The following is a 72,089-nucleotide window of genomic DNA, read 5'->3' as shown; positions in this document are numbered from 1 at the left end:
GTCATACCACAACATCTCAATAGGATTCAGGTCAGGAGTCTTCATTTTGTTTTTCTTCAGCCATTCGGTGGTGGACTTGCTGGTGTGTTTAGGATCATTGTCCTGCTGCAGAACCCAAGTTCGTTTCAGCTTGAGTACACGAACAGATGGTCGGACATTCTCCTTCAGGATCTCTTGGTAGACAGCAGAATTCATAGTTCCTTTTATCACGGCAAGTCTTCCAGGTCCTGAAGCAGCAAAACAGCCCCAGACCATCACACTACCACCACCATATTTTACTGTTGGTATAATGTTCTTTTTATGAAATGCAGTGTTCCTTCTACGCCAGATATACTTGGACACACACCTTCCAAAGAGTTCCACTTTTGTCTCATCGGTCCACAGAATGTTGTCCCAAAAGTCTTGGGGATCATCAAGATGTGTTGTGGAGAAATTGAGAGGAGCTTTGATGTTCTTTTTGCTCAGCAGTGGTTTTCTCCTTGGAACTCTGCCATGCAGGCCATTTTTGCGTGGAGGCATGAACGCTGACCTTAACTGAGGCAAGTGAGGCCTGCAGTTCCTTGGACGTTGTTGTGGGGTCTTTTGTGACCTCTTGGATGAGTCGTCGCTGCGGTCTTGGGGTAATTTTGGGCGGCCGGCCACTCCTGGGAAGGTTCACCACTGTCCCATGTCTTCGCCATTTGTGGATAATGGCTCTCACTGTGGTTCGCTGGATTCCCAAAGCTTTGGAAATGGCTTTATAACCCTTTCCAGACTGATAGATCTCAATTACTTTCTTTCTCAATTGTTCCTGAATTTCTTTGGGTCTCGGCATGATGTGTAGCTTTTAAGGCTCTTCTGGCGGACCTTACTGTGTCAAGCAGCTCCTATTTAAGTGATGCCTTGATTGTGAACAGGTGTGGCAATAATCAGGCCTGGGTGTGGCTAGAGAAATTGAACTCAGGTGTGGACAACCACAGTTATAGTATGTTTTAACAAGGGGGGCAATCACTTTTTCACACAGGGCCATGATGGTTTGGATTTTTTTTCACCTTTAATAATAAACACCTTCATTTACAAATTGCATTTTGTGTTTACTTGTGTTGTCCTTGACTATTGCTTAAATTGGTTTGATGTTCCGAAACAATTAAGTGTGACAAACATGCAAAGGAACAGGAAATGAGGAAGGGGGCAAACACTTTTTCACACCACTGTATGTTGTATTGTAAATCAGAAAACTACCTTCTTGCTCTCAGCTTGTTCCAGAGAGTGGATATATTTGTTCTCCATGGTCCTATGGTATGTAGGAACATAGCCAACCTCTCTTGTGCACTCTTGAACAGGACTATAGGATTTATAGTGTGCACCATGCTGTCAGTAGCAGACCCATTAGATACTGTAAGTTGTGAGGTGGGACCTCCAAGGATCAGGCTATGATTTTCCAGCACACCCCACAAATGCTTGATTGGATTGAGTTTTGGACAGTATGGTGGCCAATTCAAAATCCAAACTCGATGATGTGTTCCTAAAACCATTCTTGAACCATTTTTTCAGTGTGCAGGGTGCATTATCTTGCTAAAAGAGTCAACTGCCATCAGGGAATACAGTTTCCATGAAGGGGAGTACTTGGTCACCAAAAATGTTTAGGTAGGTGGTACATGTCAAGGTAATATCTACATGGATTGCAGGACCCAAGGTTTTCTAGCAGAACATTGCCCAAAGCATTACACTGCCTCCACCAGATTGTCTTCTTCGTATACTGCATCCTGGTGCCATCTCTTCCCCAGGTAAGTGATGCACACACACCTCACCATACACATGATGTAAAAGAAAATGTGATGCATCAAAACAGGCCACCTTCTTCCATTGCTCCATGGTCTAATCCTGATACTCATGTGCCCATTGTAGGTGCTTTTGGCTGTGAACATGGGTCAGCATGATCACCCTGACCTTAAAGCTCAACTACAGGAATATGTCAAAAAGGGGTGATAGCTTGATTTTTTTTTCCTAGGGGAGGGGAGAAACAGTTTTTCCTACCTAATAATTCACTCTCCCTACAGGTGGTGTTCCCCTACTCTCTGGCGGTGGACTATCCCTCAGTGTCCTCATGTTCAGTGCAGGGCTATAAACCCTGATTTGGTCGTGATGACATCAGGACTCTAGATTGGTGGAGTCTAGAGGAGAAGAAGATGTGGGAAGATGTGGGAACCTGTTTAGCTTTTGTTTCCTTAGACCAAATTGAGCAATTAACCCTTGCAGCGTGGGCACAGCCCCACTGCAAGGGATCAATTTTTAGTTGCCCAGATGCAGCCCCTTGGGCTTTAGGCAAAGCCAGTGGATGGGACTGGTGCTCACATACAGCAGCTGCAATGCTTTGCTTCACACCTGCATCAAAAACTGTCACTTCTGTTGCATTCAGTGGCCAGTAAGTTCATCGAACATGACCCATTCAAGCAAAATGAGTAGCTCTGCAAATGCCTGCAACCGCATGTAATGCACATGGTTGCAGTACATTGATACAGCAATTACAGTGTTAAAACACGTAGTGAGAAGGCATCACACTGCTAATTCTCAGCATGTCAAACCCCCCTGAAAAACAATCTGAATGCAGATCACATTTCAAAGTCTGGGCTTACCTTAAAAGTGCTGTGTAACTTGTTGGTGTTATAATAACCTATAATAAATAAAAGCAGGCCTGTAAAGTTACTGATGGGGTCTTTTTTAAGCAATGATGAGAATGACAGCTAGTCAAGGGTCAAGTTTCTACCAACATTCACAGTTTAGAAAAAGAAGTACAATCCAGACAGCTACGTTTGAGATTTGTATAGCGAGGGAAAGTTGCGTGGTGATGGATTCAAGGATGTGAAAAAATGAGCTCTCACCATGCAGCCTGTACACAATTAGAGCAGGGGGACTCAGCACTTTAATTCGATAACTCAGCTCAACTTGTGACATTGTTAGTGTGGCTCCCAGACTCTATAAAATATCATCAGGAAAATGGATGTGCTGGACAAGTGCTTGTAAAAAATGGCACTCAGCACAATGCGGTGATCCCGGAGATCTATCACCCGTATAGCATACAGATTGGAATAAAGGAGGATCAGGTCTGTTCATGTAACATATAATGGGTATAGAAAAGAATAACCCCCTTCTAAAATAATCACATATTGTTGCTTTGCAGTCTGAACTTAAGACAAATACAGTTTTTGTTTCATCCAGCTGTATTTACTCAATGTAACTTATAACATCCAAGTGAAAGATATAACACCAGCATGTCAGAAAAAAATAAATATATCAGAAACAGAACCACTGAGTTTGAAAAAGGATCATCCCCCACTCCTAAATATGACTTGTAAACTCAATCAGCGGTAGCTAATCACCTTCTCCATGGCACACAAAGCCATTTGACTTTCAACTGTGATCATCTGGGGTCGTTTTGATTAGCGCTTTCATGGAGTATTTAAGTCCTGAGTAGTGCAACTGCAAACAATCCACTATGGGTGACAAGGCACTGTCATCAGGATCTCTGGGATAAAGTTGTGTATAGGCAGGGCTTTTTTTCAGGTGGAACTTGGTGGAGCTCAGTTCCACTGCCTCTGGCTCAGACCCTTTGGTGCCTGCTTACCACAAACACAGAAGTCCAGTTTCTGTGTTTACAAATGACAGCTCTGCACTCTATGTGCAACCCTCATGAACTCTGCACTCTGTATGTAATGCAATCCTGGTATTTAATGCCCTTTTAAGACCCTCCTACTGTTTGTGAAATCTGACCACACCCACTATTTGATTTGGAGGGTGTGTGTGGGGAGAGCGGTTGGGGTCTGGTTCGTAGTTGAGAAAAAAAGCCCTGTGGATAGGCACAAGTCAGGAGATTGATACAAAATAATGACAACAGCTTTATCAATGCCTAGAAACACAGTGAAGTCTATTATTGAGAACTGGAAGGTATTTGGTACAATAGAGACCCTCCTCAGATCAGGACGTTGCTCCAAACTGGATTAAAGAGCCAGGAATTGAAGACAAAGAGTGGTCATTGTGTGCATGTGACAACCATATCACAAATGTTCCACACGTGTTGCTTCTATGGGAGAGTTGCAAGAAAAAAGGAACTCCTCAAGAAGGGCCACATGCAGTCATGACTGAGCTTTGCCATAACACACCTTCAAGATTCTGAGGCCACATGGAAAAAGGTGTTATGGTTAGATGAGAAAATTTTATTATTTGGCCTCAACACCAACAATATGTCTGGCAGAAATCTAATAAAGCTCACCATCCAAATAACACCATTCCTACAGTAAAGCATGGAGGTGCTAATATCCTGTTATGAGAATGTTTCTCTGCAGCAAGGACTGGAGCACTTGTCAGAATAGAAGAAAATGTGTTCTGCTGTCCTCTGCCAGAAAGTTGTCAATGGGAAGAACTTTTACCTTACAACATGACAATGACCCAAAGCACACAGCAACAATGACCACACAGTGGTTGAAGGAGAAAAGGGTGAATGTCGTTGCATGGTCAGAGCCCAGACCCATTGAAAATCTGTGGAATGACTTGAAGACTGCAGTCCACAAACGGTCACCATCAAATTTAACTGAACTTGAGCAGTTCTGCAAAGAAGAGTGGCAAATATTGCAAGTCTAGATGTGCAAAGTTATTAGAGGCATATCCCAACTAGGGATGAGCTTCGTGTTCGAGTCGAACGCATGTTCGACTCGAACATCGGTCGTTCGTGCGTTCGCCGAATTCCGAACGTTTGGGCCGTTCGCGGCAAAATTCGTGTGGCCCACAATGCACTGCGATGGCGCAATGCATTGCTGTCTCACGATTGGCCAAGCATGCACTGTGACCCCGCATGCTTGGCCAATCGCAGCGCCAGTAGCGAGGAGAGCAATGGTTGGCTACAGGCATCCTGCCTGTGGCCAATCATAGCTCAGACTGTGTAGTGCACGCCCCACACTATATAAAGCCGCCTTTCAGGCAGCCTCGTGTAGTGTTTGTTAGCATCTGAAGCAGTGGGTGTTCTGTGTACCTTCAACACAGTTACACACCAATCGTTTTTGGCTGATTTACTATTTTGCTCTTGTGTAGTGGTTACTGTCTGTGCCCTGACCGCAGTATACACCACTATATTCACCTCACCTATATAGCTAGTGATCTAGCTTTAATAATAGAGCTTGCAGTCAGTAGTGTTAGTGCGTGCTGTCTGCGTGCTCTGTACCCAGTACATACCACTATATACACCTACATAGCTGTTCTCTATTTGAGCCCGATTGTCATTTGCTGGAGTTATTGGAAGTTGTGTGTGCCTCCAGCACAGCACAGTATACATCTGTATATACCCCTTTAACTCTGCTGTTTTCTGGTTATTATCTGCGTGCCCTGACCGCAGTATACACCGTGATATTCACCTCACCTATATAGCTAGTGGTCCATCTTTAACAATAGAGCTTGCAGTCAGTAGTGTCACTCAGGAGATAGTGCGTGCTGTGTGCCTGCTCTGTACCCAGTACATACCGCTATTATCCACCTACATAGCTGTTCTCTATTTGGGCCCGATTGGCATCTGCTGGAGTTATTGGAAGTTGTGTGTGCAACTCCTGAGGAGTCTCCTGAACTCTTTGAGCACAGTGTTGGGTACATGCTCCAGGAGGTTGCCCAGTGTTTGGTGGGCTCTGATGATGACACTCAGCTAGAGGAAGGCAGTAGCGTGAGCACAGAGAGAGGGGATGCTCAAGAAGGACAGCAATCTGGCAGTCATGTTCCACAAGCTGCAGCATACTGCCAGGTTTGCTACAGCGATGAAGAGGGAGGGGATGATGAGGGCACTGACTCCACGTGGGTGCCTGGAAGGAGGGAGGAGGAGGAGGAGGAGGCACATGTCCAACGAGGCAGGATGCCCTCCGGGGGCCAGCTTAGGGGCAGCACACTGACTGAATCACACCGCAGAGCTCCGCCTGCGCAGAGCGCTTCCTCTGCGCAGAGCGCTTCCTCTGCGCGGTATTCTAAAAGTTCTTTGGTGTGGGCCTTTTTTGAGACGAGTGCATCAGATCGCACCGCTGCTATTTGCAACATATGTCTCAAGCGTATCTCACGTGGCCAAAACATCAGCCGCTTGGGCACCACATGCTTGACCAGACATATGTTGACCTGCCATGCAGCTCGTTGGCAAGCATACCTCAAAGACCCACACCAAAGAACAAAGCGGACCTCTCCTTGCTCCTCATCAGCTGGCATCTCCAACCCCACTAGACCTTCAGTCCTCTCTGAAACCTGCTCTGAGAGGAATGAAGGTGTAGAATTAGGTGTGTCACAGCCAAGTGCTTCCGGGAACTCTGCTAGTGGTACATCCACGTCCGATTATAGCAGACAAATGTCCCTGCCCCAGCTGCTGGACCGGCGGAAGAAATTTACTCCCAGCCATCCACATGCCCAGCGGTTGAATGCTAGCTTGGCTAAATTGCTAGCACTTCAACTGCTGCCTTTTCAGTTGGTAGACTCGGCCCCCTTCCGTGAGTTTGTACAATGTGCGGTTCCTCAGTGGCAGGTCCCCAAACGCCACTTTTTCTCACGGAAGGCAATTCCGGCTCTCTACCGGCATGTGGAAGGCAATGTCCTTGCCTCGCTGGACAGGGCGGTCAGTGGTAAGGTGCATATTACCGCTGACTCATGGTCCAGCAGGCATGGACAGGGACGTTACCTGTCTTTCACGGCCCATTGGGTCACTCTTCTGGCTGCTGGGAAGGATGCAGGACAAGGTGCAGTAGTATTGGAGGTTGTTCCGCCACCACGCCTCCAAAATGCTACTATTGGTTGTGACACACCTCTCTCCTCCACCCCCTCCTCTTCTTCTTCCTCCATGGCCTCTTCCAGTGCTCTGTCCTCAGAACCAGCGGTGCTCCGTAGGCGTTGCAGGGGCTACGCAAGTATGCAGGCAAAACGATGCCATGCCGTGCTTGCGCTGGTTTGTTTGGGGGACAGGAGCCACACTGGGGCGGATGTTTTGTCAGCTCTGCAGGGGCAGGCCGAGAGGTGGTTGACGCCACGCCAGCTTAAGCCAGGAATGGTGGTTTGCGACAATGGCACCAACCTCCTCTCCGCCCTCCGACAGGGACAACTGACCCATGTGCCCTGTGTAGCTCACGTCCTTAACCTGGTGGTGCAGCGGTTCTTGGGCAGGTACCCCGGCTTACAGGATGTCCTGAAACAGGCCAGGAGAGTCTGTGTGCATTTCCGCCGATCATTTAATGCCTGTGCTCGGCTGGCTGAGCTCCAAAAGGAGTTGAACCTGCCCAAGAACCGCCTTATATGTGACATGCCCACCAGATGGAACTCAACATTGGCCATGCTGCAGCGGCTGCACACGCAGCAGAGGGCCATCAATGAGTACCTGTGCGACTACGGCACCAGGACAGGGTCAGGAGAGCTTGGTTTTTTCTCACCACGCCAGTGGGGCATGATCAGGGATGCATGCACTGTCCTGTCACCATTTGAGGAGGCCACAAGGATGGTGAGCAGTGACAGTGCATGCATCAGTGACACTATACCTCTTGTCCACCTCTTGGAGCATACGCTGCGTGGAATAATGGACAGGGCACTTGAGGCAGAACAGAGGCAGGAAGAGGAGGACTTCCTTGCCTCTCAAGGCCCCCTTTATCCAGACAGTGTTCCTGCTGTGCCACCCATCACACAGGAAGAGGGTGAGGAGGAGGAAGAGGAGGAGGAGGATGATTGTGTCAGCATGGAGGTGGAGGCTGGCACTCAGCATCAGCAGCAGCGGTCTTATAGGGATGATTTACAGTCCCAAGAAACACGTGGACTTGTACGTGGCTGGGAGGAGGTAGCTGCGGATCATGTTGTCCTTAGTGACCCAGAGGACTCCGGACCGAATGCCTCAGCTAACCTACGCTGCATGGCCTCCCTGATCCTGCAAAGCCTGCGGAAGGATCCTCGTATTCTTCGGATCAAGGAGAGGGACCATTACTGGCTGGCCACTCTCCTTGATCCACGGTACAAGGGTAAGGTTGCCGACCTTATCTTGCCATCGCAGAGGGAGCAGAGGATGAGACATCTCTGGGAGGCCTTGCAGAAAGCTCTGTGCAACGCGTTCCCAGAGACTGGGAGGTCACAAACTCCTGGTCCTGGACAACGTGTTGCTGAGGCATCAGTCAGAAGGAGCGGTGGAGAAGGTGGCCGTCTGACTGGTGCTTTCAGACAATTTTTTAGTCCGCAGCCCCAAGGTATGATTGGTTACAGCACCCATCGCCAGCGTCTAATTTACATGGTGCAGGAATACCTAGGGGCAAGGTCAGACTTGGACACCTTTCCCACTGAAAATCCTCTGGCTTACTGGGTCTTGAGGATGGATCACTGGCCAGAGCTTGCACAGTATGCAATTGAGCTACTGGCCTGTCCTGCATCCAGCGTTCTTTCGGAACGCACCTTCAGTGCTGCTGGTGGCTTCGTTACCGATCACAGGGTGCGCCTGTCCACCGAATCAGTTGATCGACTGACCTTCATCAAGATGAATCAGTCTTGGATCACCCACAGCTACCAAGCACCTGAAGCTGATGTAACCGAATAATTTTTTTTGAAATACCACATCCCTTCAAGACTGCCTATGCTGATGCTGAGTGACTGTCCTGTTATGTTGATTGTCTATCCTCTTCCTCCTCCGCTGATATGTTGGAAGAACATTTTTGGTTCTGGGTGATGCCAGCAGCCCAATTTTTCTGCCCCTGTTTAACAGGGGCATTTAAGTACAATTTTTGATGCAATGCTTTGCAGCAGGGCTAATTCCTGCAAAAAAACTAGAGTGTATGGCAGAGGTTGCAGTGTGATGGCACCAGTGCCTAAGGCCCAATTTTTCTGCCCCTGTTTAACAGGGGCGTTTAAGTACAATTTTTGATGCAATGCTTTGCAGCAGGGCTAATTCCTGCAATAAAACTAGAGTGTATGGCAGAGGTTTGCAGTGTGATGGCACCAGTGCCTAAGGCCCAATTTTTCTGCCCCTGTTTAACAGGGGCGTTTAAGTACAATTTTTGATGCAATGCTTTGCAGCAGGGCTAATTCCTGCAAAAAAACTAGAGTGTATGGCAGAGGTTGCAGTGTGATGGCACCAGTGCCTAAGGCCCAATTTTTCTGCCCCTGTTTAACAGGGGCGTTTAAGTACAATTTTTGATGCAATGCTTTGCAGCAGGGCTAATTCCTGCAAAAAAACTAGAGTGTATGGCAGAGGTTGCAGTGTGATGGCACCAGTGCCTAAGGCCCAATTTTTCTGCCCCTGTTTAACAGGGGCGTTTAAGTACAATTTTTGATGCAATGCTTTGCAGCAGGGCTAATTCCTGCAAAAAAACTAGAGTGTATGGCAGAGGTTGCAGTGTGATGGCACCAGTGCCTAAGGCCCAATTTTTCTGCCCCTGTTTAACAGGGGCGTTTAAGTACAATTTTTGATGCAATGCTTTGCAGCAGGGCTAATTCCTGCAATAAAACTAGAGTGTATGGCAGAGGTTGCAGTGTGATGGCACCAGTGCCTAAGGCCCAATTTTTCTGCCCCTGTTTAACAGGGGCGTTTAAGTACAATTTTTGATGCAATGCTTTGCAGCAGGGCTAATTCCTGCAAAAAAACTAGAGTGTATGGCAGAGGTTGCAGTGTGATGGCACCAGTGCCTAAGGCCCAATTTTTCTGCCCCTGTTTAACAGGGGCGTTTAAGTACAATTTTTGATGCAATGCTTTGCAGCAGGGCTAATTCCTGCAAAAAAACTAGAGTGTATGGCAGAGGTTGCAGTGTGATGGCACCAGTGCCTAAGGCCCAATTTTTCTGCCCCTGTTTAACAGGGGCGTTTAAGTACAATTTTTGATGCAATGCTTTGCAGCAGGGCTAATTCCTGCAATAAAACTAGAGTGTATGGCAGAGGTTGCAGTGTGATGGCACCAGTGCCTAAGGCCCAATTTTTCTGCCCCTGTTTAACAGGGGCGTTTAAGTACAATTTTTGATGCAATGCTTTGCAGCAGGGCTAATTCCTGCAATAAAACTAGAGTGTATGGCAGAGGTTGCAGTGTGATGGCACCAGTGCCTAAGGCCCAATTTTTCTGCCCCTGTTTAACAGGGACATGTAATTACAATTCTTGATATAATATTTCACAGGAGGGCCCCTTCCTGTGCCCACCCAGAGTAACGGTGAGGACTTATAGTGTTGTGGCACCAGCACCACAACCACCAAAGGTCAATTTTTCCACCTCTGTTCAACAATGGCATGTAATTACAATTCTTGATATAATCGTTCACAGCAGGGCGCTCCAGCGCCCACCAAGAGTCACTTTGAGGGCTTACAATGTTGTGGCAAAACCAACACCTTGTTCCGCCATTTCTGCAGAGCATATAGGGCAGGCCCCTACTTTCAAACATCCAATTTACAAACATCTCCTACTTGCAAACGGAAGGAGACAACAGCAAGTGAGATGAAAAAAGATGGACGACAAAACAAATTATACCGGGGTGATAACCCTTCCCTATGTTTTCCAAAAAGCTTAAAAATAGTTTTTTTGACTGGAGCTACACTTTAAAAATGTACCAGTTGAAAATTACAAACAGATTCAACTTAACACAACAAACCTACACAGTCCCTGTCTTGTTTGCACCGCCTGTATACTGCTGTTCTGAGTATATAGGGCCTGGGGGCCACACGCATTTCCTTTTTTTAATATGGGTACGGGGTTCCCCTTAATATGCGTACAAGACCTAAAGGGGCTGGTAATGGGCAGGGAGGGCTACCCATGCCATTTTTCTGAATGATTTTCAACCATATTGCAGGAACCAGATATAACATTAAAACCGCAAGCAGTTTTAAATGGTGTTATTTCCGCTTAATGTCATTTTGTGCAGGGACTGTTCTAAACACGGGAAACACGTGGCACTTCACAGGCATACTACAGACACCCACCAGGCACCATATTTAAAGGAATATTTCACTTTTTTTTTTTCACTTTAATCGTCATTAAAATCAGTGCTCCCACCAAAACGGTAGTTTTTAAAACTTTTTTTTGCAGTGACCCATGTCCCCTGAGGCAGGAGGCAGGTCGCCAAACCCTTTTTAGGACACTATCTTGCATATTAGCCGTTAAAATTAGCACTTTCCAATTCGAACGTTCGAGTCCCATAGACTTCAATGGGGTTCTAACGTTCGTACCGAACGCGGGGGTCGTTCGCAAGTTCTGGTGCGAACCGAACCGGGGGGTGTTCGGCTCATCCCTAATCCCAACAGACTAAAGGCTGTAATTAAAGCAAAACGTGGTTCAACAAAATACTGACACAAGGGGTGATCCTTTTTTCAACTCAGTGATTCTGTTTCTGTTTTTTTTTTTACATGTTGCTGTTATATCTTTCATTTGGAGTAAATACAGCTGGATAAAACAAAACATGTGTCTGTCTTAATTTCAGTCTGCAAAGCAACAAAATGTGATTCTAAAGGGGGAGGTGGGGGGGGGGTGGTGGTGATTCTTTTCTATACCCACTGTACATGGAGCAGAAGTCACTGAAGATTAGACACATAAAACATTGTATTTATTTACTATGCTAACCGATGTATCATATAAATTGCTCTAACAACCTTATTCAAGGAATTAAAATATAACCAAAGGCAATTTATTTTTTTTTTTTAGCTGTGGCTAAAGTGGGAAGGGATTAGAACACTTTTTTTTTTTATTGCTATTCACGTCCTCGTTAAGGAGGTTTATCCTTTCTACTTGTCCTGGAAAATAAAATACACATTTCTAGGTTGTTCCCCAGAACCGGAATGGATGGGAAATCCTCTAATGCATACACTACTTTCAAAAATGCATTGCAACCAGAAGGCATGGTACTGTGCTCTCATGCGTTCTGGTGAAGGCAAACGCACTTGTGGGTAGGTGCAGGAGTCCAGATTCAGAAAACAGAACTGTATTAAAATTGAAGTTCAGCAATACACAACAGGCTCAGTGGGAAGTCAATCCAACCAGGAGCACTCACAGGGTGTAACAGTGATGAGTAGCAGCAGAAGGTCTCAGATGTGCCGACAGCATCTTTCTGAAAGGGCAGAATGCGGCCTGGCCGGTCCTTACCCAAGTGGGGATGCTTCCAAGAAGGATGACATGCTCCTGCACTTTCCATACTCTTCAGGAACTTTTCCCTGACACTAGAGTGATCTGTCCCTACACTAGCAACTCGCGAAATGTGCACCAAACCTGGGAGCCAGGGTCTTAAATAGACTCTGCCTGACTCACGATGGCTGTCAAAGTCACATGGGAAGCCAGCATCCAATCAGATGCTGCCCCTCTGTGACCGAGGAAACCATAGTGAAACTAGATTCCTCTCGACTTCCTCCTTCACCTGCATTTCCATTATGGACAACCACCACCTGCAGTGGAGAAAATAGACTGCACCTGCCTACACGCTACATTTGCAATGTGCGTTTGGGGTGTGGATCGCACACCCAATTTGTTTTGAATGCAGTACAGGAAACACACACAGAACACAAGTTTCCCACACCACGTTCTGATGTGAACAAGTCCTAATTCTGTCCAAAATGCAAAAAGAAATTTACCTTCAGTTTTACCTTACCTATTGTGTGAACTCTTGCTCACATCACTTTTACATTAAGGAGACACTGCCACATTGCCCATTTAGGAGAAAGTGCGTTTCTTTAATCACTTGTCTTTTGGAAGATTTTACCCCTTTCATGACCAGGGCATTTTTTGCTATTCTGCAATGTGCTACTTTAACTAGCAATTTGCGCAGTCATGCAACAATGTAAGCAAATTAAATTGATGTCATTTTTTTCAAACAGATTTCTTTTGGTGGTATTTGAACACCACTTGGTGATCTGGACAGATTTTTTTATAACTATATTTTTTACCGTTTGCTATAAAACATAACATAAAAAAAAAAAAATCTTTGTGAATTTAGGCCAAAATGTATTCTGTTACATGTCTTTGGTATTAAAAAAAAATCCCTAAAAGTGTATATTGTTGTATATTGGTTTGGAAAGTTATAGCGTCTACAAACTATGGTATATATATTGTAATTTTTTTATTTTTTTTAAACTAGTAAATGGCGGTGATCAGCAACCTAAAAGAGGACTGTAATAGTGTGGTGGAAAATCTGACACTAACTAGCTAACTGATGCTAGGTAGGAACTGACTGACATAATAGTGACACTAATACAGTGATCAGTGCTAATACTCATAGGCGTGCCTACAGTGTGTGCCCGGGCACAACCCTAATTACCTAGTGTGCATTAGCATTATCGCTCTGTGTAGCAGCGGGCAGGTGGGAAAAATCTCCTCTGCTCTGACATAGGAAAAGAGCTTACGCACTTCACTTTTACTGTGCCAGCAGGGAGATCAATGTGCCAGGGCCATATATTTAGACACACGTGCATGTGTGTTTGAGCATTGGGGTATACACCCTAATGCAATAGACTGCGTACACCTATGCAAATACTATACACTGCCTCTGTACTAATTACACTGGCTGGGAAGGGGTTAACATCTAGGGGAAATCAAGGGGATGTCTGGGTGCCTAACAATGTGTAATATGTGCTGCTTTTACTAACCGATTTGGCTGATTTGAGGAAAAAAAACAGCCACATAGCAGCTCCATGTACAGAGCCCTGTGTTGTTAGTAAACACAGGGAGATTTTGCATTATTCCTTATTTGGTGAGAACCCAAAATGGGTGATTTCACTTTCGTTTCACTCTTGGTGATAACGTCACCAGGAAAAATAGAGATGCTAAATCTCCCTATGGGGACAAAGACAGCAATAAAAAACAAACAGGTGTTCTATCCAAAGCTAAACAAAGTTTTGCATTTAGTTAGACTTTAATATATTAAAGCGGTAGTAAACCCGCACTTTTTTTTTTTAAACAAAAAAACCTGCAAAGCAAAGGCATAATGAGCTAGTATGCAGCGCATACTAGCTCATTATGAAATACTCGCCTTAGAACGAGGCGCCGGTATCTCACCCGATCCACGCTGAGGGAGCTGACATGTTGCCTCAGCGTGTCTTCCTGGTATCGTGGCTCTGGCGCTGTGAGTGGTGGAAGCCGTGATACCTCACTCCTGCGCATGCACGCGGGAATCTTTTTCCCGGCACGGTCTGGCAGTTCTGCCGGAACTTCAGCTGGACCTTAACAGCGCATGCGCCGCATGACGTCAGCGGCTGCATGAAAAGTAAATATCTCCTAAACTGTACAGGTTTAGGATATATTAATTTTACCTACAGGTAAGCCTTATTTTAGGCTTACCTGTAGGTAAAAGTTCAAAAAAAGACTATACAACCACTTTAAACATAGCAAACAGATGACAATTTTTGTTTTAAAGCCCAGTTTAATTTTTATGTTACATTTCCTAGATCTATAAATTTGTTCTGCATTATTTCTAAGGTCCCACTCCTCAATTCTATTAAATCATTTTCCTTTATCCTTATGATTTAATACTCCCGATCTTTCACACAGCCAGTCTGTAGACATAGGGACATCTATCTGTACAGAGCATAATGGGTGCTGGAATTCCCCTAACCTGATACCAGTAATGCAAAATGCAGCTCACAGCTATAGGAGGAAAGCAGTGCATGTAGGGAAAACAAAAGAGAAAAATGACCGAATTTGAAATGATAACTTCTCAAAATAAAATGTATGAGCATTTTAGAACTATTTAGGCCTCTTGCACACGGCACTGATGTTTGAACATCTGCATTTTTGGCTGTAATTTCAGGTATTTGCGTATGCGCATTTGTACATACAATACATTCCTTATGGCAAAATCTATGAAAATTCTAACTATGTATGCTCATATGCTTGTTTTTGTATGTATTGCCACAAAATACTGACAGGGAAAGCAGATTTTTCTTCTTTTTTTTGTTTTACTCGAGAATACGCACTGCTTGTTTGCGCACCTGTGTGTAGAGGTGCATTGTAAACAATGGGCTGCATTTTAGATCAGTTAAACAAATGCTGTACTGAGATTTTTGAAGCTGCAGCGTGCAAGAGGCCATTATACAGTGCCTTAAAAAAGTATTCATACCCCTTGAAATTGTCCACATTTTGTCATGTTGCAACCAAAAATGTAAATGTATTTTATTGTGATTTTATGTGATAGACCAACACAAAGTAGCACATAATTATGAAATGGAAGGAAAATGATAAATGGTTTTCAAATTTATTTACAAATAAATATCTAATATATATAAGTGTGGCGTGCATTTATATTCAGCCCCCTTTACTTTGATACTGATAACTAAAATCTAGAGGGACCAATTGCATTCAGAAGTCACCTAATTAGTAAATAGAGTCCACTTGTGTGTAATTTAATCTCAGTGTTCTCAGAGGTTTGTTAGAGGACCTTTAGTAAATAACAGCATTGTGAAGGCCAAGGAACACAACAGGTCAGGGATAAAGTTGTGAAGAAGTTTAAAGCAGGGTTAGGTTATAAAAAAATATCCCAAGCTTTGAACATCACATGGAGCACTAATCCATAATCTAAATGGAAAGAGTATGGAACATCTGCAAACCTACCGAGATGTGGCCTTCCACCTAAACGGACAGGCCGGGCAAGGAGAGCATTAATCAGAGAAGCCGACCAAGAGGCCCATGGTAACTCTGGAGGAGCGGTAGAGATCCACAGCTCAGGTGGGAGAATCTGTCCACAGGACAACTATTAGTCATGCACTCTACAAATCTGGCCTTTATGGCTGAGTGGCGAGAAGAAAGCCATTGTTGAAAGAAAGCCATAAGTCCTGTTTGCAGTTTGTGAGAAGCCATGTGGGGGACACAGAAAATATGCAGAAGAAGGTACTCTGCTCAGATGAGACCAAAATTGAACTTTTTGGCCTAAAAAGCAAAACGCTATGTGTGGAGGAAAACTAACACTGCACATCACCCTGAACACACCATCCCCACCGTGAAACATGGTGGTGGCAGCATCATGTTGTGGGGATATTTTTCTTCAGCGGAGACAGGGAAGCTGGTCAGAGTTGATGGGAAGATGGATGGAGCCAAATACAGGGAAATCTTAGAACAAAATCTGTAAAGCCCCATAAGCACTGTCAGTTTTTCTGCTGAGTTTTTCCTTCAGATTTACCAAACCATATAATATGAGGTCAAACCTTAGCAGTTTCAATTTGCATGCAATCAGGCAGGCCCTTTCGCTACATGGTTTTGGTAAACCTGAAGGAAAAGCTCAGCAGAAAAATTATAGTGTGTATGGGGCTTTTAGAGTCTGCAAAAGACTTGAGACTGGAGCACCTTCCAGCAGAACAACAGCCCTAAACATACAGCCAGAGCTACAATGGAATGGTTTAGATCAAAGCATATTCATGTGTTAGAATGGCCCAGTCAAAGTCCAGACCTAAATCTAATTGAGAATCTGTGGCAAAACTTGCTAATTGCTGTTCACAGATGCTCTCCATCCAATCTGACAGAGAGATTGAACTATTTTGAAAAGAAGAATGTGCAAAGCTGGTAGAGACATCCCCAAAAAGACTTGCAGCTGTAATTGCAGCGAAAGGTGGTTCTACAAAGTATTGACTCAGGGGGGTTGAATACAAATGCACACCACAATCATGGAATATTAAGATTTATATGATCCTCTTCGTTTTATAATTCATCATTTAGGCATTGTTAATCAATTTTTTAATCTAGTATTCACTTACCATGGTTATCCTGGCCATTTTGGGTTCAACCACAGTAGGATACGTTTATAATATGCATTTACTGCTTTCTGTATTTCATGTCAATGTGTATTGGATTGTAATTTACCTTGTAATATTAGTCCATGAGTTATTGTGTGGAGGCTGTATGCCCAGAGCATTTTAGAGGTTGATGCCCAAAATGTTTGTATAACATATCATGGACTTTATTAAATAAATATTATAGTCACTTGACTTACTCTTTTACTGATGTGTGCTTCATTTAAAGTCCCAACTCTGTTCTCTCCCCTTATATATTATTGATAGGGATGGAGGCAGGCATTCCTTTAGTGCCAACCTCATTTAAAGTCCCGAAAACTTTTTCTTCTTTTTTATTATTAAATACCCGGGATGGAAGCACACATCAGTAGTCCGTATAATACTCTTGTTAGCATACATAGGCTGTTATGAGAAATGGCCCTATAGCTACTACTTATTTATTGATATATTGGTTAATGCATCCCGCTTGTACTGCATCCGTGGGCCCTTGACGGCGGTTCGGGTTTCGCTGATCTGACCGCTACTGCTGGCCTCCACGCGCGCGGGGTGCTATGCGGGTTTCCTCCCCTCTCCCCGCCTTCTGGTCATGTGGAGGGGGAGGACACTTGGTCCCCTCCCACCGACGTCATGCTTTATGTGCCGGGCACTAGGCGCCCTCGTGGCGCTCTGATGCCGTCGGATTGTCATTCTTCCGCAATCACACTGGGGAGATGGACCGGCGCTAATCGCCTGACGGCTGAGCCGCTCAGGTGAAGGCAGTCCTACTCTCCGGTGGTGTATTCGCCAGCGTGGCGCGGGTGTGTGGAACCAGGATGGTTCTCCATTGTGGGAGCTTCACAGGTTGGGCCACACACATCTCCCTCTTCTTTCCTGTACGATCACTCACTCTTACCAAAATTAGTTCACTCACTTATCATTTTAGCTTAGTTTTTCCCTCATCTATACCTTTTTACTTTTTATGTTATTGTGACCACTGTGTTAGCTAAGTTGTTAGTTCACTCATGTTTTTTTTTTTTTTTTTTTCCTTCTTAATTTCAATTTTAATCTATTTTTTCCTTGCCCTTTGCCACCTTACCAATTTCCCACACACACATATTTCACACATAAACAGATCCTTATTTGGTCTGTCACACATAGATTCCTCATATAGATATTTGCATTCATTTCACAGGCATTGCATCTACCCACCCTGGAAGTGCCTATGTTGGTGGTTACCTTTCCCGCTGGCAGCCTCTGTGCCTGGTGGCTATGCACTGCGGCTCTTTTTGTGGACCCAGATGCTGGTTTACTGGCCCGCTGATGCAGACGTGAGTTGGACGCCCAACCTTGAAATTAATTCTAGTAATTAAATTATTTTGCCAATTTTTATCTAATAATTCAATTCATTATTTTTTATTTTTATTCTCATATATAATTTGCAGAATCATTCCATGATGCATGCTCCTGATGAGCGGTTGGAATACCGCGAAACGCGTAGAGCCGTTGGCCATTACCCTTTACCTCAATCATGGAATATTAAGATTTATATGATCCTCTCCGTTTTATAATTCATCATTTAGGCATTGTTAATCAATTTTTTAATCTAGTATTCACTTACCATGGTTATCCTGGCCATTTTGGGTTCAACCACAGTAGGATACGTTTATAATATGCATTTACTGCTTTCTGTATTTCATGTCAATGTGTATTGGATTGTAATTTACCTTGTAATATTAGTCCATGAGTTATTGTGTGGAGGCTGTATGCCCAGAGCATTTTAGAGGTTGATGCCCAAAATGTTTGTATAACATATCATGGACTTTATTAAATAAATATTATAGTCACTTGACTTACTCTTTTACTGATGTGTGCTTCATTTAAAGTCCCAACTCTGTTCTCTCCCCTTATATATTTATTTGTAAAAAATGTGGAAACCCATGTATCACTTTCCTTCCACTTCACAATTATGTGCCACTTTGTGTTGGTCTATTACATAAAATCCCAATATAAATAATTTAAGTTTTTGGTTATAACATGACAAAATGTGGAAAATGTCAAGGGGTATGAATACTTTTTCAAGGCACTGTACAGTAGTTTGTTTGTCTTTTCCAGTGTTTTTCCAACCGCAGGCAGCTGCAAGAGTCGCAATATTCACAGGAGATCAGATACCCCTTTAGAACGCTTTTACACTGGGGAGCTTTGCAGGTGCTACAGCGTTAAAAATAGTGCCTGCAAAGCACCCTGAAACAGTCGCTGCTTTGTCTCCAACATGAAAGCCCCGAGGACTTTCACACTGGGGCGGTGCATTGGCAGGACGGTAAAAAAAGTCCTGCTAGCAGCATCTTTGAAGCGGTGAAGGAGTAAGGTTTACACCGCTCCTCCACATTGGTTTATTGTAGCGCATGCTGGCATTTTTATGTGTAATTTATATTTTTGTTATTTGAAATTTATATTTTTTGGATTGCACACCTTTATTAGCTATAAAACCTTGCCAATAAAAAAAAAATAAAAAATCTAATTTCTTCATAAATTTAGGCCAATTTGTATTGTGCTACCTTTTTATTATAAATAAATAAAAATATAATTTTTATTAGTTATACGCGTTTATGGACTGAATATTTAAGTTTTTTTTTAGATGCAGCACCTTTTCTTTTATACATGTATTTGACATATATTATATATACGCACTGTTTGGTTTGTTTATTGGGTTTAGTGCAGATATCCAGCTATACAAGGTTTTATAGCGGAAAGTAAAAAATAATGTTTTTTTCCCCCAAAATGGTTGCTTTTTTTTTGTTCCTAGCGCAAAAAATAAAAACTGCAGAGGTGATCAAATACCACCAAAAGAAAGCTTTATTTGTGGCAAAATATTTGGGTATGACCGTGCAATTTTCAGTTAAAAAAATTACCTGGTCATGAAGGGGGGGGGGGGGTAAATCTTCCGGAGGTCAAGTGGTTAAGCTTGTCAAAAAATGTAAGACTGAATAATAACTGCTGCAATAATAACAAAAAAAATTCTGCAATAATAACTAAAAATTTGCATTCAGTGCACACTGCTTTCCCTTTACATTTCCCTTGTACATTTTTCGTGCTGATCACGCAGCTTTATCGTGGTTTATCGCAGACGGCTCTAACAGTATGAAGGTTGCCAGCCGAACAAAGTTTATACACACAGCCATATTACTGAGCCCAAAAAGTAATATTACCTCTCCCAATAAAAGAGGATTCACAAACAATGATACGATTGTCTTATTCCGCCTACTTATTGATGACGGCTATAAACGCAGGCACAGGATACTATGTCCTCTTACTCTAATGCTGATTACACTTTTAAATGCTCCCTCGTGTATAGTTGTGTAGTTCCAGCATGCTGTCTATCCTGACAACACTCCCAGAGGGAGATTCATAAAGGGTTAGTAGGGCCCCATGACCCAGTACAGCAAGTCACCGAGTCACAGGTGGCGTTATTGTATCCTTGTGTACATATACAGTACATAAAACTATTATGTATTGGGATTAGGGTCTTAAATAAAATACTCTTTTCACAAGCAGAATCATTTACAATTAATGTGTATAATTTACAGTTGTGATCTGTTTAATACTTTATTTTTATAATTCATACGTTTGCCATAATACGTAATTATTTGATACTACACTTTTTCTGCAAGTTAAACTGCCCTTAACATTACATGGCGGTCAAACATGTGTCCATAGTCTAACCTTTGGAATTAAAGCAGTATTAAACCCAAAAGCAAATATTAATTATATTGCAGTGTACCATTTCTTAGATGTGATGGCTGCGCTTTTTTTTTTTTTTATAGGCTTTCTTCTATTTTTATCTGGTGATCCAGCCAGTATATCCAGCAAAATAATTGTAATTGTCAATAGAAAAGCAGGATGTGGGGTTGTCACTGAGGCGAGCACATACACAATATTAGTATAAAAAATTATTTTATTGTACAAACATAGTTTAAAACCTACAGTTGAGTATAAAAACATGCAATGATATACGGACGATAGCACAGCAGCTTAAAGCGCAACTTCAGTCATTTTTTCATCTTTCCATCTATTTAATCTTCTGCCCTTGTTTTAACTTTGGATAGTAAAACATTTATTTTCCTGCCGGTAAATACCTTATGCAGCCCACTTCCTCTTTCTTGTCTGGTAAAAGCCTAGTATGACATCATGCACAGCTCTCTCTATCACTCTTGTGAGAGTCTGCCAGGAAGGGAGGGGGGGGTCATAAGTGGGCTAATGAGAGCTGCAGAGCTGGAGGTGTGCCCCTGTGTGTCTCCTTAAAGCAAGGAAGTTACATAGTTACATAGTTAGTCAGGTTTAAAAAAGACACATGTCCATCAAGTTCAACCACAAAATTTTTTTTTATAATTAATAATAATATCATACAATCCCATATACCCAATTCTATACCCACAGTTGATCCAGAGGAAGGCAAAACAGTGAACAGGCAGCAGTTAAAATGGATGCAACCAGACTCAGTGGGAGGGAGATTTCTGCAGCATATTTGGCAAGTACAGAATCACAGTATATACAAAATAATGTGCAACTTGGTTGGAGGGAAGCTTCAGAATGGCAAAGATGTTTTTATTACAAATTATGTGAGCAGACTGCAGTTCTTCTTTATATTGTTGCACATTTCCAAATTCCAGTAAATAAATTGATTTTCTTCATTGGAGCATTGTAGTCCAACGCATTTCACAGAACTGTTTCTCTTCAGCGAACTTCAATGTATATCTAGACCATTGTCAGATTAAAATATATATTATACACCCAAACTATTTTTTGTAATTCAATATGTTATCTCTGTCAGGAATGGGCTCACCTGCTGGTGTGACTGTTGCTCCCAGATCCATAGGCTGCAGTTCCAGCATCCACCAGTGGATGTCTCTCAGCAGCCAGAAGCTCACATCATCTAATGCAATCAGACATAACCTGATGCTGGTTGCAGGAAATGTATTTAAACCCTGTCCATGCTCTTCATTCCTGCCTTGGTGTTTTGTCTCCAGATGCCCCTGACCTGTGTTGTTGAGTTCCTTATCCTGTTCCCGGGCCCTGATCCCAACCCTGCAGCCTGATCCCTTCCCACCTGCTCTCTCTGTCTCCTGTTTCCCTCTCCCTGTCCTGTCTGGCTCCCAGCTCCCTCTGCTTGATCTCCCGTGTATCACCCTGGCTCTGCTATGACTTCGCTTAGCACTCCCTGCTTTCTGTATATATCTGGTTTGAGCATTTGTTTATTGTGTGCCACTGTTTGGTTTTCTGGTTTATTTTGCACAGTTTGGTATATTAGGTTAATTTACATGTATGTCGTTCACTTATTTTTAACCACTTCCTGTCCAGCCTATAGCAGAATGACGGCCGGGCGGTGGTTCCATTATCCTGACTGGACGTTATATGAGGTCTTTCAGGATCACAAGCTGGCACGCGCCAGCGGGGGGCACGTTGCACGGCAATTGGTGGTGCTGTGTGTTAGTCTGACACACCGCAACTCCGATCATGGTAAGGAGCCTCATCAGTACTACCTATCCAGTGCCTTCTATCAGTGCTAATCAGTGCCACCTATCAGTGCCCATCCGTGTCGCCTATTAGTGCCCATTATTGCCGCATATCAGTGCCCATCAGTGCTGCCTATCAGTGCCGCCTATCAGTACCCATCAGTGCTGCATTTCAGTGCTGCCTATCAGTGCCCATTATTTTTACATATCAGTGCCTATCAGTGTCACCTCACCAGTGCCCATCAGTGCTACCTCATCAGTGCCCATTATTGTAGCCTCCTCAGTGCCCGTCAGTGAAGGAGAAAGCAAAATTTTATAACAAACAAAGAAAAATATTTTTTTCCAAAAATTGTTTAGCAAAAAATCAAAAAACCCAGTGTTGATCAAATACCACAAAAAGAAAGCTCTATTTGTGGGAAGAGAATGATAGAAAAATTGAGTTTGGATACAGTGTTGCATGACCACGCAATTGTCATTCAAAGTGCGACGGTGCTGAAAGCTGAAAATTGTCCTGGGCAGGAAGGGGGGAAAGTGCCCTGTATTGCAGTGGTTAAATAAATTATATTATCTTAAACTGTACTTGTGCCTGAGATTGTCTGTGGCAGTCCACACATTTCTAGCCACACCGGTTCCTGACATAACACCAAGGCCAGTGACTGGCGGAACTACTAGAGTTGCAGCAGTCGCACTTGCGACCGGGCCCTGGTGTTCCGCCACTGTGGGGAGGCCCTAAGAACCAGTATCTCATCCTGCATCTCTGGGTGGCAGCTAACTATATAGTGGAGGGGGCGGGAGGGGGCGATCGGAAGCTCTGTGATGTCCACGGGATATGAATGAATGAATGAATGAAATACTTGTATAGCGCACAATGCGAACTGAATCGCCTCTAGGCGCTGTGGCGAGCTTTGATCATCTGCTAAAAGAGGAAGGTCTTGAGTTTTTTCCTAAAAGCCAGGTGATTTTCTTCCTGGCGGATGTTGATTGGTAGAGCATTCCATAGCCGAGGCCCTTGGACAGCGAATCTCCGATCACCCTTGGATTTATACCGGGCTTTGGGCACGAGGACAGAATACTGGCTAGCAGTTCACTTCCCGAGTTTCAGTGTATATAATGGAGAGGGGAGGGGAATCTGACCCGGGTAGGCAACAGATTCAGTGCACAATGCACAAGTGAGTCGGCTCTGCTTGTACACTCTTGTCGAGGCCTCTCCTCCCAACACTGAAACTTGGGAAGTGAACTGCTAGCCAGTATTCTGAATGGGACATTTCATGGACATCACAGAGCTTCCGATCACCCCCTCCCGCCACCCTCCACTGTATACACTGACACAGGAAAGAGAACTGCTAGCCATATGGGACATCCCGTGGACATCACAGGGAAGCAGTATGTACAAGGGCTGCTGCTTCTTGCCTCTGGGTTTCTCCTGTAAGGTAAGCCGGGCACCTGAGCATGCTCTGTGTCTTACTATAACAATGCCCACCTGTCACACTGCCCCCCCAACTATCACACTGCCCCCCACCTATCACACTGCCCCCCACCTGTTACACTCCCTTCCCACCTGTTACACTCCCTTCCCACCTGTCACACTCCTCTCCCACCTGTCACACTGTCCCCCACCTGTCACACTGCCCCCCACCTGTCACACTGCCCCCACCTGTCACACTGCCCCCCATCTGTCACACTGGCCCCACCTGTCACACTTCCCTCCCACCTATCACACTGCCCCCATCTGTCGCACCGCCCCCCTCTTATCACACTGCCTCTCACCTGTCACACTGCCCACTTCTTATGACACTGCCCCCACCTGTCACACTGCCCCCACTTGTCACACTGCCCCTCACCTATCACACTGCCACCCCACCTGTCACACTACCCCCCACCTATCATGCTGCCCCTTGACCCGTCAGACTGCCCCCTCTTCTCACCTGGCCCCTCACTTGTTACACTGCCTCCCTCTTATGACACTGCCCCTCACCTGTCACACTGCCCCCCTCTTATTACACTACCCCCAACCTGTCTTACTGCCCCCTCTTATTACCTGACTACCCACTTGTTACACTGCCCCCTCTTATGACATTGCCCCCACCTGTCACACTGCCCCCCCACCTATCACACTGTCCCTCACTTGTCACACTGCCCCCCACCTGTCACACTATCCCCCGCCTATCACACGGCCCCGTCTGTCAGACTGCCCCTCTTCTATCCTGGCCCCTCACCTGTTACACTGCCTCCCTCTTATGACACTGCCTCTCACCTGTCACACTGCCCTCCCACTTGTCACACTATCCCCTTTTATGACACTGCCCCCCCACTTGTTGCACTGCTCCCCTACCTGCCACACTGCCCCCCACCTGCCACACTGCCCTCCCACCTGTCACACTGCCCCCCTCTTATGACACTGCCCCCCACCTGTCACACTGCCCTCCCACCTGTCACACTGCCCCCCACCTGTAACACTGCCCCATCACCTGTCACACTGCCCCCCCACCTGTCACACTGCCCCCCTCTTATGACACTGCCCTCCCACCTGTCAAACTGCCCTCCCACCTGTCACACTGCCCCCCACCTGTAACACTGCCCCATCACCTGTCACACTGCCCCCCCCCACCTGTCACACTGCCCCTCTTATCACACTGTCCCCACCTGTCACACTACCCTCACACCTATCACACTGCCCCCCCACATGTCACCTGCCCCCCACCTGTCACACTGCCCCATTACCTGCCACACTGCCTCCCACCTGTCACACTCCCCTCCCACATATCACACTACTCCCCAACCTGTCACACAAACTCCTCTTGTCATACTGCCCCCCACCTGCCACACAGCCCCTCTTTTATCACACTGGCCACATAATGCTGTTCACATCACACTGCCCCTCACCTGTCACATGGTCCCATGTCACACTGCCCCCTTGTCACAATATCCCGTCATACTGCCCCCGCGCATGCCACAGAGCCCCTCATTTATCACACTGCCCACATCATACTGTCCCCGTCACACTGCCCCCACCTGTCACACGGTCCCATGTGACACTGCCCCTTTGTCACAATACCTCCCTGTCATACTGCCCCCCCTCCTGTAACACTGCCCCTCCATCATTCTACCCCCTCGATACACTGCCCCTTCCATCATATTTTACCCTTCTCCTGTCACACTACCCCATCATACTGTCCCCCTCTTGTTACACACCCCCCCCCCCTCCTTTCACAGTACTCCCTTGTTACACTGTCCCCTCTTATCACACTGCTTCCCTCTTATCGCACTGCCCCCCTCCTATCATACTTCCTATGTACCGTTTTCCTGTCACATTTTTCCCCTCTTGTCATAGTGCCTCCCTGCCATACTGCCCCCTCCTGTCACACTGCCCCCATCATACTGCCCCTTTTTGTCACACTATGCCCCTCCTTTCACAGTGCCCCCTCTTATCACACTCCCCTCTCCGGTCACACTTCCCAGATACCCTTCTGCTGTCACACTACCCCCCATCTGTCACACTGCCCCCCTCCACCTGTCACACTGTCTCCTCCTGTCACACTTCCCCCATTATACTGCCCTGTCACACTGCCCCCTCCTGTCACAATAGCCCTCATACTGCAGGTCAGGGGGCCTTCATGGTTTCTTGCACCAGGGCCCTGAAGGTTCTAGTTATACCTCTGAGGCCAGTCCTGACCAGAAGTGGCTGCACAGGGAAGCCATCTTGGCTCTGTTGCTGTTATATACTTTTCTTTGCTATTGACATAGGAAAAGGAATACTGCTGCCAGATATTGAAGGAGTAGGCCAGTGACCAGCTGTTATGCCGTGTACACACAACCGGACTTTCCGGCAGACTAGGTCCGACGTGATCAGTCCGTCAGGCAATCTGATCGTGTGTGGGCTAGTTTGACTGTGTTTTAAAAAAAAAAATCAGACGGACCTAGAAATAGAACATGTTTCAAATCTATCCGAACTTTAGTACGACGGACTAAAAATCTGGAAAACCATTCATCTGTATGCTGTTCCGACAGCAACCACAATTGCAGCCCAGCATACCCTATTGCCAACTACATGTCAGTACACTGTTCCCACTTGCTGCACCTACCCTGCCTTTAACCCATTGAAGATTACCTCTTCTCTGCTGCCTGTGGCAATCCCGCAGAAATCCTAACTGCTCCCTCTTTTTCACCATTCCTCAGTTCTTCTCTTTCATCAGCTGCTCCCCCTATTCACAGCCCTGCATGTACATGCAGAACCTCAGTGGCTAAACCACTAAAAAAAAAGGGTTTTTCCCAACTTGCAGAATCCTGCCACTATCCAATCCTGCTTCCACACCAGCCGATATGCTCCAGTCTGCTTCCAGACCAGCCGATCTTCTCCAGTCTGCTTCCACGCCAGCCAATCTGCTCCAGTCTTCCTTCAAGATTGCCAATGGGGTTAGGCAGGGGTCAAGTCCTGGGAAAAAAAGTGTGGGAACTCCCACCCAAGATCCATTCCCCCACCTAAAAAAAAATAAAAAAAATAAAAAGGTACGCTCATATGCATATATACTTCACAGAAAATACAGTACAACATTTATTGTAAAGTGCCAGTTTACAAAAACAAAATAACGTGTCAAACAAAACAATCAACACAATGGGTGATGATCTTTCCCTCGCAGGGAATTTCTACCACAAATACACCCTGTTCCAAATTCTGTTACACAGCCCATTAGAAAATATCCCACAAACAGGAATAAGTATTGGCAGAGTATTGAAGAGTATTGGCAGGGTATTGCAGAGTATTGATAGGGTATTGCAGTGTATTGGCAGGGTATTGCAGAGTATTGGCAGGGTATGTATTGAAGAGTATTGGCAGAGTATTGCAGAGTATTGGCAGGGTATTGCAGAGTATTGGCAGGGTATGTATTGGCAGAGTATTGCAGAGCATCGGCAGGGTATTGCAGAGTATTGGCACAGTATTGCAGAGTATTGATAGGTTATTGCAGAGTATTGGCAGGTTATTGCAGAGTATTGGCAGGGTATGTATTGTAGAGTATTGGCAGAGTATTGTAGAGTATTGGCAGGGTATGTATTGGCAGGGTATTGCAGAGTATTGATAGGGTATTGCAGAGTATTGGCAGGGTATGTATTGCAGAGTATTGGCAGGGTATTGCAGAGTATTGATAGGGTATTGCAGAGTATTGGCAGGGTATGTATTGCAGAGTATTGGCAGGGTATTGCAGAGTATTGATAGGGTATGTATTGTAGAGTATTGATAGGGTATTGCAGAGTATTGGCAGGGTATTGCAGACTATTGGCAGGGTATTGCAGAGTATTGGCAGGGTATGTATTGGCAGGGTATTGCAGAGTATTGATAGGGTATTGCAGAGTATTGGCAGGGTATTGCAGAGTATTGGCAGGGTATGTATTGCAGAGTATTGATAGGGTATTTATTGCAGAGTATTGGCAGGGTATTGCAGAGTATTGATAGGGTATTGCAGAGTATTGGCAGGGTATTGCAGAGTATTGGCAGGGTATGTATTGCAGAGCATTGGCGGGGTATTGCAGAGTATTGATAGGGTAGTGCAGAGTATTGACAGGGTATTGCAGAGTATTGACAGGGTATTGCAGAGTATTGACAGGGTATTGCAGAGTATTGGCAGGGTATTGCAGAGTATTGATAGGGTATTGCAGAGTATTGGCAGGGTATTGCAGAGTATTGATAGGGTATTGCAGAGTATTGATAGGGTATTGCAGAGTATTGGCAGGGTATTGCAGAGTATTGATACTGATAGGGTATCGCAGAGTATTGGCAGGGTATCGCAGAGTATTGATAGGGTATCGCAGAGTATTGATAGGGTATTGCAGAGTATTCGCAGAGTATTGCAGAGTATTGATACTGATAGGGTATTGCAGAGTATTGATGAGTATTGGCAGGGTATTGCAGAGTATTGATGAGTATTGGCAGGGTATTGCAGAGTATTGATAGGGTATTGCAGAGTATTTGCAGGGTATTGCAGAGTATTGATAGGGTATTGCAGAGTATTGATAGGGTATCGCAGAGTATTGATAGGGTATTGCAGAGTATTGGCAGGGTATTGCAGAGTATTGATAGGGTATTGCAGAGTATTGCAGAGTATTGATACTGATAGGGTATTGCAGAGTATTGATGAGTATTGGCAGGGTATTGCAGAGTATTGATAGGGTATTGCAGAGTATTGATAGGGTATTGCAGAGTATTCGCAGAGTATTGCAGAGTATTGATACTGATAGGGTATTGCAGAGTATTGATGAGTATTGGCAGGGTATTGCAGAGTATTGATGAGTATTGGCAGGGTATTGCAGAGTATTGATGAGTATTGGCAGGGTATTGCAGAGTGCAACTTACACACTAGGGACTAACCTGGTATTCTCTTCCCTTCTGTTCTCCGGGGAGAAGTAAACTGGAAAAGTGCAGCGTGTGGCCCCAGGAGGCCAGGACTGACTGGCACTGGGTAGAGGGGAGGAGGGGGGGGGACAGTCCGGAACTCCGTATCCAAGCAGGCGCGCAGCGTGTGTCAGCCTGCCGACTGACTCGTGCTAGTGCGTGCCCACGTGCACGGCCGAAGTCATGTGACCGGTTGCTAGATGCGGAGCGGCCCCTGCCTAGCAACCAGTCACTCGGCGGCTGAGGAGCGGCAGCGAACTACGCGCTGCATAGCCTCAGCCCTCAGGCAGCTAATGGGAACGGCGTTCCCGCTGTGGGAATAGTACGGGAACGTCGTTCCCATGCATTCCCGCAGGACTCGAGCCCTGGGTTTAGGCCTGCTTCTGACAGTCTTGAACCTATTTCCCAGCCTGATGTGCCTCTGCTTTAGTGTCTGGGTTCTGGTATTGTTACATGACTCCAGGGCTAAGTTTGCAGATTACCCGTGGAACCTCAACATCGGGTATCTGCTGTTTTGAGGGAATTGGAGTATTGAATGCTGTATATCTCAGAGAATCTGGCCAGTCAGTTGATTGACCACAGCAGTGGTGTACCCAGTCAGTCACCTGACCTGAGCAGGGCCCCTTAGTACCAATTGAGCATCGTTTAAACACCACACCCTACCTGAGTATTGTTGCTGACCATGTCCATCCCTTTATGACTTCAGTGTACCCGTCTTCTGATGGCTCCTTCCAGCAGGATAATGCACCATGTCACAAAGCACACATCACCTCACCACTGGTTTCTTGAACATGACAATGAGGTCACTGTACTCCAATGGCCTCAACAGGCACCAGATCTCAATCCAATAGAGGACGTTTGGGATGTGGTGGAACAGGAGATTCGTATCATGGATGTGCATCCAACAAACCTGCAGCTACTGCGTGATGCTATCATTTTAATATGGACCAAAATTGCTGAGGAATGTTTCCAACACCTTGTTGAATCTATGCCACCAAGAATCAAGGCAAGTTCTGAAGGAAAAAGGGGGCCACACCCGGTACTAGCAAGGTGTACCTAATAAAGTGGCCAGCGAGTGTATATGTATGTTTTAATACATGGTCTTTCACTCATATTAAAAGTAAAACGTTTCCTTCTATACAAGAATATGATCATTAAAGAGGAACTTCAGCTTATACCTCCTCCCTTATTTTTTTTCTATACTCCTGCTTACCTGGTGGTGTTATAGGCATAGTATGGATACTCACCCAGCCACTGGATCCAGCATTGTCACAGCTCAGTCCCGCACGCCGTCTCACTCATGACATTATCAATAGGCTCACGGGCTCTTCCAGGTTCAGCAAGCGGGGTCTCGCGATGAAATGTCGTTGGGCCTGCCCCCCTCCTGCTAGCTGAATGGAAGAAGCAAGGCCTACTGGGATTTGTGAAGTGCATATCCCAGGTGGCCTAGTGAGCACTATGCATGTCATTCGTCTAGGCGAATAACGTGAATGATGGGGCAAGACATAAGGAAGGTGAAGATCCGCTTTGAGGGATGTGGTGCCTTTGTTTACCCCTCACACAACAAAGCTTTTCCTTTATGTGTATCTGAAATTGTCCTTTAGGGTAGATTTAGACATGTGTCTATTAGGGATGAGCTTGATGTTGGGGTCGAAAATAAGTTCGACTTGAACATCGGGTTTTCGCCAGTTCGCCAAAAACTAACATTATGGGGCATTCGTTGAAAACTAGAGCAGTGCATTGCTGTATGATTGGCCAAAGCATGCACCTGACCTGCATGCTTTGTCCAATCACAGCGCGCTATGCTAAGAGAGTCATAATTGGCAATCATGGCTGGGGGGGGGGGAGACTAAGTCCACGCCCCACACTATAGAAGGCTGCTTACATAGCGGCCGTGTGTAGCGTTGTTATCATGGACAGAGAGATAGCTTGATTTAGATTAAGCAGGCATGTTATTCTGTTAGTGGCAGTGTATTTGATATATATATATATATATATATATATATATATATATATATACACATACATACATACATACATACATACATACAGTCAGTCTAATATATATATATATATATATATATATATATATATATATATATATATATATATATATACACGCTGCATTTAGCATAGACTATACAGTATATTCAGTGTTTACTCGATATTCAGTCAGTGCAGACAGTGTATATATATATATATATATATATACACACACACACACACACACACACACACACACACACAGTCTTGTGTGTGTATATATATATATATATATATATATATATATATATATATATATATATACTCTGCATCCAGAGTAGCCTATATCTACAGTGCATTCCATGGTGTAATGTTTCTAATACACTTCAGGTGGTGTCATTTTATTGCGTTGAGCTATACGTCCACACGTGAGATCAGGAGGCAGAACAGGGACGAGTATACAATACAGTGCAGCCATTGTACACAGTATCTAATACAGTGTATACAGTTTCTACTTCACTTCTGGTGGTGTACACAATACAGTGCAGCCGTAGTACAGTTTCTAATACTTTTCTGGTGGTGTACACAGTATCTAATACAGTGTGTACAGTTTCTGGTATTGTACACAATGCAGTGCAGCCATAGTACAGTTTCTACTACACTTCTGGTGGTGTGCACAGTACACAATACAGTGCAGCGGTAGTACAGTTTCTGCTACTCTTCTGGTGGTGTACACAGTACACAATACAGTGCAGCTGTAGTACAGTTTCTACTACTCTTCTGGTGGTGTACACAGTACACAATTCAGTGCAGCGGTAGTACAGTTTCTACTACTCTTCTGGTGGTGTACACAGTACACAATACAGTGCAGCTATAGTACAGTTTCTACTACTCTTCTGGTGGTGTAAACAGTACACAATACAGTGCAGCTGTAGTACAGTTTCTACTACTCTTCTGGTGGTGTACACAGTATACAATGCAGTGCAGCTGTAGTACAGTTTCTTATACAGTGCAGGTGGTGTAAACAGTATCTAATACAGCATGTACAGTTTCTACTACACGTCTGGTGTAGTAGAAAATACAGTGCAGCCGTTGTACAGTTGCTAATACAGTGCAGGTGGTGTACACAGTATCTAATACAGTGTGTACAGTTGCTAATACACTGCAAACGGTGTACACAGTATCTAATACAGTGTAGTGTGGTGTTGCAAAACAAAAAATACATCATGTCTGGAAGGCCACCAAGGAGAGGCAGATGCTCACAGGCCACTAAAAGAGGGCAAGCAGCCTCTGTGTCTACAGTCAACAGGGGTGGTCATAGACATGGTGCATCCTCTGCAGGTGGGGCCCGTGGGGCACTTTTTTTCTGCTGCTGGCCTTGTTATTGAGCCAGAACATGCAGAAGAGTAGGTGGAGTGGATAACAAAGCCGCTCTCATTCTCCTCATCCTCTGTCATCCAGGCTCAGAGTAGTTTGCTTTCCAATGCAACTGCCAAAGCGGCCTATTCCACTGGCTCCTTGTCCATAGTCACTACTTCCGTAGCCCAACCATCATGCACAAAGGAGTCCCCAGAATTATTTGACCACAGTGTCGGGTGCATGCTGCTGGAGGATGTGCAGCGATATGAAGGCTCCGATGTTGGTTCCCAGGTTGAAGAAGGGAGTAACGTGAGCCTAGAGAGAGGGGGTGCCCAAGAAGGACAGGAAACTGGCAGTCATGTTCCCCCAGCTGCAGCATACTGCCAAGATTGCTCCAGTTATGAGGAGGGAGGGGATGATGAGGTCACTAACTGCACTTGGGTGCCTGAGAGAACAGAGGAGGAGGAGGCACAACTCCAACGAGGGAGGATGTCCTCTAGGGGGCAGCTTAAGGGCAGCCACCCTATTGCATCACACTGCAGAGCTCGGCAGGTGCAGGGCGCTGCTGACTCCCCGCTGACTTTTAAAGCTTCCTTGGTGTGGGCCTTTTTCATCACATGTGCAGCAGATCGTACCATTGCTGTTTGCAACCTATGTCTGAAGCGGATCAAGCGTGGCCAGAACAGCAGCCGCTCGGGCACCATATACTTGACCAGACATATGACAAGGGATGAGCCCGATGAACATCCAGGGCCGTCTTTAAGGCAGGGCAAAAGGGGCAGCTGCCCTGGGCCCTGTCATTGTTGTGGGGCCCAAAGTAGCTGCCTCATACTTGCCAACTATCCCAGTTTAAATTTCCTTGTCCCTTGAAGTTTTAGCCCTGTTGTTGTGTACAGATGACTCACCTGCAGACCCTGTGTTTACACGTAAATAACTGCCATTCATATGTAAATAGCAGCTGCATTACTAAGCAAATAGCTGTGGCCAGCTGCATTGATATATAAATAAAGGTGGCATTCATATTTATATCATGCTTCCCTGCAGTAAGAAGATGATGTGCTGTAACCTCTAGCAATCAGTGAGCAGTATTACTGTACAGTAATCTCTAGCAACTAATTAACAAGCAGAAATAATTTGCTGTAACCTCTAGCAACTAATCAGTGAGCCGTAATGTGTGCTGTAACTTCTAGCAACCAGTCAGTAAGCAGTAATGATATGCTGTAACCTCTGGCAACCAATCACACTTGCTGCCTGATCTGATACAGTAAACTGATTTTAAGTCCAGCTTCTATTTATTGTATGTCTCAGAGCAGGTGGAGAGTGAAATTGCATGGGAGGGGGCCCCCCAAAAAATTTTTGCCCGGGGTCCAATCAATATTTAAGATGGCCCTGTGAACATCGGGTGTTCGCCGAATAGCGAAACAGTTTGGGGTGTTCGTGGCACATTCGAAAGCCGCGGAACACCCTTTATCAATGCAAAAAAAGTTGTAAAAATATAATTTTTTTCGGGAGCAGTGATTTTAATAATGCTTAAATTGAAACAATAAAAGTGAAATATTCCTTTAAATTTCGTACCTGGGGAGTGTCTATAGTATGCCTGTAAAGTGGCACATGTTTTCCATGTTTACAACAGTCCCTGCACAAAATGGCATTTCTAAAGGAAAAAAAGTATTTTCAAAGTACTCGGGCTATAATGATTTTTTTTTTAAAATGGCGTGGGGGTCCCCTTCAAAATCCATACCAGACCCTTCAGGCCGCAGGAAAAGAGGGGGGGATGAGAGAGCGCCACCTCCCCTGAACCGTACCAGGCCACATGCCCTCGACATGGGGAGGGTGCTTTGGGGTAGCCCCCCAAAGCACTGTGTCCCCTTGTTGATGGGGACAAGGACCATATCCTCACAACCCTTGCCCGGTGGTTGTGGGGGTCTGTGGGCGGGGGGCTTATCGAAATCTGGAACCCCCTTTAACAAGGGTACCCCCAGATCCCAGCCGCCCCCCGTGTGAAATGGTAAGGGGGTACAAATGTCAGTAAGAAATGTCATTTTGTGCAGGGACTGTTGTAAACACAGGAAACATGGGCCACTTTACAGGCATACTATAGACACCCCCCAGGTACGAAATTTAAAGGAATATTTCACTTTTATTGTTTCAATTTAGGCATTATTAAAATCACTGCTCCTGAAAAAACGTCAGTCTTTAAAACTTTTTTTTTGCATTGATACATGTCCCCTGGGGCAGTACCGGGTCCCCAAACACTTTTTATGACAATAACTTGCATATAATCCTTTAAAATTAGCACTTTTGATTATTCATGTTTGTGTCCTATAGACTTTAATGGTGTTTGCGTGTTCGAACAAATTTTTTGCCTGTTAGCATATTCTGCTGCAAACCGAACTGGGGGGTGTTTGGCTCATCCCTACATATGAGGACCTGCCATGCAGTCTGTTGGCAACAGCACTTGAAAGACCCACAGCAAAGAAAAATGCGGACTACTCCTTGCTCCTCATCTGGGATCTCCAACCCTATTATACCTACAGTCCTCTCAAAATCTGCACTGAGGGGAATGAAGGTATAGCAATAGGTGTCCCAAGTGCTTACAGCCAATCTGTTAGCAGTACACCATCATCTGATTTGCTGAACTGTAAACAGAAATTTGTTCCCAGCCATTCACATGTTTAGTGTCTAAATGCTAGCTGATGTAACTGATTGAATTTGCTATGGATGTGGGATTCCTTGAAGACTGCCTATGCTGACTATCCTATTCCTCCTCAATCTTGATGATGCTAGCTTCCAAAAATATGTTTGGTTCAGGGCACCACCACCACCACCCAAGAACCAATTTTTCTGCCCCGGTTTAACAGAGGCATGTAATTACAATTCTCTTAATATAATATTTCACAGCAGGGCCCTTTCCTGTGCCTAAGAGTAACTGTGAGGACTTACAGTGTTGTGGCACCACCACCACCAAAGGCCCAATTTTTCTGCCCCTGTTTAATGCCCCATACACACTATCAAATTTTCTGCTGATTTTTTCCTTCAGGTTTACCAAAACCATGAAGTGCAAGGGCCTGCCTGATTGCATACAAATTGAAATTCCTAAGGTTTGACCTCATATTATATGGTTTTGGTAAATCTGAAAGAAAAACTCAGCAGAAAAACTGATAGTGTGTATGGGGCTTAACAGGGGCATGTAATTACAATTGTTTATATAATATTTCAACGCAGGGCCGTTCTGCGCCCAACAAGAGTATCTGTGAGGGGTTACAGTGTTGTGGCACCACCATCACCAAAGGCCCAATTTGTCTGCCCGTTTAACAGGGGCATGTAATTACAATTCTTGATATAATATTTCACAGTAGGGCTTGTTCCTGGGCCCAACAAGAATAACTGTGAGATAACTGTGAGGGCTTACAGTGTTCTGGTACCACCAACACCTAAGGCACAATTTTCTGTCTATAGGGCAGGCTGTATAGTATATATACTGCTGTTCAGAGTATATAGTGCCTGGGGGCACGCCATTTTTTAATAAAATGTGGGTGTGGGTTTCCCCTTAATATCCATACCAGACCTGAAGGGCCTGGTATGGATTTTGGGGGTGACATCCATTCCATTTCTTTTTTTATCTACATTTCCGGGATAGAACAACACATTACAGCCTCAAGCAGTTTTAAATGACATTTTTTTCCTTTAGAAATGTAATTTTCCTGTGGCACTGTTATAAACATGGGAAAGATGCGCTACTTTGCAGGCATACTAAGGACACCCCCCAGGCATGATATTTAAAGGAATATTTCATTTTTATTGTTTCACTTTAAGGATTATTAAAATCACTGATCCCGAAAAAACTGAAGTTTTTTAAAACTTTTTTTGCATTGATACATGTCCCCTGGGGCAGGACCTGGGTCCCCAAACACTTTTATGGCAATAACCTGCATATAAGGGCCTTAAAATTAGCACTGTTGATTTTTCACGTTTGTGTCCCATAGACTTTAACAGTGTTTGCGTGTTTGAACAATTTTTTTGTCTGTTCGCATGTTCTGCTGTGAACCGAACCAGGGGGTGTTCGGCTCATCCCTAGTGTCTACATCTCACCAGCCGCAATCGAATCACACTCCAAAGGCTACATACAAGTGGTGAAGAACCGATGCAGCTTCTGCTCACTGCCTGCTTTAAACCCATTTTTGCTGACATACGCGCCATAACTGTGTGCACTGCATGTAGTGGTTGCAGAGCATTTGCAATGCTCCCCTTGAATGTGGAGCATTCAGTGGGCTTGCTGCCCACCGACCCATAAATGTTGAGTCAACTTTCCCTCGAATACAAAGCAAAGCATCGCAGCAGAGGCATGTAAATGCCCCCTCTGCTACCTATTGCAGGTTAAGGGTGGGAGGTTGGCATTAAATGACTGTGTGTGCAAGGGAACACCTGCTCTAAGAATGTTGATAGGAGAACCAATGGTCACAGTAAAGGGGCTGATATCTAAACATCTTTTCCAGTTGGTGATCACTGAACACTGAAAATGATCACTGTGTTGCCTAAACATGACTTCCTTATAACAATTTGCTTCCCTCTACTCTGTCAAGAGTCATAGACAGTGTCACAGCACTTACATAAAAATAATAAAAAAATTCACCATTCTTTCAGAGGAGCATTTGTGAGCAATTCCCTCATTCATGACTTTATGGATCTTGCATTGTGCAATGGTCCAGATCATTTGGTCGAGGGGGGATTATGGTGTGTGGATGTTTATCAGGGGTTGGGCTTGGCCCCTTTCAGTGAAGGGAGCTCTTAAGGCATCAGCATACCAAGACATTTTGGACAATTTCATGCTCCCAACTTTGTGGGAACAGTTTGGGGATGGCCCCTTCCTGTTCCAACCTGACTGCGCACTAGTTTACAAAGCAAGGTCAATAAAGACATGGATGAGCGAGTTTGGGGTGGAGGAACTTCACCTCAACCCGATTGATACCTTTGGGATAAATTAGAGCAGAGACTGTGAGATAGTCTTTCTTGTCCACATCAGTGCCTGACATCACAAATGCGCTTCTGGGAGAATGGTCAAACATTCCCACTCCACTTCACACTCCAAAACCTTGTGGACAGCCTTCCCAGAAGGGTTGAAGCTATTATAGCTGCAAAGGGTGGGTCAGCTTAATATTGAACCCTACGGACTAAGACTGGGATGCCAATAAAGTTCATGTGCATGTAAAGGCAGGCATCCCAATACTTTTGGTAATATGGGGGTTATTTACAAAAGGCAAATCCACTTTGCACTACAAGTGAAAACGAAAAGTGCAAAGTGCACTTGAAATTGCACTAAAATCGTACTTGGAAGTGCAGTCACTGGAAGCTCTCCTGATTTTATCATCCAATCATGTGCAAGCTAAAATGCTGTTTTTTATTTTCCTTGCATGTCCCTCTCGGATCTACAGTGACTGCACTTCCCAGTGCACTTTCAGTGCAAATTCAAGTGCACTTTGCACTTGTAGTTTGTACTTGTAGTGCAAAGTGTGTTTGCCTTTAGTAAATAACCCCCATAGTGTATTTAAATAATTAGGGATTACTAGCAAGAAGCATATGCATCAAGAGGTGGGGATTGATTTACAAAAGGCAAACATGCTGTTCACTTTGCAAGGGGAGTTTTTCCCAGATGTTGGTGAATGGGGTGAAATTTAACTTTGCAAAGAATAGACAATCATGTGCAAGAAAAATAAAAAAAACAATGTTATTGATAGAATATGATTGGACGATGTTAGTCAGAAGAGCATTACCTTATTAAATAAGTTCTGGGGAAAATTCCTTTGCATAGTAAACAGTCTATTTGCCTTTAGTAAATCAACCCCAAAGGTCATTTAACACATGGTACTTAAAATGGATCTAATGGCTATGGTATATTGTGTGCTTATAGCTTTTGTTCCAGTTTGAAATTAATATTTTAACCATACCAGTTTCTTCTGTTCATGAAAAACAAATCTTATATGTGTGGGGTTTAGGTTAGTTAAAAAGAGACTCTGTCAAGTTTCTCTGAATATACCATATGACAAAAATCTGGTTAAAAAAATAACCCAAAAATTAGTAATAAAATATGCAGTATGAATAACTTTTTACTTTTATCGAGTATAAGGGTACAGCTTTTGAAAGAAATCCATTATAAAATGTTGGGTCATTCTCAGGAAATTGAGATTTTCTTAGGTGACATCAGGTTAGTACATCTGGACCTATAGCTTGACCGTCATTGGGTACAAACCCACACATTGCCAAAGACTGCATTGGAGTGGTCACAGCTGTGATCTGATTTGTTGCTCCTAGTGACAAATGCACTTTAAATGCATAAGACTCCAAAAGATTTTCAGAACTAAAACCTTGAATTGATCGAACATTAACTGTGTCTGTAAGTAATGGGAGGCTACATAAAATACTTTATAGCTGCATATATAGTATGAGTCACTTGCATTTTATTGAAATTCAGTATATTAATTGATTTACCATAATAAGCCAGACTAGTTTAATTGAGATCAGATACAGTAATCAATTGTCAGTTCTTTTGCTCCATTTTAACAAGTGCATGTATAACAAGTCCCCATAACCATCGAGCAGTATATGTCTGACTGCAGCTTGCAAGGCCCTCTGGGTAAATCTAATAAAAATATGTATATAAAACAAGAAGACATTCTGGCTTTTGAAATGTGGAACAAAATTGGAGCTGTAGCTCACAGCCAGCAATAGGCTTTAGACTTCATTCAGACAGCTGCATGAATTAACCTTGCCACAAGCACATCACAGGGGATGCCATTGCTGACCTTCTTGTAAAAATGTTACTTGCTTGGCTGTCATAATGACTTATTGGGTTCAGTAGTTTCTCATTATCTACTCTGTACAAGCATTCAAAGAAGGAAAAGATTATATAAAATCTGACATCTGATTACCTGTCCCAGGTCAAAATTTTTACACAAAAGGGTCAGAAATATAGGCAGGCAATAATGATGATGAAATGTAAAAATCGACAGCCTACATGACAGGTTTTCTTTAAATGGTGGTGTTGGCAAGGCAGTATTGACCCTTGCCAAGGAATCCCTTAGGAATCAATGTTAAGCTAAACATCCCCCTGGCACATCTGGGCAATGGATGGATTCAAGGTTTGGGTCAATGCATCCTAAGGGGGCTGACTATTCACTTTTGGAGTGAGCAAAGAATAGTGTTTTCTGCTTTTGGAATACAAAATTTAATTTTGTGCAACAACTGCTCTATATCAGTATTTAGTAGAGATACTGTATATTCTTCAACCGGTAGATGGCATTGTTTATGTTTGTAGCTGCTCTACGGTAAACTATATGACTTTTCTTTCTATAATAAAAGCTTGTTTACTGTCTGCAGTTAAGCAGCAGAATACCATATGTGTACTGTGCACTGTTTGTTTGGTAGGGCTATATACAAAATTTGGAACAGGTTATGTGCCCAGACATAGCCCAGGCACCTACTCAGAGAAAAGCCGAGAACTCAGATGCCCAGTCATAGCCAACTACAGCAGATACGTGCAAGATACTGCAATAGAATAAAAAAAAGAGAGTAACACAGCTGCAACAAAGCTTTAATTTGCAAATCTGACAAACAAGAACTACCAGTCTTGGAAATGCAAGATGAAAATACTGTTAATAAGAGAAGGTATGTGAACTTGTATAAATGAAGTGAGGCCAGGACACCCTTCAGACGAGTGGGTAGAGAAAGGTCAGAAAGCTCAGAGTACAATATCTTTTTGCAGAGAAGATGATAAAATCATACATGCATGTACATGTGAACCTACTAAAGAAAAGTGGGTAGGATTACAAAATGTGCATGAAAGAGCTAATCTCATCAAAAAACTATATATTTCATTAGAAAGCTTTACCAAACCAAGCTGATGAAAGGCCATGATATGCAAGATTACATATTGTAAGGCACACCTTGGAAGTGATTGAACACCTGAGAAGTAAAGGAGAAAAAATAAAGATTTTTATGTCGCAACACTATTACCCAGTGGTTTACCAGAAAGTTATGATACGCTTGTCACAGCACTTGATACACATCCAGATGATGACCTGACATTTGAATATGTTAAGGGCAAGCTTGTGGTTGAATATAAGTGTAAAACAGAAAGTATTAATAGTGACAGTACTTCTGTTGCAGAGTCTGCTTTATAGATGAAAAATAGGAATAAAAACAGTAACATGCAAGAAACACGTCACAGTTTTGTGTGCAAGAAACAAGGTAATTTAAAAGCAAATTGCAGCATCTGAAAAGCTAGAAGGTCAAACGTGTGAAGGAAGAAACTGATTTTGCTTCAGATAATAAATATGTTTTTCAATCCAAAAGTTGTACCTCGTCTTTGCAGGCATGGTGAGTTGATTCAGGAGCTACGAGACACATGACAGAAATTTCTTTATTCACCTTGACCAGAGTAAAACATAATCATTTACCACAGCTAATGGGCAAATATTTGAATCAGAAGGAATAGGAGACGGTTTTCTTTACTGTTCTATTTCCCAGAGTGTCACCAGAAAGATACCTGTGAAAAATGTCCTTTATGTCCCTCCTCTTGAAACTAATCTTTTGTTAGTGAATAAGCTTATAAAAAAGGCAATGTTGTGACCTTTCAAGATAACAGTTGTGCTATCACAAAAGGGGATATCTTACTTGCAAAGGCTAATATAACAGATGAACTGTATCAGCTGAACTGTAATGAGGTGGTTAATACTGCCAAGCTGATAACACACAGGTGATTCTCAGAAAGCATGGCATAATATTTCAAACTACTGTGCCATACAACGCAGAACAGAAAAAAATTAAGGTAGAAAGAATTAACATACTCTATGTGAGAGTGGAAGAACCATGTTGTTTAATGCAGATATGCCAACCACATACTGAATGGAGGCAAGTATGACCACATGCTATCTCCAAAAATCAGCTACTAGTAAAAACAACTAAGAAAACTCCATATGAACTTTAGATATATATTTTGGATGTTTCAAATTTGGGGAACTTTTATTCCACATAAAAGGGCCCCGAATTTAAACCATCTAAAAAAAATGGAAATAATGCCTATTTGCACATCCCAAAAGAAAAAGTAAATAATGGGATGCTTGTGCAAAGGAAAGTGTACTTGTGGCTTGTGCAAAGGAAAGTGTACTTGTGGGGTACAGTGAATCTTAAAAGGGATAGAGAATTCTACACAAGGTAATCATCAGTAGAAATGTAATTGTTAATGAAACTTTAGTTCAAAATGTCATGAACTAACACAAACACTTCAAACTGAGGGAAATTCCACATCAAAGTATTGAATTCAGAGACTGCCTTGCAGCTAGCGGTTTCAATGAGGCAGACAAAGGTGGCTACTGTAATTCTCCTAGTACAGATCATATGCATATCATGCGACAGGCCAGGTACATAAGCATGAAGGTGAATGTTACAGGTGTGATTTGGACATGGGTAATAATCTCAGCACAGATGATGCAATGGAAGCTTCCTGTGTGAGTAATGATGTAGACACCCATGTGAGACTATTAGGCACCAAGTAATATTAGCGGCTCAAGATGGCAAGATGGCAAGATGGTAAAAATGTGTTATTGGGCTGTGCATGTTGATCCCAGCAGCTCCTCATTTTACAGAAATATTCTGTTTTTTAACCACTTCCCGCCCAGCCTATAGCAAAATGATGGCCAGGCGGTGGTTCAGTTATCCTGACTGGGCATCATATGACATCCTTCGGGATAACAGCCATCTCGCTCCCGTGGGGGGTGTGCATCGCAGCAATCGGTGGTGCGGTGTGTCAGTCTGACACACTGCTACACTGATCTCGGTAAAGAGCCTTCGACGGAGGCTCTTTACCACGTGATCAGCCGTGTACAATCACGGCTCATCACTATGTAAACAGGGAAAGTCATTGGTCGGCTTTTAAATTAAATCAGTGATGCCCAGCAATGCCACCCATCAGTGTCATCAGTGCCACCCATCAGTGTTCATGAGTGCTACCTATCAGTGCTTATCCGTGCCCATCGATGCCCACCTATCAGTGCCCATCTGTGCCACCTATCAGTGTCACCCATAAGTACCCATCAGTGCCGCCTACAAGTGCCCATCAGTGCCATCTATTAGTGCCCATCAGTGCCGCATACCAGTGCCACCTATCAGTGCCGCATACCAGTGCCACCGATCAGTGCCCATCAGAGCCACCTATCAGTGCCCATCAGTTCCGCTTATCAGTGCCCATCAATGGCACCTCATCAGTGCCACCTCATTGATGCCCATCAGTACCGCCTTATCAGTGCCCATCATTGAAGAAGAAAACTTACCTATTTACAAAAAATGTAACAGAAACAAAGAAAAACTTTTTTTTTTTCAAAATGTTTTTTTTTATTTGTTGCTCAAAAAATAAAAATCGCAGAGGTGATCAAATACCCCCAAAAGAAAGCTCTATTTGTGGGAATAAAATGATAAAAAAATTGTTTAAGTACAGTGTTGTTTTACCGCGCAATTGTCATTCAAATTGCGACAGCGCTGAAAGCTGAAAATTGGCTTGGGCAGGAAGATGTCTAAGTCCCTGGTATTGAAGTGGTTAATATAGCTGGGATTCATTTGCTAGATAAACACATTTTTTGTTTTGGACCTATACTGTTGTGCTGAGCACAGCTGTGAAGTTTCATATTGCATGAGTATGATTACCGCAATCATTTTAATAGCAATGTAAAACATGAATTATTACTCATTTGTATAAGTATATTGTAAAATCCAGACATGGCAAAATATCAATATTTCATTGTAAGTAAACAATAGCACAATATAACGTTTTATTTACATTGGCACAGGTTTACTGTTAGTGCAAAACAGGTTCCAGTATAAAGAAAAACTGCTTATAGCATGGAAAAGCCTCCAACTTAGAACACAGTTTTTGCTATGAATGTTAGCTGCTTATAACCATAATAAATATGCAGAGGACTGCTTGTCCAAGCAGAGATATCTCATATTATTTTAGGTTTAGGAACCTAAGATTAAATTAAAAAATTTATATTTGAAATTAGTCTATTTATTAGACATGTGCGCCGTCAATAAATTTGTTTTGTTTCGTTACGTTTTGTATTAGAATTCGTGTCCAAAATTTCGTACGAAATACGAATTTTCGTTAGGTTTGTTAACTTTTCGTAACAATTACGAATGTTGATGAATTTATCATTATAAGGAGCTCCCACCATCCTTGTGCTGTGCTGACTTCCTGTATTTTTAACTTTTAGGTTTTTTAACTTTTCGTAACAATTACGAATGTTCATTAGGAACTTGGATCCGAAATTCGTAATCAAAGTTTCGTATTTCGTACAGAATTCGGAAGCATAGCAATTCGTACTTCGGATCCTCACGAATGTATGAATTTGTGGAAATTTGTATGAAACTAATTGCACATGACTACTATTTATTTAGTCTATCTACCCAAGGCTTTGTTTTTCATGCTGGCATGGCTTTGGTACCCTCTTTTAAAGTGATACTAAAGTCTTTTTATTTTTATAAAAAAAAAGAGGTTATACTTACTTGCTTTATGCAATAATATTGCGCAGAAAGGTCACTTACCTCCTCTTTAGGCAGTCCTTGCCAGCGATGTCCCCTCCTCCATGTTTCGGGTCCATGTTGTTAGGAGGCATCTGTGCATTCTCAATCCTGAGCTGGGCTGTGTGCTTCTATAGACACACACGCAGCGCCAGCAAGCCATGTCCCCACTCCCTCCTCACAAAAGTTTGACTCATAGCAGCAAAAGCCTATGGTTCTGTTGCCCTCAGTTTTCATGCTGTGAAAGCATGAAGTGAAGGATCAATGACATGGAGCCTGGTAAGTGTTTAGGGACGGGGTGGAGTATGGGTAGGACAGATAGTGGGGCATTTTTGTAAGGTGAAAAACATTTAGAATTTAGAATGAGTTTAATCTTTTTATGTATCCCTTAAAAAAAAAAAATGATCTACCCTATGTAGTGCTACTCATGTAGGAGCCACTGGAATTTTGCCCAGGTTCCATAGTGAATAGCCCCACGGCCAGGCACACAAGTACAGTTACTATTTTCCTCAATAACCAGTCAGTTTAATTTTGAAAATTTTGGATAGGGTTGAAGGAATTGAGTAGGTAACTCCAAAAACAGAAATTAGGTACAAGCTGAGGACAGTAAACTCCTTTCTGTGAAAATGAAGCAGACGTCCTTGCATATAGCAAACACAGCAAGAGCAGAGTCCCTTCACAGAGAACTAAACAGACTAAGCCCTTCAGGACACCAGCTGATGTCCCCTTTAGAAAACACCCAGGTGAATCTCTAGCACAAGAGGGGTGGTAGCAGCTCAAAAGTCTCTAAGATCTCTCACAACTGTCAGTACTCACATAAAGCTCCAGGGACAGTTGTTTGTCTCCTTCCAACTTCCAAACAGCACCTTTCTTCAGTGATACAAGACTAGAGCTTCAGAAGACAGCCCCTCAGTCAACTCTCCTTAGCTTCAGAATCCAGGCCCTCAGGACGCCCACCTGAGGCCTCACAAACAGCAAGCACATGGCAGCACTGGGCCTCTGTATGTGGCCAGGCTGTGTAAAAGCCTCACACATGTAGTATCGCCATATTCAGGAGGAGTAGGAAAATACAAGTATATATATATATATATATATATATATATATATATATATATATGTAAATGGACAACTTTGTGTAAAAAGTTGTCCATTTCCACATTTTCCAAAAACGTTTGGAAAAAATTAACTGTTCAAAAGTAGGGATGACTCGAACATCGGTTGTTTGCCGAATAGTGAACAATTTGGGGTGTTCGTGGCAAATTCAAAAGCCACGGAACACCCTTTAAAAGTATATGGGAGAAATCAAAAGTGCTAATTTTAAAGGCTTATATGCATGGTATTGTCATAAAAAGTGTTTGGTGTCCTGCCCCAGGGGACATGTATCAATGCAAACATTTTTTTTAAAAACAGACGTTTTTTCGGGAGCAGTGATTTTAATAATGCTGAAAGTGAAACAATAAAAGTGAAATGTTCCTTTAAATTTCTACCTGGAGGATGTCTATAGTATGCCTGTAAAGTGGCACATGTTTCCCGTGTTTAGAACAGTCCGAGTGCAAAATCACATTTCTAAAGGAAAAAATGTCATTTAAAAGTACTCACGGATTCTCCCACAGTCCATCACCAGGCCCTGGTATGAATATTAAGGGGAACCCCAAACCAAAATTTTAAAAGAAAATTGTGTGGGGGGTCCCCCAAATTCCATACCAGGCCCTTCAGGGCCGGTGTGGATATTAAGGGGAACCCCGTGCCAAAATTAAAACAAAAATTGCATGGGGGTCCCCCTCAAAATTTATACCAGACCCGTCAGGTCTGGTATGGAATTTAAGGGGAACCCTGCACCAAAATGTAAAAAAAATGGCGTGGGGTCCCCCCAAAAATCCATACCAGACCTTTATCCAAGCATGGAACCTGGCAGGCCACAGGAAAAGAGGGGCAGATGAGAGAGCAGCCCCCCCTCCTGAACTGTACCAGGCCACATGCCCTCAACATGGGGAGGGTGCTTTGGGGTAGCCCCCCAACACACCGTGTCCCCATGTTGATGGGGACAAGGGCCTCATCCCCACAACCCTTGGCCGGTGGTTGTGGAGATCGGCGGGCAGGGGGCTTATCGGAATCTGGAAGCACCCTTTAACAAGGGGACACCCAGATCCCGGCCTCCCCCTGTGTGAAATGGTAACGGGGTACAAATGTACCCCTACCATTTCGCAAAAAAGTGTGAAAATGGTAAATGACATGACATGGCTTGGGACAAGTCCTCTATTAAAAAATAAAAAAATAAAAATGTTCCACGAAGTCTTCTTCTTCTCTTGCTCTGCCGACGGAACGAAAAAGAAAAAAAAACACGACCAACCTGCCTCCATGAGAGGCACCCGCCGTATAACGCATCTTCATTCTGACAGTGCTTTTATAACTGAGGGCGGAGCCACACCGTGACATTCCCAGGTGACCCCGCCCCCCTCTGATGCCTAGGAACTTCCCAGGTCCCCAAACATTTTTATGACAATAACTTGCATATAAGCCTTTAAAAATAGTGTTTATTCATGCTCCGGGCAGGGGGTATGGGAACAAAAGCTTGGCTCCTGACCAAATCCTTGATTAACACTCTGCAAGAAAGCTTCAAAGAGGGCCATTGCTGCCAAGATGATTGATGAAGGTGGGCAACATAAGATCAAAGGGCCACCAATCACTGAAGATGACCCAGGTCACATACATGGACAAATGCTGCCCCTAGAGGCCAATGCAGCAGAACGGACAGAAATATAATTTATTATGAAGGACTGCCTCGTAACTATTTTGATTTGTCAGAAACCTAGATAGGCTGGCAATGGGGTTGGGTCTGGACGGGGAATGATTGGAGTGTAAAAGTGCTCACCGAAGGAAAATCGCTCTCTGGCTCTCTTGCTTCTATTAGCCTCTTGGCTCTCTTGCCTGATGGCTCTCGTGCCTAGTGGCCCTCTTTTGCCATTTTGAGCCCATCTGACGAGACAATATCTTTAGGACAACCTTACGTAACGTGTTATTGATGTTTTTGTAGTTTATATGCTCTGTAATATTTTCCTTTAGTGTTTTATGTTAGTATTTCCTATTTTTTGGGAAGTAAATAAGATGTGGTTTTACTAAGCAGTGTGTTTGTTTTCATAGCTAACCTTATATCATTGTTCTATCAATAGTAACATTATCAGAGTTTTAATAGACTAGCTAACTATAGGAATAGACAAGTTAATATGTATATGGAATAAATAGAGGGAATCCACAACCACCTAATATTTAGTTCAATATTTAATTCAATAGTTATTTCATGTGGTATCGCCATACTCAGGAGGAGTAGCAGAATGTGTTTTGGGGTGTAGTTGCAAGTATCTATGTGCTGTGTGAGAGAAATAACCTGTTAGGGCCGGTGCACACAGCGATGCGCGGCGAGGCGTCTCCGACTTGCCTCGCCGCGACTTGCACGGACCTCAGCGGCGACTTGCAGAGGACTTCTGTATAGAAGTCAATGCAAGTCGCCCCCGAAGTCGCCCCAAAGTAGTACAGGAACCTTTTTTCTGAGTCGGAGCGACTCGAGTCGCTCCTCTCAGAACGGTTCCATTGTACAGAATGGGGGCGACTTGCGGGAGCGAGGCGAGGCGAGCCGTGTCGCCTCGCCTCGCGCCGCAGTGTGAACCGGCCCTTAATGTGACAATGTTGTTAAAAACAAAAAACAAATCTTCATTTTGCAAAGAATTGTGGGAAAAAATTACAACTTCAAAAAACTCACCATGCATCTTAATAAATACCTTGGGATGTCTACTTTCCAAAAAGGGGTAATTTGGGGGGTATTTGTGCTTTCCTGGCTTGTTAGTGTCTCAAGAAATGAGCTAGGCCTTATGTAAAACAGGTGTGATCAGCTGTAATCAATTTTCAATGATTGGCACCATAGTTTGTAGACTCTATAACTTTCACAAAGACCAAATAATATACACTAATTTGGGTTATTTTTACCGTAGATATGTATCCATATAAATTTTGGCCAAAATGTATGAAGAAAAATTACTAATTTACTAAATTTTATGACAGAAATAAAGTAAAAGGCATTTTTTTCACAAAATTTTCACTCTTTTTATTTATAGCACAAAAAATATAAAACCCACTAGTTACATAGTTACACATATATATATATATAATAAATATCATACCAGCCCATATACCCACAGTTGATCCAGAGGAAGGCAAAAAACCCCAGCAGAGCATGATCCAATTTGCTAAAGCAGGGGAAAAAATTCCTTCCTGATCCCCCGAGAGGCAATCAGATTTTCCCCGGATCAACTTTACCTAGAAATGTTAGTACCCAGTTATATTCTGTACACTTAGGAAATAATCCAGGCCTTTCTTAAAGCAATCCACTGAGCTGGCCAGAACCACCTCTGCAGGGAGTCTATTCCACATTTTCACAGCTCTTACTGTGAAGAAACCTTTCCGTATTTGGAGATGAAATCTCTTTTCCTCTAGACGTAAAGAGTGCCCCCTTGTCCTCTTTGTTGACTGTAAAGTGAATAACTCGACACCGAGTTCCCTATATGGACCCCTTATATATGAGTTCCTCCATGCCTCTTATCAGTTTGGTTACCCTTCTCTGCACTTTCTCCAGTTCACCGATATCCTTTTTGAGAAATGGTGCCCAAAACACAACTGCATATTCCAGATGAGGTCTTACTAATGATTTGAACAGGGGCAAAATTATATCCCTCTCTCTGGAGTCCATACCTCTCTTAATACAGGAAAGGACTTTGCTCGCTTTGGAAACCGCAGCTTGGCATTGCATGCTATTATTGAGCTTATGATCTACCAAAACCCCCAGATCCTTCTCCACTATGTATTTCCCTAGTTGTACTCCCCCTAGCATGTATGATGCATGCATATTCTAAGCCCCCAAGTGCATAACTTTACATTTCTCAACATTAAACCTCATCTGCCACATAGTCGCCCAAGTAGACAGAGCATTGAGGTCGGCTTGTAAATTGGAGACATTGTGTAAGGACGTTATTCCACTGCATAGCTTGGTGTCATCTGCAAACATGGAAATGTTACTTTTGATCCCAGACCCAATATCATTTATAAAGATATTAAAAAGTAAGGGTCCCAACACTGAACCTTGGGGTACACCACTGATAACCTTAGACCATTCAGAGTAAGAATCATTAACCATGACTCTCTGAATTCTGTCTTTTAGCCGGTTTTCTAGTGATTAAATACCACCAAAAAAAAGCTCTATATGTGTGAAAATGGATGCAAATTTCATTTGGGTACAGTGTTGCATGACTGAGTAATTGTCATTCAAAGTTTGAGAGCACTGAAAGCTGAAAATTGGTCTGGACAGGAAGGGGGTGAAAGTGCCCTGTAGGCAAGTGGTTAAGGACTACAAGCCATGAGCCGCAATGGCTGACAGTAGCTGTAGTTCTCCCATTCACAGAACTCTGTGAATGAATGACACAGCCGGGTGGGCAAAGCCCCATAAGGCCATGTTAAAAAAAAAATTGTGACAGCGGGTGCATGGAGAAGATCCCAGCCTGCTGTCACAACAGGGATTGGGGTGGGGGTGGGGGTGAGGGGGCTGCTCATTGTATACTTTGTACTAATATGCAGTGCCAGGACAAGGTCATCCACTGCCCAGGGCAAAGATGGCAAACTGCACCCCCCCATTTGTAAAGAAGGAGTGGCACTGTGATAGTGACGCTAACTGTAGCTGACACTTTGTGGGAACTGACTAACTGCCACTGACCTCACCAGAGACACTAGGGCTCAGTTCACACCTAGGTGTTTCGGAATGTGAGCGAAATCGCTAGGATTCTGCCCGCAATTCCCCAATCACCATGCAGACATGCTTGCAATCCCATTACTATCAAAGTCACCCCAATTGCTGTGCGATTTTGTGGCAATCATCTCCCTGACAAATCGCGGCAAAATTACAGGACGCCTATTGCCCAAAAGACGCTCCGCAACGCCTAGGTCCTGAATGTAGCCTTATACACTGATCAGCGCTAATAATATGCACCGACACTGTACTAACGACAATAGCTGAGAAGGGGTTAATATCTAGGGCATCCAAAGGGTTAATTGTGTGCCTAACAATGTGTAATGTGTGTACTGTGTACTGATTTTTACCATAGACTGATTTGTTTATTTTCCCTGCTTTGAAAGTGAACATTCCCTCTGTACAGAGCCCTGCGTTGATTGTCAACACAGGGCTCTGGGCTGTGATTGGACACAGCCAGTCAGCAGATCATGGCCATGAATCATTGGGCAGGATCTGCTGACAGACTCCCACTGTGTCAAATCACATGGGAGTAGGCAGGCGGGGGCATGCACCCAAATCCCTAAGCCTAGATAGCGATGTGGGAACCAGTGTGATTACAGCGCTGGTTCCCTCCTCGCATCTCTCCTGCAGGCAGTTCACACTGCCCTCTGCAAACCTCTGCGAGTGTCAATACAATGTTAATGACACCGGTTCTCAGATCGCAGTGTGAACTGTGGATTTTGGCAGGAATCGGATCGCATGGGTGCGAATCCAATGCGAGTTCAGTAATAAGCTGTATGGCTGAACTCTCATTGCACAGACATCGCATGTGATCAGCACCACAGTGCAGGTGCGAATCACATACAATGTCTGTGTTCGCTACAGTGTGACCCTAAGCTGAAACAGGCAGTGACGTATGGGTACATTGCAGTGCTTGTAGCTGTCACTCCATCGCATGTACAGTGATGGGTTGGCAAATGGTTAATAACCAATGGTATTTGTAATATCTACTGTGATGGGTTGGCAAATGGTTAATAACCAATGGTATTTGTAATATGCAGCATGAAGGGGTTAATGTTTATTGTCACTGATGCATTACATTTGACCCCCTTCATGACCAGGCCATTTGTTGCTATTTGGCACCGAGTTACTTTAACTGGCAATTGCGTGGTCATACAAAGCCGAAACTAAATTTACAGTACCGTATTTGCCGGCGTATAAGGCGGCTGGGCATATAAGACGACCCCCTACTTTTCAATTTAAAAAGTTGGTATTGTGCTGTACTCATTGTATAAGACGACCCCCTTGTGCAGGAATTCCGTATGTTCAGAAACGAAGTTGGCGCCGGGTAACATGCTGTCTCACAGTATACATATAGTATACCGCCCTGAGCCAATCACGGAAAGCTATGCATTCTATTATTGCATACAGTGCCTGCTCGGATTGGCAGAGGCTGTTACATCATCAGCCCGCGCCTCTGACTCTCACAGCCAATCCGAGCAGGCTGCAGAGGCTGTTACTCCAATCCGAGCAGGCGCTCTATTCATTAACCTCCCTGGCAGTATGATTCAGTCTGGAATTAGGTGCTGAAAGCGGTACAATTATTTTGCACGGAAATCTGGCTTTTATTTTGTAGTCCTGTAATTCTTAGGAATAACGCTCTTAAATCTGTTCAAACCAGAGTCTAGCAGACATCCCGGGTATGATAAAGTTTATAATATAATAAAGAATAATAAAATGTATTCAATAATGTAATAAAATCCTAAAACACTGAAAAATTTACACTTTTTGGTTGCTATGGACAATCTCCAAATTCCAGGCAGTAAAAAACAGTGTTTATAATATAAAAGTGCATGCAGGGCATTGCACAAACCACTAGGGACAAAGGGGTGTGTATTTTTTAATACAGCACTGTAATCTGTAAGATTACAGTGCTGTGTGTGTTTAGTGTGTTTTAACTTTTTTGAATTTGCCGCCGTTCTCCGCTCCCGTGCGCCGTAACGTCGCAGGGAACGGAGCTCGGCGGCATTCGGCACTGTGAATCGAGCGGAGGACAGCTCGATCGCACAGCGCGGCGGACATCGCTGGATCCAGGGGACAAGGTAAGTAACGATCCCTGTGTCCTCCCCTGCATCGAACGAAGCCATCCCGAGTCTGGCTCGGGGTTACCGCTCCTATCAGTATATTCCTACCCCGAGCCAGACTCGGGATTACCGCTAGGGGGGTTAATAGAATACATCGCTCACCGGGATTGGCTCAGCGGTGTATATTGAATGTATACAGTATTACCGCACACTCGGCGAGTATTCGGCTTTATATTCGGCGTATAATGAGCTTTTTGCTCATTTTTTTTTACTGTAAAAGGTCGTCTTATACGCCAGCAAATATGGTATATCTTTGTGAATATAAATATTGACAGGGAGAAGGGGGAGTAAGGAAGAAAAATAAAAAAAGGAATAAAAGAACCTTCACATAAAAAGACCTCAGAAAAAATGTGGGTTCAATTGGACTTTTTAGGCATAAAGAAAGTTGTGAACACAACCAGTATATTCAAAAAGAATTATTTCTATTTATTTTTTAAAAAAAGAAAGACAATTTAAAAAGAACAGGGAAAAGTTCAATTTCCTTTTTACATAAAGAAAGGAAAAATGTTTCCTCCTTAAAACTACACATTTAAGACCTAATTGACATCCTATCAAACATAGTAAAATCCATTTCAAATTTCCAAAAGGGAAAGAGAAAAACAAAATATATATCTATACAAATGAGGGATCAAGGATATCAATCATACAGTCAACGATTACATATATTTTTGGTGCTCTACATGTTTCGTGTCTACGATGACACTTCTTCAGGAGCCGATAATAATGTTCTAAATTCTAAGGAGAGAATATAAATTAGTAAAAGAAAAAAAAAAAAAAACATATATATGTATAAAATACTAGAAAGAAAAAAACATACATCTATAAACATTCGTATAAATAAAATACATATATCCAAGTATATATAACATATTTCGTTATATCACCCATCAAGGTACTGAGGTGTAATAAGAAAAAAAAAAAAAAAAAAAGGGGGGAGGGGGATTTTTCCTGAGACCACAGTGTGGGGGCGGATATAACATTCCTATTTAATACCATATAGTATCAACCACTCGATACTTACATTCCTTCGTAAAAGTGTGTCCCAAATAGGGAGATCACCGTTTCCAAAGGAGGAAATTGGTACGATTGATTACACAAAACTTTTCTCCACAGAGGGAAAACAAAAAAGGAAGAGAAAGAGGGGGAGAGAAAGAAAAAAGAAAAACAATTGTTGAGCAAGTATATAAACGAAAATTGAATAAAGAGATATATTTTTTGAACTTAGTGGAATCACTATAAAGGTGTATTCACCTCATAAAGTTTAAATCTTCAGTGTTTTTAGTAAAAATTCTTGAGGCGTAAGTGAACACAAGTAAGTCCGTGATGGATACTCTTTAGTATCCCCTGAGCTGTATAGTTAAGAGATAGAGAAAAAAAAACATAAAAAAGTGGGTATTTTTAGAATATATAGATAATATCCAAAAACATAAAGAAATATATCCATAAGGATAAGAGAAAATATATATATATGGACTCACTATATAGGTGAAACATCAATTATTTAAACAGCAAAGAAAGAAAGAGAGCCAACAAAGAAGAATTGTGCAGTGTATGCTAAAGCCAAGCTATTAATAGTGCCTACACCATAATGGATTTAAAAGAGATGAAAAAGATATATCAAATAAAAACATATATAAAATTGTGTAGACCAATTACCTCAGGTTGCAAAAAACGGATCAAGTTCCCAATGGGTAAAGAAGGAAAGTAAAGGGGGAATCAAAGAGGCAGACTAATCGGCCCATTCACCCCTATCATATTGTTTTTTGTGTGTAAAAGATGGCCGCCATTCATGGACACCAGCCACGTGTGTCCTTTTATATACATCCGTCCCGGTAGTGACGCCACTCCGCACTCGACGGAGGTGACGTTCATCTACCCGACCAACGTCTCCTATGATGCGTTCGGTTGATGCCGACGCTACACACGAACGTGCAACGTCCTCGCATAGAGCACGTGTGTACGTTCGTAAAGGCCAAGGAAAACACTTACGTCTGGCCACCATAACGAACAGGCGTGCACCAGATAGGGGAAGAGCACCTAAAAGGTTCCTCCCCGATCTGCGGAGGTAGAATGAGGGGCCTCGTTCCGATGCAGCGAATGGGGACAGTGCCAAAAGGGACTGTGAGAACAACCCACAAGTCCCTATGGTGGAGCGCCAAACCCCATATCCCAAATGGGGTAATTAGGGGTCGCGCTCGCGTGGTCGCACATTGTGGTCAAGGAAAAAAAAAAAAACACCACCTAAGCGTTGATGAAGTAATAATTACAGTGAACTCTAAATATACATAATTCTTTATAAGCAAATTAGACTGTTACAAAGAGGCAGATCAAATTTGGGTTGATCAGCCAGATCATTAATTATTAATTTCATCCAAATGCGGTATGTATAAAATTCAAAACAAACAAAAAAACATCCATATATTCAAAAAGTATTTACATTCCGCATTGGGTTATTGTGTATATAAGCGAGAGACAGGAAAGGAAAAAAAAAAAAAAAAAAGGGGGGGGGGGGAAGGAAGGAGGGGGGACAAATGTACTCTACAAAAAAGACTTGTATGATTGAGTCTCATTTAGGCCAGGGGCTTGGGTAGCATTGAGTTTCTCAATCCAAATCGTTTCGCGTTGTAAAATGCGTTTGTCCCAATTTCCTCCACGTGGATCCTTTGGAATAATCTCTAATAATCTTTTTTGGTGGTTCCTCCCGATGCCCTTCTCGTGACTCTTGATGTGGAAGCTTTATATTCCAGCATCCCTCACGAGAAGGGCGTCGAGACGATACGCACCTTCCTCCATGAGGAACCACACACCAATTGGAAATATAATGATTTCATCCTCACCCTTCTTGATTTTGTCTTGACGCACAATTGGTTTAGTTTCAATGGGTCCCACTACCTCCAGGTGCAGGGTGTCGCCATGGGTACGTGCTGTGCACCGTCCTATGCGAACCTGTACCTGGGGGGGTGGGAGCGGGAAATTTTCTCAAATGAATCTTTGTCAATGTTTACCGATTGTGTGATGTCGTGGATGCGTTATATCGACGATATTTTTGTAATCTGGACGGGAACAACTAGGAGTCTGATAGACTTCATTAAATCCCTTAACATCAACACATACAATTTGAAATTTACCCTAAATATGGATCTTCAAAAAATAACGTTCCTAGACTTAACAATCTTTAAAGACAAAAACAACTGTCTAGCTACAAAATTATATCGCAAGGAAACTGCAGGAAATACTTTACTTCACGCAGCAAGTGCTCACCCCAGTTCATTGGTAAAAAATATTCCTTATGCACAATATGTCAGAATACGTAGAAATTGCACTCATGATAATGACTTTCATAAAGAAGCAGATCTCCTCCGTATACGGCTACTAGCTAGAGGGTATAGTAAATCTCAACTACGAAGGGCGTACAATCGTGCGTACAGAAAACCTAGGAACACTTTATTATACTCAAAGAAAGAATGTAACCCTGAAACACAAACCAATACAAGATTGATAACACGCTTTTCATCTCAACATGAAGAGGTCCGTAATATTCTTACAAACCATTGGTATATTTTACACCAAGATTCGGTAATCAAAAAATACATAGGGAAAAGACCCCAATTGACATTTAGACGCACTACCTCGCTGAGAGATCATTTGGTATCAAGCTTATATTTACCTAAAGGACGAGATATCAAAAATGGCAGGGGTTTGTACAAATGTGGAACCTGCGATTTCTGCCCCTGGGTCAAACAAGGTGCAGAAGTCGCACTTCCTAATGGTGAATTTGTCTATTTAAAATCTAGGGCAGACTGCAAAACACAGGGTGTCATTTATTTAATGACATGCACATGCGGAGCTTTCTATGTCGGAAAGACTATGCGATGTCTTTGGCAACGCATCAAGGATCATGTATATGTATCCTCTAATGGGAAAATGTTAACAACAGTGTGTAGACACATTGATTTATGTCATGCCTTTGATGCAACATGTGTCCTTTTCAGTATTTTAGAGATTATTCCAAAGGATCCACATGGAGGAAATTGGGACAAACGCATTTTACAACGCGAAACGATTTGGATTGAGAAACTCAATGCTACCCAAGCCCCTGGCCTAAATGAGACTCAATCATACAAGTCTTTTTTGTAGAGTACATTTGTCCCCCCTCCTTCCTTCCCCCCCCCCTTTTTTTTTTATTTTTTTCCTTTCCTGTCTCTCGCTTATATACACAATAACCCAATGCGGAATGTAAATACTTTTTGAATATATGGATGTTTTTTTGTTTGTTTTGAATTTTATACATACCGCATTTGGATGAAATTAATAATTAATGATCTGGCTGATCAACCCAAATTTGATCTGCCTCTTTGTAACAGTCTAATTTGCTTATAAAGAATTATGTATATTTAGAGTTCACTGTAATTATTACTTCATCAACGCTTAGGTGGTGTTTTTTTTTTTTTTTTTCCTTGACCACAATGTGCGACCACGCGAGCGCGACCCCTAATTACCCCATTTGGGATATGGGGTTTGGCGCTCCACCATAGGGACTTGTGGGTTGTTCTCACAGTCCCTTTTGGCACTGTCTCCATTCGCTGCATCGGAACGAGGCCCCTCATTCTACCTTCGCAGATCGGGGAGGAACCTTTTAGGTGCTCCTCCCCTATATGGTGCACGCCTGTTCGTTATGGTGGCCAGACGTAAGTGTTTTCCTTGGCCTTACGAACGTACACACGTGCTCTATGTGAGGACGTTGCACGTTCGTGTGTAGCGTCGGCATCAACCGAACGCATCGTAGGAGACGTTGGTCGGGTAGATGAACGTCACTTCCGTCGAGTGCGGAGTGGCGTCACTACCGGGACGGATGTATATAAAAGGACACACGTGGCTGGTGTCCATGAATGGCGGCCATCTTTTACACACAAAAAACAATATGATAGGGGTGAATGGGCCGATTAGTCTGCCTCTTTGATTCCCCCTTTACTTTCCTTCTTTACCCATTGGGAACTTGATCCGTTTTTTGCAACCTGAGGTAATTGGTCTACACAATTTTATATATGTTTTTATTTGATATATCTTTTTCATCTCTTTTAAATCCATTATGGTGTAGGCACTATTAATAGCTTGGCTTTAGCATACACTGCACAATTCTTCTTTGTTGGCTCTCTTTCTTTCTTTGCTGTTTAAATAATTGATGTTTCACCTATATAGTGAGTCCATATATATATATTTTCTCTTATCCTTATGGATATATTTCTTTATGTTTTTGGATATTATCTATATATTCTAAAAATACCCACTTTTTTATGTTTTTTTTTCTCTATCTCTTAACTATACAGCTCAGGGGATACTAAAGAGTATCCATCACGGACTTACTTGTGTTCACTTACGCCTCAAGAATTTTTACTAAAAACACTGAAGATTTAAACTTTATGAGGTGAATACACCTTTATAGTGATTCCACTAAGTTCAAAAAATATATCTCTTTATTCAATTTTCGTTTATATACTTGCTCAACAATTGTTTTTCTTTTTTCTTTCTCTCCCCCTCTTTCTCTTCCTTTTTTGTTTTCCCTCTGTGGAGAAAAGTTTTGTGTAATCAATCGTACCAATTTCCTCCTTTGGAAACGGTGATCTCCCTATTTGGGACACACTTTTACGAAGGAATGTAAGTATCGAGTGGTTGATACTATATGGTATTAAATAGGAATGTTATATCCGCCCCCACACTGTGGTCTCAGGAAAAATCCCCCTCCCTCCCTTTTTTTTTTTTTTTTTTTTTTTTATTACACCTCAGTACCTTGATGGGTGATATAACGAAATATGTTATATATACTTGGATATATGTATTTTATTTATACGAATGTTTATAGATGTATGTTTTTTTCTTTCTAGTATTTTATACATATATATGTTTTTTTTTTTTTTCTTTTACTAATTTATATTCTCTCCTTAGAATTTAGAACATTATTATCGGCTCCTGAAGAAGTGTCATCGTAGACACGAAACATGTAGAGCACCAAAAATATATGTAATCGTTGACTGTATGATTGATATCCTTGATCCCTCATTTGTATAGATATATATTTTGTTTTTCTCTTTCCCTTTTGGAAATTTGAAATGGATTTTACTATGTTTGATAGGATGTCAATTAGGTCTTAAATGTGTAGTTTTAAGGAGGAAACATTTTTCCTTTCTTTATGTAAAAAGGAAATTGAACTTTTCCCTGTTCTTTTTAAATTGTCTTTCTTTTTTTAAAAAATAAATAGAAATAATTCTTTTTGAATATACTGGTTGTGTTCACAACTTTCTTTATGCCTAAAAAGTCCAATTGAACCCACATTTTTTCTGAGGTCTTTTTATGTGAAGGTTCTTTTATTCCTTTTTTTATTTTTCTTCCTTACTCCCCCTTCTCCCTGTCAATATTTATATTCACAAAGTGATAATTAGGACGCGGCATTTTTTCTATCAGTGTATCCACAGACACCACCCTGTGTTAGATACACACCTGTTCAATTTTTTTAAAAAAAATATGGTATATCATTTTTTTCACACAAATAGAGCTTTCTTTTAGTGATATTTGATCACCACTGGGTTTTTAGTTTTTGCTAAATAAATGAAAAAAGACCAAACATTTTTGAAAAAAAAATATATTTTCTACTTTCTGCTATCAAATGTCTTCATAAATTTAGGCCAAAATGTATTCTGTTACATATATTTGGTAAAAAACATTCCCAATAAGTGTATACTGATTGGTTTGCATGAATGTTAGAGCGTCTGCAAATTATGGTATAGATACTGTAATTTTTTTCTATACTAGTAATGGCAGTGATCAGTAATTTATAGCGGGACTGTGGTAGTGCGGTGGACAATCTGACACTAATGCCACATACACATGGTCGTGTACAGACTCGGGAACTGTGTGATGGTGGAAACCCCTCACAATGGGCACAGTGAGGCTGCAATAGATGGACACATTGAGGCTGCATTTGATGGACACAGTGGCTGTAATTAATGGGCACAGTGAGGCACAATTGATGAGCACACTGGCTGCAAATGATGGGCACAGTAAGGCTACAATTGATGGGCACAGTGGTGCTGCATATGATGTGCACAGTGGTGCTGCACATGATGTGCACAGTGAGGCTGTAATTGATGGGCAAAGTGAGGCTGCAATTGATGGACACAGTGAGGCTGCAATTTATGGGCACAGGTGTACAGACTTTGAAACTCAACACAGGGATGGTGGGAACCCCATATAATGGGCGCAGTGAGGCTGTAACTGATGGGCACAGTAAGGTTGTAATTAATGGGCACAGTGAGGCTGAATATGATGTGCACAGGGAGGCTGTAATAGATGGGCACAGTGAGGCTGCATTTGATGGGCACAGTGGCTGTAATTGATGTGCACAGTGAGGCTGCAATTGATGGGCACAGTGATGTTGCAATTGATGGGCACCGTGAGACGGCAATTGATGGGCACAGGTGTACAGACTCTGGAACTTAGCACAGGTATGGTGGGAACCCCTCATAATGAGCACCGTGAGGCTGTAATTGATGGGTACAGTGAGGCTGAATTTGAGGGCACAGTGAGGCTGTAATTGATGGGCACAGTGAGGCTTCAGTTGATGGGCAGAGTGAGGCTACAACTGATGTGCACAGTCACGCTGCATATGATGTGCACAGTGAGGCTGCAATTAACGAGTACAGTGATGCTGCAATTGACGGGCACAGTGAGACTGCAATTGATGGGCACAGGTGTACAGACTCTGGAACTTAGCACAGGAATGGTGGGAACCCCTCATAATGGGCACAGTGAGGCTGTAATTGATGGGTACAGTGAGGCTGCATTTGACAGGCACAGTAAGTCTGTAGTTGATGGGCAAAGTAAGGCTTCAATTAATGGGCAGAGTGAGGCTACAATTGATGGGCACAGTGACGCTGCATAGGAATAATGAACCCAGCGAGGCTGCATTTGACAGGAACATTGAGGCTGCAAATTATGTTTTTTTTAAAGACATTTTTGGTTTGTTTGCGCTCCCCCCCCAAAAATAAAATTTGGAGCACCAGCCGCCACTGTATTAGAGGCAAAAAACACCCCCATCTGGCACTCTATGTGAAGATTAGGGGGCCGGATGCATGGATGGGGGGGCATCACTTGTGCGCCTCTAATGGATAGTCCACCACTGGTTGTCATCTTGCTGGGTACCAGATGCTGTATCAGCTGCATATGTTTGACAGGTGAGGGGGGTGCACTGGAAGTGGTGCTGATCACCTGTCTGCTAGATCCATGCATCTTTCTGCAGGCATTTTTATTGCTTGAATTATTTTTCCCATTGTGGGCATGAGTGGGGCCTCATGTCTAACTTTTCTTCATTGGCAAGGACCTGCTGATTAGCTTGTGCTGCAGCGAATGGTAGCTCAAGCTTCCAGGTATGTGCTTGCATGCGTAAGCCGCAACGTACAGGTTTGTGATTGCACCTGCACAAGTTGACCCATAGTAATAAATGTACTGTGGCGGGTCTGCATTGGTTAAAGAAGAATTTCAGGAGTATATAATCTACTTAGATTGCAGTGATCAGGAGTATGTCATATAAAGCCCAGCATACTGAGTGCAGTGGTCAGAGGTATGACATTTACACAGTGTCTAAAGTGCAGCACTCAGCAGGGTATAATGAAAATAGGGTTCGGGTGTCCTATCCAGAGAAATCTATAACTCAATCAGCACCATCCCTTACAATTGCATAATCCTAGAATGCCTCCCACCAACATTGACTGGAGGCCAAGGTATTAGGACTTTAAATGTGCCACAAAGCAATTATGTACAACAAAATAAAAAATCACTGGATTCTTTATTATACAGTTAAAAAGGAGGAATAAGAAAACACTGTAAATTAGGAACACATAAAATCATGTGCCACTCCAGACAAAGGACATCAATTCTTATGTACAGTATTTACTGCTATGTCCAACATGGTGTCAAGGATTGATGCATTTTGTGCAAAGATCGCTTCCTCGAGATCCTCGCCTATCGCATATATATTAAATCTCAGCACATGAAAAAATATCACCGGATACAGTAAAAGCATGTTAACACCAGGGTCAGCAGATCTTCCACTCAACCAGAAAAAGCATCCCAAACCTCCAACTTGTTTACTCACATCCCATGATGTTATAATGAATTACTCCACACTAAGTTAAATATCCATAACAGAGTGCAGGGCTTAGGAGTGTGTAATGCACTAGTATATCCAAATTGCCAAGTTGTGCCCAACTATATTCACATTAGTGCGATGGGCAGCCTGTAGATATACAGCATTAAGATGACCTCCCTGGGGCACCATCTTTGCACATGGCCCCATGAATAGGGGGCTTTTGAATGCTGTTTTCTGATTGAATGGAAAATCTTAGGGTTAACCCTGGTGTTAAAAGGACAAGAAGTGCGCCAAACTAAGTGCAGTATATAAAATACCATTTAATATGATAAAAACAAACAGCCAAATGGCTACTCACGAAGATACATAGTAGTCAGGCATGTCAATATGGTGAAAGGGAAGATAATCACAGTCACTTCTTCTTGTCCTTTTGCATTATATTTTCCCAGAGAGTTTTGCTTCTCCTCTCAAGACAGCTGCTGCCACTGGTGTTTTGGAACTTTTATGGACTATTATTACAGTTTTTTGGACATCATTTAATATATATATTTTCCGGTGTATATAGATACTTTTACGGTGATTGGTGTTTGCGCCATCTTATCACTATTTCTTAATATATTTCTTATCATGTTTTAATCTGATGATATGTTTTCATGTGCTGAGATTTAATAGATACGCAACAGCCATGGATCCTGAGGAAGCAATCTCTCAGTGAAATGCGTTGATCCTTGATGCCATGTTGGAGAAAACAGCATATATAGAAAGAACTTATGTCCATTATCTGGATCCACACATGATTTTACATGTGTCCTAATTTACTTTATTTTCTTCTTTCTCTTTTTTAAAGAATGTAGTATTTTTTTTATACTGCTGTACAGTATATATTCTCTTTGTGACACATTTAAAGTTCCAATACCTTGGCCCCCACTCAATGTAGATGGGAGGCATTCTATGATTTACCATACAGAGTTAAGGGGTCAAAAGTGTAATTCACAGATTGCAGGGTTCAGGAGTGCATTAAACACAGAGTGCAGGGCTTAGGAGTGTGTAATGCACAGTGCAGGAGTCTAATGTTCATAATGCACAGAGTTCAGAGGGCAGGAGTAGGTAACACAGAGAGTGCAGACATCAAGAGTAGGGATGAGCTTCGTGTTCGAGTCGAACGTACGTTCGAATCGAACATTGGCTGTTCGTCCGTTCGGCGAAATCCGAACACTTGGTCCGTTCGCGTCAAAATTCGCATGGCGCTCACGGCCCACAATGCACTGCGATGGCGCAGTGCATTGCTGGCTCATGATTGGCCAAGCATGCACTGTGACCCCGCATGCTTGGCCAATCGCAGCGCCAGCAGCGAGGAGAGCCATGATTGGCCACAGGCAGGATGCCTGTGGCCAATCATAGCTGAGGCTGTGTAGTGCACGCCCCACACTATATAAGGCCGCCATTGAGGCGGCCTCGTGTAGTGTGTTAGCATCTGAAGCAGTGGGTGTTCTGTGTACCTTCAACACAGTACACACCGATCGTTTTTGGCTGATTTCCTATCTTGCTGTTGTGTAGTGGTTATTGTCTGTGCCCTGACCGCAGTATACACCACTATATTCACTATTCACTTCACTATATTTATATATCTTTAATAATAGAGCTTGCAGTCAGTAGTATTAGGAGATAGTGCGTGCTGTCTGCGTGCTCTGTACCCAGTACATACCGCTATAATCCACCTACATAGCTGTTCTCTATTTGAGCCCAATTGCCATCTGCAGGAGTTATTGGAAGTTGTGTGTGCCTCCAGCACAGCACAGTATACATCTGTATATACCCCTTTATCTCTGCTGTTTTCTGGTTATTGTCTGCGTGCCCTGACCGCAGTATACACCGCGATATTCACCTAACCTATATAGCTAGTGATCTATCGTTAATAATAGAGCTTGCAGTCAGTAGTGTTAGGAGATAGTGCGTGCTGTCTGCGTGCTCTGTACCCAGTACATACCGCTATAATCCACCTACATAGCTGTTCTCTATTTGAGCCCAATTGCCATCTGCAGGAGTTATTGGAAGTTGTGTGTGCCTCCAGCACAATATAAACTACCCAACTGCTGTTTTACCCAACTCCCTTCAGGCCATTACCATGTCTGGAAGGCCAGCAAGGAGAGGCAGACAGGCGCGATCCGATAAAAGAGGGCAAGCAGGCTCTGTGTCTAGAGACAACAGTGCTGGTCGTGGACGCGGTGCATTGTCATCAGCACGTGGCCATGGGACATGCTTGTCCTTCTTTTCGGCAGCTGGACATGTTGAACCGCAACATGCCAACGACTTGGTAGAGTGGATGACCAAGCCCTCTTCATCCTCCTCATCCTCTCTCACCCAGTCTCAGGGTAGTCGCAAAGCAGCTGCCAACGCATCGTCTTCCCTCCTCTCAATGTCATCATCAGTGACTCCTTCCCTAGACCCACCACGTCCTCCTGAGGAGTCTCCTGAACTCTTTGAGCACAGTGTTGGGTACATGCTCCAGGAGGATGCCCAGTGTTTGGTGGGCTCTGATGATGACACTCAGCTAGAGGAAGGCAGTAGCGTGAGCGCAGAGAGAGGGGATGCTCAAGAAGGACAGCAATCTGGCAGTCATGTTCCACAAGCTGCAGCATACTGCCAGGTTTGCTACAGCGATGAAGAGGGAGGGGATGATGAGGGCACTGACTCCACGTGGGTGCCTGGAAGGAGGGAGGAGGAGGAGGAGGAGGAGGCACATGTCCAACGAGGCAGGATGCCCTCTGGGGGCCAGCTTAGGGGCAGCACACCGACTGAATCACACCGCAGAGCTCCGCCTGTGCAGAGCGCTGCCTCTGCGCGTTATTCTAAAAGTTCTTTGGTGTGGGCCTTTTTTGAGACGAGTGCATCAGATCTCACCGCTGCTATTTGCAACATATGTCTCCCAGCGTATCTCACGTGGCCAAAACATCAGCCGCTTGGGCACCACATGCTTGACCAGACATATGTTGACCTGCCATGCAGCTCGTTGGCAAGCGTACCTCAAAGACCCACACCAAAGAACAAAGCGGACCTCTCCTTGCTCCTCATCAGCTGGCATCTCCAACCCCACTAGACCTTCAGTCCTCTCTGAAACCTGCTCTGAGAGGAATGAAGGTGTAGAATTAGGTGTGTCACAGCCAAGTGCTTTTCGGGAACTCTGCTAGCGGTACACCCACGTCCGATTATAGCAGGCAAATGTCCCTGCCCCAGCTGCTGGACCGGCGGAAGAAGTTTACTCCCAGCCATCCACATGCCCAGCGGTTGAATGCTAGCTTGGCTAAATTGCTAGCACTTCAACTGCTGTCTTTTCAGTTGGTAGACTCGGCCCCCTTCCCTGAGTTTGTACAATGTGCGGTTCCTCAGTGGCAGGTCCCCAAACGCCACTTTTTCTCACGGAAGGCGATTCCGGCTCTCTACCGGCATGTGGAAGGCAATGTCCTTGCCTCGCTGGACAGGGCGGTCAGCGGTAAGGTGCATATTACCGCTGACTCATGGTCCAGCAGGCATGGACAGGGACGTTACCTGTCTTTCACGGCCCATTGGGTCACTCTTCTGGCTGCTGGGAAGGATGCAGGACAAGGTGCAGTAGTGTTGGAGGTTGTTCCGCCACCACGCCTCCAAAATGCTACTATTGGTTGTGACACACCTCTCTCCTCCACCCCCTCCTCTTCTTCTTCCTCCATGGCCTCTTCCAGTGCTCTGTCCTCAGAACCAGCGGTGCTCCGTAGGCGTTGCAGGGGCTACGCAAGTACGCAGGCAAAACGATGCCATGCCGTGCTTGCGCTGGTTTGTTTGGGGGACAGGAGCCACACTGGGGCGGATGTTTTGTCAGCTCTGCAGGGGCAGGCCGAGAGGTGGTTGACGCCACGCCAGCTTAAGCCAGGAATGGTGGTTTGCGACAATGGCACCAACCTCCTCTCCGCCCTCCGACAGGGACAACTGACCCATGTGCCCTGTGTAGCTCACGTCCTTAACCTGGTGGTGCAGCGGTTCTTGGGCAGGTACCCCGGCTTACAGGATGTCCTGAAGCAGGCCAGGAAAGTCTGTGTGCATTTCCGCCGATCATTTAATGCCTGTGCTCGGCTGGCTGAGCTCCAAAAGGAGTTGAACCTGCCCAAGAACCGCCTTATATGTGACATGCCCACCAGATGGAACTCAACATTGGCCATGCTGCAGCGGCTGCACACGCAGCAGAGGGCCATCAATGAGTACCTGTGCGACTACGGCACCAGGACAGGGTCAGGGGAGCTTGGTTTTTTCTCACCACGCCAGTGGGGCATGATCAGGGATGCATGCACTGTCCTGTCACCGTTTGAGGAGGCCACAAGCATGGTGAGCAGTGACAGTGCATGCATCAGTGACACTGTACCTCTTGTCCACCTCTTGGAGCATACGCTGCGTGGAATAATGGACAGGGCACTTGAGGCAGAACAGAGGCAGGAAGAGGAGGACTTCCTTGCCTCTCAAGGCCCCCTTTATCCAGACAGTGTTCCTGCTGTGCCACCCATCACACAGTAAGAGGATGAGGAGGAGGAAGAGGAGGAGGAGGATGATTGTGTCAGCATGGAGGTGGAGGCTGGCACTCAGCATCAGCAGCAGCAGCAGCAGTCTTATAGGGATGATTTACAGTCCCAAGAAACACGTGGACTTGTACGTGGCTGGGAGGAGGTAGCTGCGGATCATGTTGTCCTTAGTGACCCAGAGGACTCCGGACCGAATGCCTCAGCTAACCTACGCTGCATGGCCTCCCTGATCCTGCAAAGCCTGCGGAAGGATCCTCGTATTCTTCGGATCAAGGAGAGGGACCATTACTGGCTGGCCACTCTCCTTGATCCACGTTACAAGGGTAAGGTTGCCGACCTTATCTTGCCATCGCAGAGGGAGCAGAGGATGAGACATCTCCTGGAGGCCTTGCAGAAAGCTCTGTGCAACGCGTTCCCAGAGACTGGGAGGTTACAAACTCCTGGTCCTGGACAACGTGTTGCTGAGGCATCGGTCAGAAGGAGCGGTGGAGAAAGTGGCCGTCTGACTGATGCTTTCAGACAATTTTTTAGTCCGCAGCCCCAAGGTATGATTGGTTCCAGCACCCATCGCCAGCGTCTGATTTACATGGTGCAGGAATACCTAGGGGCAAGGTCAGACTTGGACACCTTTCCCACCGAAAATCCTCTGGCTTACTGGGTCTTGAGGATGGATCACTGGCCAGAGCTTGCACAGTATGCAATTGAGCTACTGGCCTGTCCTGCATCCAGCGTTCTTTCGCAACGCACCTTCAGTGCTGCTGGTGGCTTTGTTACCGATCACAGGGTGCGCCTGTCCACCGAATCAGTTGATCGACTGACCTTCATCAAGATGAATCAGTCTTGGATCACCCACAGCTACCAAGCACCTGAAGCTGATGTAACCGAATAATTTTTTTTGAAATACCACATCCCTTCGAGACTGCCTATGCTGATGCTGAGTGACTGTCCTGTTATGTTGATTGTCTATCCTCTTCCTCCTCCACTGATATGTTGGAAGAACATTTTTGGTTCTGGGTGATGCCAGCAGCCCAATTTTTCTGCCCCTGTTTAACAGGGGCGTTTAATTACAATTTTTGATGCAATGCTTTGCAGCAGGGCTAATTCCTGCAATAAAACTAGAGTATATGGCAGAGGTTGCAGTGTGGTGGCACCAGCACCAGTGCCTAAGGCCCAATTTTTCTGCCCCTGTTTAACAGGGGCGTTTAATTACAATTTTTGATGCAATGCTTTGCAGCAGGGCTAATTCCTGCAATAAAACTAGAGTATATGGCAGAGGTTGCAGTGTGGTGGCACCAGCACCAGTGCCTAAGGCCCAATTTTTCTGCCCCTGTTTAACAGGGGCGTTTAAGTACAATTTTTGATGCAATGCTTTGCAGCAGGGCTAATTCCTGCAATAAAACTAGAGTATATGGCAGAGGCTGCAGTGTGGTGGCACCAGCACCAGTGCCTAAGGCCCAATTTTTCTGCCTCTGTTTAACAGGGGCGTTTAAGTACAATTTTTGATGCAATGCTTTGCAGCAGGGCTAATTCCTGCAATAAAACTAGAGTATATGGCAGAGGTTGCAGTGTGATGGCACCAGTGCCTAAGGCCCAATTTTTCTGCCCCTGTTTAACAGGGACATGTAATTACAATTCTTGATATAATATTTCACAGGAGGGCCCCTTCCTGTGCCCACCCAGAGTAACGGTGAGGACTTATAGTGTTGTGGCACCAGCACCACAACCACCAAAGGTCAATTTTTCTACCACTGTTCAACAATGGCATGTAATTACAATTCTTGATATAATCGTTCACAGCAGGGCGCTCCAGCGCCCACCAAGAGTCACTTTGAGGGCTTACAATGTTGTGGCAAAACCAACACCTTGTTCTGCCATTTCTGCAGAGCATATAGGGCAGGCCCCTACTTTCAAACATCCAACTTACAAACATCTCCTACTTGCAAACGCAAGGAGACAGCAGCAAGTGAGATGAAAAAAGATGGACGACAAAACAAATTATACAGGGGTGATAACCCTTCCCTATGTTTTCCAAAAAGCTTAAAAATAGTTTTTTTGACTGGAGCTACACTTTAAAAATGTACCAGTTGAAAATTACAAACAGATTCAACTTAACACAACAAACCTACACAGTCCCTGTCTTGTTTGCACCGCCTGTATACTGCTGTTCTGAGTATATAGGGCCTGGGGGCCACACGCATTTCCTTTTTTTAATATGGGTACAGGGTTCCCCTTAATATGCGTACAAGACCCAAATAGGCTGGTAATGGGCAGGGAGGGCTACCCATGCCATTTTTCTGAATGATTTTCAACCATATTGCAGGAACCAGATATAACATTAAAACCGCAAGCAGTTTTAAATGGTGTTATTTCCGTTAAATGTCATTTTGTGCAGGGACTGTTCTAAACATGGGAAACACGTGGCACTTCACAGGCATCCTACAGACACCCCCCAGGCACCATATTTAAAGGAATATTTCACTTTTTTTTTTCACTTTAATCGTCATTAAAATCAGTGCTCCCGCAAAAACGGCCGTTTTTAAAACTTTTTTTTGCATTGACCCATGTCCCCTGGGGCAGGAGCCAGGTCTCTAAACCCTTTTTAGGACAGTATCTTGCATATTAGCCGTTAAAATTAGCACTTTCCATTTCAAACGTTCGAGTCCCATAGACTTTAATGGGGTTCTAACGTTCGTAACGAACGTGGGGGTCCGTTCGAAAGTTCTGGTGCGAACCGAACCGGGGGGTGTTCGGCTCATCCCTAATCAAGAGTGTATAATGCAGAGTGTGCAGTGCTCAGCAATGCATAACATAGAGAATGCAGGGGTCAGAAGTATGACCAGTGTACAACAAAAAATGACCCCTTCTTTAAGTACAACCCTCCCACCCCCTCAGTACAGACCTGAGTCACAGTTCAGCTGGCAGTGCCTTCCTTAAATCTGAAATGCAATGGGCAGTAGCAGAGCTGTAGTGCACACATGGCACACAAAGCACACAAAAATGTCAGTTAGCCAAAGCCTTAGAACCCAGGGCACTGTGTGCCCAGCACTAGTGACATCCCTGGGTAAGGATATGATGCAGTGTTTAACAATGGTGTCTGAATTAGAAAGTTGATTAAAAAATCTAATCATTTTGCACACAAGGCAGTTCACATATTTGTATCTGGACAGTGTATTTTGCTGTTTGCCTACAATTACACGTGTCCTTGTCTGTAAACTGTTTATGAGCAACCAAAATTGTCCAGGCCAGGTGTTATCAATGTCACCCACTGCAGGTCACTTGTCTTTCTAAGAGAGAAAGAAGCTGAAAATTCTGAAGTCCTGTCTAACCCATGGGGGGGTCTATTCCTTTATGTTATGAGACCCTCTGTCCACAGCAGTAATACCAGGCCTGGTGCACAAACATGTCAAGTCTTTATAAAAGCTCTTTCTAATAGGGCTGTGGAAATAAATGATTAATTCCTTGATTAATCATTCATTTTTTTTGATCGATCAAAATTCTTTTGATTGGTACTCACCTCTCCGCCAGCTTCCGGGTCTTCAGGGAGTTCCGTCGGAGATCCGTTGACGTCATGGACATCGTCGTCACTGGACTCCTCCTCTCTTCCCCAAGTGCCTCCGTCTGCTAACGAAAGGAAGGGGGAGGAGTCCGGTGATGTTGATGTCCGTGATGTCACCGGATAGCTGGGACAGTGATGGTAAATATGGATGCGGTTAACAGGGATCATTCAGTGAGCTAAGTGTAGGCAAATTTGATAACCTCCGTTTTCAACATTGTTGTCCTTAGAGGCTGATAAGCTGTGATATTTTTGCCGTGTGGATCAGCACTGGTGGAATAACTTGTGGATCTGGCTGTTTATCCTCTCTCTGGACTGCTATTTCATCTCTAATTGCCTTCAGATTTATTATTATTTGTTCTGTTTAAAGCGGGGTTCCACCCTAAAGTGGAACCTCCGCTGATCGGATCCCTCCCCCTCTCCGGTGTCACAATTGGCACCTTTCAGGGGGGAGGGGGGTGGAGATACCTGTCAAAGACAGGTATTTACACCCACTTCCGGGTCTCAGAGACAGCGCGGAGAATTCCTATTGCACTGTGCGACTCGCGCATGCGCAGTAGGGAACTGGGAAGTGAAGCCGATTCGCTTCACTTCCTGATTCCCTCACCTAGAATGGTGGCGGCAGCAGCCGAGGGCCGAGCGATCGATCGGCCTCGGCTGCCGGCATCGCTGGAACCCGGGACAGGTGAGTGTCCATTTATTAAAAGTCAGCAGCTGTAGTATTTATAGCTGCTGGCTTTTAATATTTTTTTTTTTTGGTGGAATCCCTCTTTAATATTATTTTTTTTATTAATTGTTTTTGCACTGCGTTTATATCCATATTTACCATTGCTATTTGAATTCGGTGAAAATTCTTTAGTGTCCAGCTTGCATAAGGGGGGGGGGGTGTATTTTAGTTTAATAAAAAATTAAATAAAAATTACTTACGTCAGTGGTACAGTTTGAATTTAAAACGTATTTGTGTGAACTGTGAAGTTAAGTCATGGATTGTGGAAACTACCTAGTGTCGGGTGATTATATATAGTGTATACCACATTTACCACTGACTAATGCAGAGTTGCAATGCAAGGAGATCAGCTAAAAGTAGTTGGATCTGTATGTGCATTATAATTAATCGAAATGAGTAGATTAATCGTTTTTAAAAAATCGATTAATGGAACACAAAAATTTTAATCAGTAACAGCCCTAATTACTAATAATAAATGTTTCAGAGAGAGTTTCCTGTTCAGTAACTATTAAAATGCAAAGGTATCTTTAAACATTGTAGTTTTAAAGTACAGACAATTTAAAAAAAAAAATCTTTTACAGCGAAGAAGAGTTAAAATGTCTCAAGTTTTTTGTTTTGCTGTATTCCCATTTTGAAGATTGTCTCTGTGACACCAGGACAGTAAATGTTGTCACGCAGAGAGACAGCAATAAAAATATTAGCAGAAGTTCTAAGCCATTCACCTTCCACTAAAGATGTGCTTTAGGCATCTTTCACAGGACCACTGGTTTCCAGTGGCAAGAATCGCTGCTGGAACGACCAGGTCATGCGATCAACAGTGGCCACTCAGCCCATTTAAACTAATGGTAGGCTGACAGTGGCCACTGCTGTTCACATGTAGCTGCACACAGAGCAGGTACCTGCAGTTAGGGACAGATGCCTGAGCCTGGACACAGTCATTGTGTGCTGGATAATTTTTTGCATTCTGTTTGAATGTGCAAACCTGCATGCCTTGTAATACACTAAAACTGGGCATACTTGTAAAGATTTCTCTTGTTCAGTCCCCTGGGTTAAAATCCATAGATTCCCCCATCCAGTCTAAACAGCATACAGTAGATGGAGGAATCTTCCATTGCCTGCTAATGGCTGTCAAAATATCCAAGCAGTGACTAGCTGCAATGCATACATAAGAGGCGCTATGATAAATTTTAATGTCCAGTATAGTGAATAGGGATGAGCTTCGTGTTCGAGTCGAACGTACGTTCGACTCGAACATTGGCTGTTCGTGCGTTCGGCGAATTCCGAACGTTTTGGCCGTTCGCGTCAAAATTCGAGTGACGCGCGCGCGGACCACAATGCACTGCGTTGGCGCAGTGCATTGCTGCCCGATGATTGGCCAAGCATGCACTGTGACCCCGCATGCTTGGCCAATCGCAGCGCCGGCAGCGAGGAGAGCTATGATTGGCCACAGGCAGGATGCCTGTGGCCAATCATAGCTCAGGCTGTGTAGTGCACGCCCCACACTATATAAAGCCGCCTTTAAGGCGGCCTCCTGTAGTGTGTTACTTTGCATCTGAAGCAGTGGGTGTTCTGTGTACCTTCAACACAGTACACACCAATCGTTTTTGGCTGATTTCCTATCTTGCTGCTGTGTAGTGGTTGTTGTCTGTGCCCTGACTGCAGTATACACCACTATATTCACCTCACCTATATAGCTAGTGATCTAGCTTTAACCACTTAACAACTGCCCATTGCCGATTAACGGCTTCAGGGCGGTTGTTTAACTCAGAGAGGCCGTTAATTAACAGCCTCCCAGAATTCTGCTCTCCCGTGCCCCGAGGTGTGCGCACTCGAGAGCATCCGTGACCGCCGGGTCCGCAGGACCCGGCGCATCACGGTAAACGGGCGCTCATTGCGGCCGTTTACCACGTGATTGCTCCGTTAAATGACGGAGTGATCACTTGGAAACAAACCGGCGTCATGTTATGACGCCTGTTCCTCCCTCCCCTTTCTGTACCGATCGGTACAGCGGAGGGGAAAGAGATCGGTGTCAGCAGCGATGTGGGCTGCATCTGCAGTGCCCACATCGCTGCTCACCGAATTTAACCCCTCAATTCCCTGCCAATACTCTGCAATACCAGTGCATACTTTGCAGTACCCTGCCATTACTCTGCAGTACCCCGCCATTACTCTGCAGTACCCCGCCATTACTCTGCAGTGCAGTACCCCGCCATTACTCTGCAGTGCAGTACCCTGCCATTACTCTGCAGTACCCCGCCATTACTCTGCAGTACCCCGCCATTACTCTGCAGTGCAGTACCCTGCCATTACTCTGCAGTGCAGTACCCTGCCATTACTCTGCAGTACCCTGCCATTACTCTGCAGTACCCCGCCATTACTCTGCAGTACCCCCCATTACTCTGCAGTAACCCCCATTACTCTGCAGTACCCCCCAATACTCTGCAGTACCCGCCATTACTCTGCAGTACCCCCAATACTCTGCAGTACCCTGCTATTACTCTGTAGTACCCCGCCAATACCCCGCCAATACTCTGTAATACCCTGCCATAAATTGCCATACCCAGCCATACTCAGAGATACCCAGCCATACTCGGTGATACCCTGAAATACCCAGCCATAGACGCCCCCCACCCCTCACCGCCCTCCGGTGCTTCTACCAACTCGCCAGTACGATCAAAGCCAGAATCTTTTTTTTATTTTTGATTTCAGGCTTCCCAGCCT

This window comes from Lithobates pipiens, unplaced genomic scaffold (genome assembly GCF_037356315.1).
Source record: "Lithobates pipiens isolate NorthernLeopardFrog02 unplaced genomic scaffold, aLitPip1_a1.2 Scaffold_16, whole genome shotgun sequence".
Taxonomy (NCBI): Eukaryota; Metazoa; Chordata; class Amphibia; order Anura; family Ranidae; genus Lithobates; species Lithobates pipiens.
This window is presented reverse-complemented; position numbering follows the sequence as displayed.